Raw genomic sequence first — 72,089 nt, forward strand, 5'->3', positions numbered from 1 at the left:
TGGATGACAAGATATTTGTTTAATTCTATCTAAGTTGGTACTTGAAAGTGTTAACAAGCTCTAACACTTCCCATTCACCACAATAATTAACCAAAACAAGCTCTTTGATTAATCCTAACCTTACCAATCTAATCTAAACAAACTCTTAGAATTAGGTTGAAAGATTGCATTAAACTTTATGTGAATGTTCCCAAAAACACTCAATACTCCTCATAAGCTCGGGAGCATAAGAATGTGTGAATAAGATTTACACTAAATTCATTCAATAGAAATCAGTTTAGTGCTTGTTACCTAGTCCAATTTACAAAACAATTACGGATTTTGGAATTAGATAACTTGAATGATCTAACCCTAATTCAAATGGCCAATAAGAATCACAATTAGAATCAAACATTCAATTGAAACAAAAACAAATTCACTAGATAGAAAATTGAAAGAAAACATCAAGTCATATGATTGAAATCACAACTAGAAGTCAAGACATAAAGTTGGAGAATCTAGGGTTCTAGTCAATCATGGCTAGAACAAGATCACAAATCTAGAAAATGAAATTAAAGTTCTTACAAAATGAAATCAAATGTTCCCAAGTGTTAATCTACTTCCAAAAGCTCTGAAAATCGCCTTCCCTCTGCCCAAAAGTCGACCCCTCTAAGTAAAAAGTCGGTTCCCCCCTTTAAAAATGGTGAAAAACTGCTTTAAAACCCGCATTTACGTTTACACGGCCCGTGTAAATTAACACTGTCATTTACATGGCCCGCGTAAACGCAAAAATATACTGTGCAGAAATCTACATTTACACGGCCCGCGTAAACGCAAGGCTTGCATTTACACGGCCGTGTAAATCTCTGTAAAGCCAAAATCTTCATTTCTTTGATATCTTGCTCCTCGGTGCTCCGCAAGTCCTGAAATTTTGTCCGCAACTTTTATTTACCTCCTCCAACAATATCCTACCTCCAAAAGTCCCTGAAATATCACAAAAGTATTTGAATGAAATTGCCTCATGAAAAATCCCGAAAAACATGCAAAATGCATGAGTTTAAGCCTATATGCAATGTACTTTTATGAAATAAAGCTACAAAATGGGTACATGAAATGCACCTAACACGCCCAGACTTTTCCGGTCTTAGCAGCACTTGTTTTATTGGGTAACTGGTCAGAACATCCACCTTGTGGGCTTGAAAATACCTCCGTAGTCGTCTGACGGCGTATACCAGGGCGAGGACCAGTTTTTCCAAGGCCGGGTAATTAACCTCTGGTCCTTGTAGGGCACTGTTAACAAAATGGACGGGAACCTGCTTGACCTCCCTTTCGACTACTAACATAGAGGAGATAGCTTCTTTGGAAGTGGCTGGATACATCTGTAGTGGTTCCCCTGGCAGCGTGCAGGTAAGAGTCAGTAGTTGTTGTAGGGCGTCTTTGAGTTGTTGCACCGCCACATCCGTTTTGTCTGTCCACTTGAACTGTTTCTTGTCTATGCACCATTTAGTGTTTGGTACAGAGGGAGCACTTTTTCTGTGGATTTGGCGATGAATCTTCCCAATGTCGTCAATCTACCGTTGATCTCCTGCACGCCTTTGAGGTTGTGAGGAGCTTTCGACTCAAGGAACTCCTGGATTTTGTGGGATTGGGCAGAATTCCTTCTTTGGATATCTGGTACCCAAGGAAATTCCCTTCCTCAACTCCGAAGGTGCACTTAGTTGGGTTTAACTTCATCTTCGGTTTGGCTATCATCTGGAAAGTTTGTTCCACATCACGAAGTAGTTCTTCTTCATTGCGGCTCTTAATTACCATGTCATCGACATAGACTTCGATGTTCCTACCGATTTGATCGGCGAATACTTTGTCCATGAGCCTTTGGTAAGTAGCACCCGCGTTTTTTAGTCCGAATGACATTTTCTGGTAGCAGAAGGTCCCTTTTTCGGTGTGGAAGGCAGTTTTAGCTTCATCCTCTCACTTCATTTGTACTAGATGGTAACCCTTGTATGCGTCGAGGAAACATTTGAGTTGAAAGCCTTCGAGCGATTGGTCCTTCTGATCAATCTCTGGGAGAGGATAACAATCCTTTAGGCAGGCGTTATTAAGGTCTGAGTAATCGATGCACATTCGTCATGATCCATTGGCTTTCTTTACCATGACAGGATTTGTTATCCATGTTGGGAACATTACCTCCCTAAGTATGTCGGCGTTCACTAGAACGACCACTTCTTCATTTATTGCCTTATTTCGTTCTGCTGTCTGGCCTCTCTTTTTTTGTTTAACCGGATTGCTTTCGGGCGTGACATTGAGACTGTGTTCTATAATATGTTGATCAATGCCTGTCAGATCTGTTGGTTTCCAGGCGAAAACGGTGGAGTATTGCTTTAGGAGTGCCAATAGTCGTGCCCTGGTCTCGTCTGATAGGCGAGCGCCGATCCACACGAGCTGTTCTGGATATTCCATGTTTATCTAGTGTTGTTCAGTGGAACATCCCTCCTTGGACTTCTTTGGTGTGGGTACGAGCTCTGGGGCGGCTATGATCTGGTGGTAATGTTGTGCCCTGGTGTTTGTGGTGAGGACTGTCGCTAATCCCTGGCGCGTGCTAAATTTAATGATGTCGTGGATTGTTGATGGTACGAGGTGCAGTAAAAAGATTGCTAATCGTCCGAGCAGAATATTGTGTTTTGCTGGGTACCGGATCACAGAGAATTCGATCGTTCTTGTGATTCGGTCTTTTTCATCGTGACTGACCAATGTTAAAGGGAGCCGAATAATGCCTAATGGCCACAAGTTGTGCCTAAGGAATCCAACCAATGGTCCACCGGTTAGGGGCTGTAGCCTCTCCTTCCACGCATCTGGTAGTTGTCGGAAACAGTGCTCATAGAGTATATCGGAGCAGCTACCATTGTCGATGTATATTCGATGAACTTTCATGTTGCGGATGAATCCAGATATAAGGAGTGGATCTCGCGGATCCCAGTTCGATGGTCTGGGATCGCTGCTCGAGAAGCTAATATTGAGTAGGTTTCTCGAGAGCGCCTCAATCTCATCTTCTGCGTAATGAGGCGTGCTCCTCTTACAAGAGTTAGAGATGGTGAGTACCTGTTTGCTATCATATGGACTTGTCTGCAACAGATCGAGATGCGATATCAACATCTGAGGCAGTGGAACATCTGACGGCAGTAGCTGGAAACTACTCTGGAGCACTGGTTCGGTTATTCCTGCCGTAATCGGCAGGAACTGTGCCATTAACACCTGTATTGGGGCCTGTGTTTTACACTCGCGATGATGGTCGTTGTACGACATCACCGGTATTTTGAACAGGTCTTCTACTGCTGTCCCGGATGCTGTTGGGTGCAGATCCCCTTTTTGCAGAGAATCAGCGTCGTTTATTGGTTGTATCACTCTGAGGATACGTCCGAATGGCGCCAAATGTTGTGACATGTTCAACAGGGGTTTGCAAGCTAGATCATGAGTTTTCCTTGACAGTTTTCCTAAGAACACAACACAGAGAAGAATCGTTAAACGACGTCTGGGTGTTCTCCCGGGACGTCGCTCCGATGATCAAATTAGATTTATGAGATAGGTAATTTTAAGGTAATATTTTCGAGAGAGAAGACATATCCTTTCCTTGAGGCGGAAGAGATCCTTTTATACCTGCTACTAACGGATCATGGGGACATCGTTTGATGAGCGTGAAACGTCGCCTCCTCTGACTGGGAGAACCATGCCCACGTTAACTAACTGCATGGTGACATCAGCTTTGGGCGTCACCTAAGCTTTATGTCACGTCCTGATTGGTCGTGAGTGAATGAGTAGATTGCGGGGGATATTCGTCCCTCACGGAGGGAAACGAATTGCCACCCCGCTGTTAGACTGCCTTGGCCAAGACCGGCAATTAACCAAAGTCCTGACACGATAACGTCTCGTTTATGATGTCCATTACATTTAACATGACCATTTATGGTAACTTTAACAATGTATGAGCCTAAGGTTTGAGTGATAGGAACATCGAGCCATAATGTGGAGGATTATGGCGATGTTTGTAAGTTGCTCGAACCATAAGGTATGGGCCTAAGGTTTGAGTAATAGGAACAACGAGCCATAATGTGGAGGATTATGGCGACATTTGTAAGTTGCTCGAACCATTAGGTATGAGCCTAAGGTTCGATTAATGGGAACATCGAGCCAAAATGTGGAGGATTATGGCGATGTTTGTAAGTTGCTCGAACCATTAGGTATGAGCCTAAGGTTCGAGTAATGTGAACATCAAGACATAATGAAGAGGATTATGGTGAAGTTTGTAAGTTGCTCGAACCATTAGGTATGAGCCTAAGGTTCGAGTAATAGAAACATCGAGCCATAATGTGGAGGATTATGGTGATGTTTGTCAGTTGCTCGAACCGTTAGGTATGAACGTAAGGTTCGAGTAATGGGAACATCGAGCCATAACGGTGAGGATTATGGCAATGTTTGTAAGTTGCTCGAACCATGAGGTATGAACCTAAGGTTCGAGTAATGGGAACATCGAGCCATAATGTAGAGGATTATGGGGATGTTTGTAACTTGCTCGAACCATTAGGTATGAGCCTTAGGTTCGAGTAATAGGAACATTGAGCCATAATGTGGAGGATTATGGCGATGTTTGTAAGTTGCTCGAACCATTAGGTATGAGCCTAAGGTTCGTGTAATGGGAACATCAAGCCATAATGTGGAGAATTATGGCCATGTTTGTAAGTTGCTCGAACCATTAGGTATGTGTCTAAGGGTTGGGTAATGAGAACATCGAACCATAATGTAGAGGATTATGGAGATGTTTGTAAGTTTCTCAAAGCATTAGGTACGATCCTAAGGTTCGAGCAATGGGAACATCGAGCCATAATGTGGAGGATTATAGCGATGTTTGTAAGTTGCTCGAACCATTAGGTATGAGCCTAAGGTTCGAGTAATGAGAACATCGAGCCATAATGTGGAGGATTATGACGAAGTTTGTAAGTTGCTCGAACCATTAGGTATGTGCCTAAGGTTCGAGTAATGAGAATATCGAGCCATAATGTAGAGGATTATGACGATGTTTGTAAGTCGCTCGAACCATTAGGTATGAGCCTAAGGTTCGAGTAATAGTAACATCGAGCCATAATGTAGAGGATTATGGCGATGTTTTTAAGTTGCTCGAACCATTAGGTATGGGCCTAAGGTTTGAGTAATAGGAACATCGAGCCATAATGTGGAGTATTATAGCAATATTTGTAAGTTGCTCGAACCATTAGTTATGAACGTAAGGTTCAAGTAATGGGAACATCAAGCCATAATGTGGAGGATTATGGCCATGTTTTTAACTGGCTGGAACCATTAGGTATGAGGCTAAGGTTTGAGTAATAGGAACTTCGAGCCATAATGTGGAGGACTATGACTATGTTTGTAACTTGGTCGAGCCATTACGTATGATCCTAAGGTTCGAGTAATAGGAACATCGAGCCATAATGTGGAGCATTATGGAGATGTTTGTAAGTTGCTCGAACAATTAGGTATGAGCCTAAGGTTCGAGTAATGAGAACATCGAGCCATAATGTGGAGGATTATGGCAATGTTTGTAAGTTGCTCAAACTATTAGGTATGAGCCTAAGGTTCGAGTAATAGGAACATCGAGCCATAATGTGGAGGATTATGGCGATGTTTGTAAGTTGCTCGAACCATTAGGTATGAGCGTAAGGTTCTAGTAATAGGAATATCGAGCCATAATGTGGAGGATTTTGGAGATGTTTGTAAGTTGCTCGAACTATTAGGTATGAGCCTAAGGTTCGATTAATGGGAACATCGAACCATGATTATGGCGATGTTTGTAAGTTGCTCGAACCATTCGGTATGAGCCTAAGGTTGGAGTAATTAGAACATCAAGCCATAATGTAGAGGATTGTGGCGATGTTTGTAAGTTGCTCGAACCATTAGGTATGAGCCTAAGGTTCGAGTAATAGGAACATTGAGCCATAATGTGGAGGATTATGTCGATGTTTGTAAGTTTCTTGAACCATTAGGTATGAGCCTAAGGTTCGAGTAATGAGAACATCGATCCATAATGTAGAGGATTATGGCGATATTTGTTAGTCGCTTGGACCATTAGGTATGAGCCTAAGGTTCGAGTAATTGGAACATCGAGCCATAATGTGGAGGATTATGGAAATGTCTGTAAGGTGCTCGAACCATTAGGTATGAGCCTAAGGTTCGAGTAATGGGAACATCGAGCCATAATGTGGAGGATTATGGCGATGTTTTTAAGTTTCTCGAACCATTAGGTATGAGCCTAAGGTTCGAGTAATGAGAACATCGAGCCATAATGTAGAGGATTATGGCGATGTTTGTAAGTTGCTCAAACCATTAGGTATGAGCCTATGGTTCGAGTAACAGGAATATCGAGCCATAATGTGGAGGATTACGGCGATGTTTGTAAGTTGCTCGAACCATTAGGTATGAGCCTAAGGTTCGAGTAATAGGAACATCAAGCCATAATGTGGAGGACTATGACGATGTTTGTAAGTTGCTCGAACCATTAGGTATGAGCCTAAGGTTTGAGTAATGGGAACATCGAGCCATAATGTGGAGCTTTATGGCGAGGTTTGTAAGTTGTACGAACTATATGGTATGAGCCTAAGGTTCGAGTAATAGGAACATCAAGCCATAATGTGGAGGATTATGGTGATGTTTATAAGTTGCTCGAACCATTAGGTATGAGCCTAAGGTTCGAGTAATGAGAACATCGAGCCATAATGTGGAAGGTTATGGCGATGTTTGTAAGTTGTAGACTTAACTATTCGTAATTGGTGAGGTTGAAAGGAATAAAATATTTCATTTTAGAACAAGTAATCAAATTACATCAAAAAAGAACAAAAAATGTTCTTAATTCTAAAATGTCGTTGTCGCTTGATTCCTTTCCCCTGGTTGTCTTACAAGTTGTTTTCAAATGTGGAACTTGCGGAGATTACGCATTTTCCTTGTTCTTGGCAAGCGAGTCCCGTCCAATTTCTCCAGTACCTAAGCTCCACTTTGTCGCACTTCGATCGTTTGATATGGCCCTTCCTAGTTCGGACCTAGTTTTCCAACGGGCTCTTGTTTGCTTGCTTCGTTCTTGCGTAGAACCAAATCTCCCACCTTACACGATGCTTTTTTACCCGGGGGTTATAGTATCGCTCCATTAATGCCTTATAATTGGCTTGTCGTATGGCAGCTTCTTCTCACTTCTCCTCTAACACGTCCAAATTTGTTCGGAGGTTAGCTGTCTTCAACTATGCTTGTGGATTGTTGGTTCAGGTAGTTCGGATTGTGACTTCGATAGGGATGACCGCTTCCGTCCCATACACCAGGCAGAGGGGGGTTTCTTTGGTTGGTGTTCGGACCGTGGTTTGGTATGTCCATAACACATGTTGTAGTTCATCAATGCAGTTTCCTTTGGCTTTTCCTAGTCTTTTCTTAATCCCCTTAACTAGAGTTTGATTCGTCACTTCCACTTGATCGTTGGCCTGTGGATGAGCCACCGAGGTGAAATGCTGCTGGATCCCCTTTTCCTGGCACCATCTTTTGAGGGGATTCTCGGACAACTATTTGCCATTGTCGCTTATAATGGTGTGGGGTAGTCCAAAATGACAAACGATTTGTCTCCATATGAATTTGACAATTCTTTCTCTGGTTATGACCGCGACTGGCTTAACTTCTACCCATTTAGTGAAGTAGTCTATTGCTACGATGAGGAATTTAAGTTTTCCTGGCGCTTCGGGGAAATGACCCACAATATCAATTCCCCATTGGAGAAACGTCCATGGGCATGAGATGCTGATCATGTCTTGTGGTGGCAAGGCTGGCACGTTCGCATGTATTTAACAGTCGTGGAACTTCTTGATGAACGCTTCCATATCACGAGTCATGGAAGGCCAGAAATACCATGCTCGAAGAATCCTCTAGGTTGTTGCTCGTGATCCTCCATGTGCTCCACAAATTCCCGAGTGTACCTCTTGCATTACTACGACCGCTTATTTGCTCGTGATACATTTCAGCCATGGGGTAGAATAACCTTTCCTGTACAGTCGATCGCCAGACATGGTATAACTTGGTGCATTAATTCGCATCTTCCTTGCTTCTTTCATCCTCTGGCAGTATTCCTTTTTTCAGAAAAATGACGTAAGGTGTCATCCATGAATCTTGCTCTTCTAACGCCATTGCTTTGTTCGGCGGTTTTTCAATGCTCTTTTTTGGCAATACCTTCACTAAGACAGTCTTTGACAGATGCATGAAGGCTATTTAAGCGATTTTACTTAAAGCGTCTGCTTCCTTGTTCTTTGACCGTGGTATTTGTGTGACTTCGAATGTTTTAAACTTTGCGACCCATGTCTGTGTTTAAGTCAGGTATTTCTGGATGTGCGTTTCTTTTGCTTCTTAAGTTCCTTTAATTTGGTTGACCACTAACATTGAGTCACTAAACACTTCAAGATGTGAGACGTTCATACTTCTTTCCAATCGTAGCCCTACTAGCAGGGCTTCATATCCCGCCTCATTGTTCGAACACTTAAACTTGAACCGTAGGGCATAGGTTGACTTGTCCCCATATGTGCTGGTGAGAACAATGCCCGATCCTGAGTCGTCCTTGCTTGATGCCCCATCAGTGTGAAGCTTCCATGTTTCCTTGGTTGACTGGGTCGGCGCTTTTGGGGGTTCGTCAACATCTTTGGGAGTAGTCATAATTCATGAGTACGGGTCATCTGGCATTTCTGCTAAGAATTCCACTAGGGCTTGCCCTTTTATGCTAATTCGAGGTTTATATGTGATGTCGTGTTCCCCCAGTTCTATTTCCCACTTCTGTCATTTTCCCCGAACGTTCTGGTTGTAATAGAATCTGCTTCATTGGTTGGTCAGTTAATACTTCGATAGGATGCGCTTGGAAGTATCTACGTAATCGTCTGGCTGCATATACCAAGGATAAGACCAATTTTTCCACTTTTGGGTAATTCCGCTCTGCCCCTTGTAATATTCTACTGACGAAGTATACCATTATTTGCTTCGTTCCTCTTTTTGCGACCAACGTTGCGCTGACCACCTCATGACTTGCTGAAAAGGTACACCGTTAACACTTCCTCCTTTAAGGGACTTTCTAAGGTCGGTAGTTGTTTGAGGGATTGCTTCAAATTTTGGATTGCTTCTTCCGCCTCGTCCGACCATAGTATATCTTTCCTCCATGTGAATGTCTTCAATGTTTGGAAGAAGGGTATCATCTGGTCTGCTGACTTGGCCAGGAACCGCCCTAATGCTGTCAACTTGCCATTAAGACTTTGTACCTCTTTCACTGTTCGTGTCGTTGTCGTTTTCAAAACACTTTCAACCTTTTCAGGGTTCACCTCTATCCATGTTTCTGTTATAATATGACGCAAGAACTTCCCTTTCTGTACCCCAAAAATGCATTTCTTTGGATTAAATTTCATGTAGGTCTGTCGTTGCCTCCTAAGGGTTTCCTCCATGTTTGCCAGGAAATCATCATCACCCTTACTCTTAATCACCATATCGTCTACATATACCTCAACGTTCCATCCTACTTGTTTCGTGAATACTTTATCTACCAACCTCTGGTAAGTTGCCCCTGCGTTCCTCAATCTGAAGGGCATCTTTGTGTGGCAGAAAGTCCCCTTCTCTGTATGGAAATCTGTTTTATCTTCGTCAACTGTGCCCATATTTACTTGGTGATACCCTTTGTAATGTTTCCAAAAAAGATTTCCATCGATATCCTCCTAACGACTCAATCTTCTGCTCAATTTCTGGAAGGGAGTAATTGTCTTTTGGGCAAGCTTTATTAAGATCGGTGAGATCAACACACATTCTCATCATTCCATCCGCTTTCTTTACTAGCACCGGATTGGAGATCCACTTTAGGAATTGCATGGCTCTCATGACTCCGGCTCTTAGTAAAGCTTCGACTTCCTTGTTGACGATTTCGTTTCTTTCTTTGGCCATGATACGCTTCTTTTGCTTTACTGGTGTGCATAAGGAATCGATATTCAAATGATGCTCTATTATTGACATTGGGATACCTGTTATATCTACGGGTGTCCATACAAACGTATCTTGGTATTTTCTTAATATCGTCATCAATCCTTCTCGCAACTCCCTAGGGAGCTTGACCCCCACTTTGATTGTATAATCCATGTGGATTTTATTGACAATTATCTCCTCAATGTCTACTGACGAAACTCGTTCTTCTTCCATGGGCTTAGCATGCTCCGGTTGTACAACATGGATACACTCAGGAGGTCCTGGGGTGGTGTTTTGAACTATCGCTACCCTTTTTTCACTATGGAATTTGAGTAAACCATGCACTCTGGATGAAACTGCTTGAAGCTTCCACAAGCCGGTTCTTCCCAACAGTATGTTATAGGGAGAGGGTGCTTGTACCACTACAAATTCCGTTAATATGGTTTTTCGAATGTTACCTCGATAGTCCTCCAATGTGAAAGGTAGTAAGTTCTTCCCTCTCGGCCATACCGACTGGGCCGCGAATCCGACCACTGTGGCCGTGGCAGGCTTGATGTATCTTTGGATATCCAAAGGTAGTCCTTTCAAGCAATGTTCGTACATTACATTGACAGCACTTTCGTTATCCACGTAAACCCTTCTAATCAACGTTCTTCCTATTGTCGTTTTAATTATCAGAGGCTCTGTCCCTTTATGATCAAAATGTATTGGATCATGAAGACCGAACTCAATGCTAGTTACTTTCCGCTTCCATGTTAACTTGTCGTCGGGATCTTCTTCGCCTTGCACCATGGCAATTTCAACGTCATACGTTGGTGTATCGTCTCTCTTTGTTGCTCGCTCGTCAACTCTTAATGATCGCCTTTTCTCTTTTTCTCTTTTTAAACTCTCACAATCCTCCGTCATGTGACCCAACTTCTTGTGAAAGTCACAGTATTTGTTCGGGTCTCGAGGGGATTTTATGTTTTTATCTGTGTTGTACCTGTTCGGGCTTCGAGGAGTGTAAGCTTCATAAGCTTCCTGTCGATATGGTTGATAACGACCATTCCGCTTTCTCCTCTCGCTTTGGTGTGACCTTCTCCCGTAGTGGCGGGATAGCCCTTTGGGCTAAAACGGGTATGTTTTAATTCGTTCTTCCTTTTTCCTTCTTCCCGACATGGTCTTCCCTTCCATTCTTACTTTTTCGTCACTTTCAGCTTCTTGTCTCAGGAGCCGATTAACTTATCATATCTTTTCTTCTGCGTTAACCCATTCGCCCTACCAACTTTCAAAATAACTCCCCTTCTAGGATCCCGTAGGTGAACGTCTCTATGATCATAGGGTCGTCCCGGGTTGGCATCTTTCTAGTGATCTCATTAAACCTTTTAAAGTATGCCATGTTCGATTCTCCCTCACACTGTCGACAGGCAAATATTGCGTGCACTTGTTGCTGGAACCTTCGTTGTTGTATGAAGTTGTTACAAAATTTTTGACAAAGCTCTTCGAAGCTCCCTATACTTCGAGGTGGTAAGCTGGCAAGCCAATATCGGGCAGATCCGTCCAAGGTTCCTGCGAAGTACAAGATCCATAATTTTGGATCCATTGGTATCATTTTTATCGCCCACTGAAAATTGGATACATGATCGTTTGAATCTCCGGTGTCATCGTAAGCTGGCACCCTTGGCCCTTTCAATCCTCTGGGGGTGGGTGTTTCATTAATGTCGTCCGTAAAATGAGAGCGGAAGCTTAGGCTATTGAATGCTTGGTTGTATTGTTTTGCTTCTAATACTTCAGGTAGCTTTTCTTGCTTTTTATAAGTGTCTTCTACGTTGAGTAGTCGATCTGCATCTTTCTTGTTCTTGATCGATCTTTTTTCGTGAGGGTTTGACTCCTTTTCTTCTTCGTCGGAGTCCTCCGTTTGGTCTGTATGGACCGAAGCTCAATCCCACTCTTTCTCTTTCTGGAGTTTTCTTTCGCCTTGTAATTTCCTCATGGCCCTAAAACTTTTGAATGCTTCAAATTCTTCTAGCTCCACCTCTTCTGCCGTTTTGCCTTGTAAATTCGTTCCCTCGTCATTGACAAAGTATCCGGAAACTACGCTCTGATATCTTACCACAGTAGCAACCTGTGGGGTTGCTTCTGCGCCTTCTAGGTTTTGCATTCTCGCGAGGGGACTCGCTCCAACTACTAGTGTGCTTGTGCCGACTGTTTGTTGTGGAGTCCCACGGATGACGCCACTTCATGAGCCATCAGGTCCGTCTTCCATCTTTCACTCAAGGATTGGTTCTCCCCAGGCTAGTAGATTGACCTGAAGACTACAAACAAACCGTAGTAATCAGCCGGGAGGTTATCCCGGACGACTCTCCGTCGGTTAAGTTAGCGAAAGGCTATGTATTCGATCGATTCTACACAAGAGTTAAGAGCGGGGTTTTATGTACTTACCTTCTTGACGAGTCGACCTGTCTATTTATAGTGATAGGAGGAAGAAGCAAGCTCTTCCTATATCGACACTGACATGTCATCTTATCGTATTTATAACATTATGCCTTTAAGGTACGACTATTGGTACTATACATGCCATTACACAGCTGTCGTGTGGCAGTGCAAGGATCCACCAGCCACGTATCCTCGTACAGGCTGTATTCTCATAGTTTCGAGATACTGCAATTACTATTTTGACGTCACTTTGTAATTTCCCTTCGTTCTTTCCTTTCCTTAAGAATTGTTATGCCAGTTCGATATTTAACAATTCGAGCATCTTCGAGATGTATGGGGCGGCTATCTTCGAGTGATCCTCTAACATGCTGGTTCGGTATGTTTGGAAGGGATATAGGTATTTCCGGACTATATCCTATTACTTAGTAACCATAATTTCAATTTGATCAATTTTCTTCAATGAGTTAAAAGTAAAATCACATGGTCTCTGTTGTAAACCACGTATCAAGGATAAAATGGGATAGATGTAAGGGATAATTGGCAGGCCCGATCCGGATGGTGGGTGATAAGAGCGATCACCTATGGCCCATCGTTCCAAGGAGGCCAAAAAATTCATGGTCTATGTAATATTGATATATAAGCAATAGTCTATTTTTAAGAAAAAATAGGACGAATTATGGAAAGGAGGAAATAGCCAAATTTGATACATTACTAGAAACTGGAAGAAGCAACATCGTACATATAGTTACCGTTGTTCATAAAGAAGATGGATAGGGGCAACCAAAAATTAGGGATATTAAATCGAAAAATTATAAATCGACAAACTATGAAGCAATCAAACAAATATAGCATGGGTTAGTTGATTAAGTCATATCAACTCCTAAGTCTTAATGGTTAGAATCTTATTGCATATAACCATTTTGTCATTATAGCATCTATAAAGATAAGTTTTTAAAGGTGAAGTTATTAAAAAATACTTAAGGTCACCCATCTCAAAATAAATGTTGAATGGTTTGACTATTTATGTAAATAAGGTACCCTAGACAAAATTGATCTTGATATTATTATCAATGACTTTTTTATCTAAAAAAATACAAGAAATATTTTTCTTTAAATTAATGGATTTTAATGAATTCTTTGACTATATTTGTGTATTTGATAATATTATTAATAATTTATTAGAAAAAGCTAGCACAAAATTATATATCTTTAAATTTATAGATTTTTATAAATTGCTTTGCTATACTTATGTATTTGAAAGGCATTTTTATTTCCTTTCGATTCGGATCAAAAATATGTTTAGCGGACCCCGATAACAGGTTCAAGAGGATAATCCATCGTTGCAAGGACATAGCCTGTACTGATGGGCTTTGTCACTAGGCTCAGGACCAGGACTTGTGATTTGAAATTTATGATCTAAATTCTAAAAGACAGTATTCAAGAGGGTAAAGGAGAAGGGAATAATAGTGAGCTTGACAGACCAGGTCCAACCCAATTATCGTTCCACATCGATATTAAATTTCCTTTCTCTGCTTTACTTTTGAAAAAAAATTCTGGAACGGCTATATTAAAATCAGCAAGCTATGAAACAATTCCATTTATATCTTTCCATGTCCCGGCTAAATCAAGCTTTCGAGAGATGAATTTCCAAAGTATGTGGAGTGAAGCGAATTGCCCTAATGAATTTTGACCAAAGATCGATCGGGTTCTTTTTCGCCACCATTTTATGTGGAGTGCAATATTTTAAGCTTTTAAATTCTTCACCCCAATCCTGCCATGTGATTTAGGTGCAAGAACTTTGTCTCACGAGACCCAACAAACCTTTGAGGAGCCAAAATATTTGTAACTTTTTTTCTAGACAAAACTTCAAAAATGGTCCATGTGGTTTTCGAAAATATCAAGTTTAGTCCCTAAGTTCAAAAAACCTCACGGATCGTCCATGTGGTTTCAAAACTTTTAACATTTGGTCCTTCCGGCTAACTCCGTTACCATTTAGCCGTTAAGTCATGGGCATTTTTGTCATTTCACTACACAGGGACCATTTATGAGGTTTTTAATTACTTTTAAAAAAAATATATATATATAATATTTAATATGCAAGGGGTCCCACCCCATCTCTCTCTCTCTCTCTCTCTCTCTCTCTCTCTCTCTCTCTCTCTCTCTCTCTCTCCCATTAAGACGCATCACCCCAAACACCCTCTATTATTGTTTTGATCGACCCTTGCTTTCCACGAAGCCACAACTCCGATGAGATAAGCTAACAGTCTTATGGTGAGTTTGGTGATGATCGTAGAGTTTCATCTCCTTGGATTTCGGAATATGATCAACCATCTAGGGCAGACGAGGTCGATAATTGGGCAGTGACGAAGAAACCTATGATGCCTACTTATGACGAGATTTCTAGAGCTGACGAGATTGATAATTGGACGGCGAGCAAGGAGCCCATGCCACTCACCAGGTCTTCTAATTTCGGTCCTGGTTTTCGGGATTCCGGTGGTTCTGAAGACGATCGTTGGAAAAGGGGAGTTGTGCCTCGTGATGGTGATCAGGAACGACCAACGGAACGCCGACGTTTGGTGTTAGATCCACCAAAGGGTGAAAGTGCTCCAGTTGAGCCATCGGCGCACACCAATAAACCGAGTCCTTTTGGGGCAGCTAGGCCCAAGAGCTGAGAAAGGTTTGGTTCACAAGAAGGTGGATTTGGAAATTGATGCTAAGAAAAGTAGCAGTCGGCCCACGAGTTCACATTCCGGCAGTTCAGTAGAGGGTCGGACTGCATTGCAACCACAGGGATTAGAGAAGACAAGGCCTAAGGTGAACCCTTTTGGCGATGCTAAACCCAGAGAAGTTTGCTTCAAGAGAAAAAGGTATTGATTACAGAAAGATTAATGTAGAGTTGGAGCGTCGTCGGCTTGGCAGGTTAGTATTCCTATCTATTATCTTCTATTCTTCTCTTGACACTTGATGAACATCTCTGATCTCTGGCTGTGTGAAATTGGGTATTCCATTCAAGCATCATCATCATCATCATCATCGAGAAACTGTAGAAATATTGCATATTAATCTTCATACTTGGTCTTTTAGTAACCTTTGGTGTTTCTATTGTGAATACCCATCATCATAATAAATTGTTGAGCCTTTTAATTTTTTGTCAGGTCTGACACAGAAGAAGCGATAAAGAATTTGAAGGAAGAGATAGATTATCTGAAGAGAGAATATAATTCTGGTTCAGATGCAAAAAACGAATCTAATGGAAATGGAAACCAAAGCAGTAGTAGTTTAAGTGACAGAATACTTGAAAAAGAAAGGAAACTGGAACAACTAAACCATGATCTAGATTACAAAATCTGATTCGGTCAAAAACCAGTTGAACGAACTGGTTTGGGGTTTATTGATGATTCCAGAAGTGTTGACTCATCAGATACACGTGGCAGTAATAGAGATCATTCATGGGTAGGGAAGGGTGATGACAGAGAGACAAAGATGATAGGGGAAAGCCATGAAGAAGAGAATGAGGTTGAGGAGGATCGGTGCACATGGAGAGAGAGAGAGAGAGAGAGAGAGAGAAGTGTGAGACCCCTTGTAGAGAGAGAAAAGTGTGGGACCCCTTGCATATTAAATTTATTTATTTATTTATTTATTTTAAAAAAAAAGTAATAGACAACCTCATAAATGGTCCCTGTGTAGTGAAATGACAAAAATGCCCCTGACTTAACGGCTAAATGGTAACGGAGTTAGCCGGAATGACCAAATGTTAAAAGTTTTGAAACCACAGGGACGATCCGTGAGGTTTTTTGAACTTAGGGACTAAACTTGATATTTTCGAAAACCACAGGAACCATTTTTGAAGTTTTGTCTTTTTTCTATTCGTAAAGCTTTAAATATTCTTGTGATATAGGTTTTTTTTGTTAATACCATGTGCAAATCACCATTAAGGATATATTTATGGTACATTTGATTGAAAATTATTGAAATTTAAAAAAAAATTGGTAATATTAACTTAGATCGTTTCAATATTTTACATTTCTTGAGTAAATTACACGAATGATCCCTATGGTTTGGGGTAATTTGTGCGTTTGGTCCCTAACTTATTTTTTTAACTCGGAAGGTCCCTACTATTTGTTTTTATTACGTGCTTGGTCCCTGTCTTACCTAAAAAGACTATTTTCCCTTGATTTTTTAATTTATTTAAATAAATACACCCCAACCCCACCCCTCTCACCTTACCTTACCTATCTCACAATTTTTTCTGTTTAAATAATAGTCTTTTTAGGTAAGATAGAGACCATGCGCGTAACAAAAACAAATAGTAGGGACCAAGTGCGTAACAAAAACAAAATGTAGGGACCTTCCGAGTTAAAAAATTAAGTTAGGAACCAAGCACGCAAATTACCCCAAACCATAGGGACCATTCGTGTAATTTACTCACATTTCTTTAAGATAATTCTTTAGTATCTTATGAAAATGCAAATGTTTATAAGGTTTTAATATTTTATTTTTTTACTGAATGTTGGGAATGAGTTTTTATAATTAGTAATTGAGTATATTTCGAAGAATTAAAAAAAACATAGATAAACCCATTGGACACTATTATGGGTAGTTGTTTTCTTATTATAATAATAATAATAATAATAATAATAATAACTAGTATATAAACTAGCGTGCCAAGTATACTAAATTAATTGTTGCGTGCCAAAATAACAATCTAAAATACTTGAAAAATAAATTAATTGTAGGGTGCCAAATATATAGCTGATTAACATTTTCTTTTTATGTAATTTTACATATTTCAAAATTACAGTTATTGTTGTCACACATTTATATACAAATATCAGAAATAAAATGTATAATTTTCAGATATTTTTACTGAATAAACTGAATTTTTGTATTTTTATCTTGAGGCATTCGTTGTGTAATACCTAAAAATAGAATTCTAATTCACCAACTTTAGGTTACTTTAAATAAGTTACAACCATCTAATTAAAATCAGAAACTTGTACTTTTGTTATGCATCGATAGAAACTATAAAAATACATAAAAGTTCAGAACTAAAACACTTAACAAAAAGCATCGCATTAGCCATAGGTGCTATTGGGCTAGGCCTCCCGTAATAGGCTTGATCCGGGTGTATATATATATATATATATATATATATATATATATATATATATATATATATATATATATATATATATATATATATAATAAACGTCGCCCATATTTGTCTATTTTCGTCCCTTAACTTACATTCTCTGTAGGTCCCTGTGGTTAAGGAAATGAAATATATTAAGGAAATGAAAGTTAGGAACAGTACCTGACCAGGGTACTGTTCCTGTGGTTACCAGTTACCACAGTGGTTACGATTTTACTTCCCGATCCTTCCACCCACATCCTTCCACAATATTCCTTTTATCCCTCTTCCAAATTCCACCGTCTCCCCAACCCTCTTTGTCTCCACCGTTTCTCCTTTCTTCTTCACCACCGATTCAACACTGTTTTTGATACATGTTCTTCCTAATCGGACCACAAGCCCACCGCTCTCAAACATCACCGTTTTCTTTGTCTATTGGCCTTCACTTCTCCTTTCACCTCCGCCGTTCCAGAACCCTCTTTATCTCCACCTCCCACCAGTATTCGATACACTTTGACGGTGCTTCCGCCGCACCTCCAATCGATTCGACACCTCCAGTTGATTCCATCACAGGTTTGATTAGGTTTGATCCTCGACTCTTGAAATTCCATCACAACCGGCCAGTTCCCTTGGCGGAGGCGAGTCCGACGAGGGTTTTTCACCGGACGAAATTTCTTTTCAGTTGACTGGGGTCTCTCGACTTAGATGCTTATTATCACCGACCTGGCAAAGAAATCAAGGTAACCGTTGACGAATTTCCTTATAACCTAAGGTAATTAATTTATTGATTTGTCTATCTGATTTTCTTTCAATTCAATGGAGTTGATGTCAATCGATTGTTGAGAGTATGATGAAAACTTGGGATTTTGAATAGTTTTTTTTTTTATTTAATTATTTAATTATTTTTTTATTTTTTTATATATACCTGCTTGCTTCCATATACTGATGCAGTTTTGAATGCTATTTGTTATACAACTTTTCTTTTCTACACCGTTTATTTGCCTTAGTAATGCAGGTCTGTATACCCTTCATGATTATTGAAGGCCCTGTCGCTGTAAGTTTTATTTTCTGGCTTGAAGAGTATTTTTGGAAACATTTAGACAAAAAGATCGAATCTTTGAAAATTTTATTTGTATTGTTGCTATTTCTGATGGTTCAACTTTTGGAAACCCCTTTTGTGAATCTTATAAATTTTGATTCTTTACTCACTACAGATGCTGCAAGCCATTGTTTTGTTGCTGGAAAAAAATAAACTTCTTCTTGAGTTTGGACTTTGTCAGGCCCAGGTTTTAAACATTTTTTTTAATTATTAACAGATTTCATGGGCTATAATTTATTAAAAAAATAAAATCTTTTTGTTTAATTCATTTGTAGGGCCCAGATGGTGATGTACTTTCTTATTTGCAAAATCTTGGATATAAGAAGCCATATATAAGCTTCATGGATAGCATAACAATCCAATTTTGGATTGCTGTATATCTGATCATATCCACTACAAAATCATAACACAGGTAAACTCAACATTTTAGCATTAAATATTTAAATCAAAACTCAAAATCATACATTGATGACTTTTTTTCTTTTCTACCAGACGGGTGTTCTTGCAATGCTAAAAAATGGAATTTGATTGTTCCCGGATGTGTGGTTTGCTTATATAGAAGCTAAGACTCCAACAGACTCAAAATTTTAGTATTAAATATTTAAATCAAAACTGTAAATAATAGATTTTTGACTTTTTTTCTACCAGCGGACTATTTTTGCAACGACAAAAAATGAAATTGGCTGGCTTCTCGATGTCAGGTTTGCTTATGTAGCAGCTAAGGGTTCAGGAGATGGATTAGTTGGTACGTATGTTTATAGTTCATATCCAATAATAACTACAAAGTGAAAAGACATAACTACCCTTGTAATATCTATTTATGGCAGGTTCTTATCTTGGTTTGACTACAAATGAAGCTTTAAATAACACACAATCATATTATTCAGACATGTTATTAGCTTCGTGTTATAAAAGGTATGACTAAAAAAAATTTAAAGGTATGCATCCAATTTATTCAGCAATATACACTTTCTTTTGTCATTTGAATTTTGGTTTCAGCAAAGGCAGAAAACGGATGAATGTAAGGGAAACTGGAGTCGCGTATGGTTTCAGCAAAGCCGGAAAAACAAAAAAAAAAAACATAAAAATTAATGTTGTTAATCACGCCTTAACAGAAGATGAGGAGTTGACAATTTGGAAAACATTTAAGATTTAATTGTACGTTTTTTTTTTTATTTGGAGTTATTAATCATATTGCATAACTCTGATAATTTGTTTATGTTTCTTGCAGCATAAACAATGGTTCATTCACAGATTAGTTTCACAATCACATATATGAAGCAATTGTTTCTTCATTTTCTTTCATATATATTGACTATATATATTCTTTTTTATTTCAATGGATTTGACCGGAGTTGGAATTCAATTCTATTCCGAACATGTGTTTCGTTTCAAGAAAGTACGAATAGATTTCAATTTCTAATTTGTAACTAATTAAAATATTTTTTCATTCAAAGGTGTTCGCTTATCCATGTACAATGTTTTATTTTAGGTAGAATTCATAAACCTGAACAAGATACAACTTATCAAAGAGTAGAGAAATTAACCTTTTCTTCTGCACAACATGTGCATAGGAACATGTATTCAGAAAAACTATATAGTCTGAAGAAGATCCTCTTTGTTTCCGGATACTGGAATGCCATATCTTCTCATGGTGTTCATCTTTTAATGATCCCACATGAAAGCAAAAAGTTCCAAATCAGAAATCATAAATGAATAGCAAGATGCAATTGGATTAAACCGGAACAGCTAAAACATAACAATATATTCAATAGGCAGCCCCTGCAACCACGACATGAATTCGGGCAAACTATAAATCTGAGGAGTATGATGTGGCAGGAACAGATTTGGATTCACTTGTAGTATCATCAGAAGGAGGAGCAAGTGAGGCTGTTTTAGTTGGAGAAATACAAGAAACAAATCGGTTTTCAAACCGTTGGGTGATAGAACTTCTTTGCTTTTCTGCATTTCTGCTATGCAATATGGACCGTGTGAGTTTTTTTTAATAGTTTATTATGCAACAGGGTAATAAATAATTTTATAAAATGACAAAATTTGTCCCTTATTATAACTGAATTTTCAATTTTTTGTGACATTTTTTTGTTATTTATTAAAATTAATTACAAATAACAGACATTTTCAAATATTTAATTATTATTTATTATAAGTTTGAAAGTCAATGTTGAAGTTTTTTGGTTCTTTCAGGATCATCTCCAACAATAAAAAGGGTGGGAGTCCCCATTGCTCATTGGCCACCATCAAGAGATGAAACTGTATTTGATCTATATAGTTGTTTTGTATTTAAATGACATTATAGCATCCTACTTTCATGACCCGCTAAACATCAACAAAAATATCCGACCCGTGCAACGCACGGGCCTCATTTCTAGTATATATATATATATATATATATATATATATATATATATATATATATATATATATATATATATATATATATATATATATATATATAAGAATTACTATTTTTATTAATAAATATATCATCGCTATTTAAATTAATGTAAATTTCAAATACTACTTTGTATACAACATATATATAAGAATAATGATTTTTAGTTCTATTTCGAAATGAACATATAAAATTACCTAACTCTCGTGAAGTTCAATTTTTTTGTTACAAATAATTATTTAAATTAATTTTTTTTAGTTCTCAAATGTTATAAATAAGCGGTATAAGGTCTTATTCATTTAAAATCTTACTTTATACACATGCAAAATAAAACAACATTTAAATTCATATTTACTCATACAATTATATTTATTAAATCATTTTTAAGTAACAAACAACCAAGTTATATACTAAAATTTATGTGACGGCTGGTATATACAAATAAAGATCAAATAAAAGACTAAATTAAGCAAAAACTTAAAATGTTTTCATTTGAATTTTATAGACGTGAAATTTCTGAAAGTTCTTTTGCTTGAATGTAAACTTTGTAAAGCAACCTCCTTGAAAATGAATCGTTGTTGGGTATCTTAACCTCCAAAGAAGTAGCATAATTCAAAAACAATACATAAGCAATGCATTATTTAACATTAGACCATACGTGTGATTTGTACCGCATAGAGCGTATGCGGGAAACACCCCCTTGCTCCTCTATGGTTAGTTGTCGTGCGTTATGCTTTCACCGAAGGGTATATTACTCAAAGGTGGTACTTTGTGCACAAAAATATGTAATGTGATAGGTGTGGTAATGTGTGGTATGTCACCTAGGGTGAGAGAAAAAATTAAGTGGCAATGTAAAAGTGTGGTATGCGTCGTATGCCATCTACCAACCTTATAACGAATAAAAACTAAAACTAAAAATATCAAATCAAATCAACCAAAAACATCAAAAACTCTTATAAAAGCAAAAAAATTTAAAAGACGAAAACTACATAAAAAGGAGAATTTACAACAAATAAACAGAGACTTACAGAGAGTTACCATGATAAGACCTGCAACCATTACACAACTTATGTTTTTAACTTGGAACAAAACTCAATGAAATTATATATAACTCGGAGGGGGAAACAGATTTGCGACTATTATCTTTAAAAATCAATAGTCAAACAATGCTGGTGCAGCTTGAACTCATTCAAGTCAACACATACATTATTTTTTTACAAAAATACCCTTTTCATCAAATGAACAAATTGTGAAATTACATGCAATATAAAAACTCAAAATAAAATTGCTTTAATTTTGTTATCTGTGTTCTAGTATTTAATTTAGTAAGCGAATCTGAATTATAAAGTTTAAAATCCAAATGCATTATGAAAATCAAAAGCAACTTGTTTAGCGTCTAAAATCAAGCTTTTCTTTAAGTTAGGGTTGGTCATAATGATGAAATTGACATAAACAACAACTACATAGCAAGAAATGAAGCTTCCTTCATCAATGATTAGCCTTCATAATTTACACTAAATTAATGACACCCTAAAAAAAAACGTATTAATCTATTTCACCCAATTAGATTATTGTCAAAAATGTAAGACGGACATCAATCGTATAAGCAACAAACAAAAATAAATTGAGAAACCATACATATGTGCTTTAGTAGATCTAAGGCCTTATCCTCCTTTAAGCATGCAACAAGTCAATCAACTATTTTCTACATGAAAGTAAAAAAAAAGCATATAATCATAATATAAAAGGTAGTAAATGGCAGTGGTATTGGTAACCATATAAAAACCATCACCACCAAGATGTGCATCTGCAAAAGTAAGGCACATAAAAAAATTCCATCGTCAACCTCAGAACTACAATCAAGTAGATGGGATATAAACATCAGAAAAACCACTAAAAACATCATACATGATGGAATTTCATTAAAAAAAAGAGGACCACATTTGATTCATTCATTAAAGATCTACTTTCAGATCGATCAATGATGACCCGACGAATGCCCCATTTCACAAGTGTCTTTGCACTGCATATACAAAAAAGATATTAATGAATGTTTTTGGACATGTCATTGATTAAATGCATAGAAACATACCTAATTTCACCAGTGAGTGCACCTCCTTTATTAACCCAACAATTTTGGTAAGCGATTTGAAATTCAGGCTTCAATTCGGTTTTAACAGAAAGATAAAGACAAAAGGAGGGTTAGCCACAACCTCTGAAAATGGAAAATGGAAAACAGTTGAGTTTGAGATATTAACCAAGAAATCGTAATATCTTATCAAAATCCAAATAGGAATGAATTATTAACAGTGCTTCACTTTAGACTGAAATCGGAACATCATATAGTTTAAGGCTTACCTACAACATCTTGACTAACATTAAGTGTTGACACAATCTTCTTAACATCCTCCCATGTTCCATTCTACAATGAAAACATGGTTAGATCAATTAATTAAAAAAAAATAAGCAATTTTGTTAGTCATATCAATAAAAGGCATAAGCTAATCCTTGAAGGGCTACACGATATGGACCGGTTAATGAATATATTTATTTGTATGATTGTTTTTTCATCCAATCGAAGAAATCGAATTTCAGAATCCATTGAAAACAATCGAAGAATAAATCAGTATTCAAACAAAATACAACATATTCTAAATCTGATTAGATATTCGAAAATGATGGGCAAAATCAACACAATTTAGATGATACAACCATTGTGTGTTCACTCAAAACAGGCTCGTTAGATAAACAACAAACAATGGCTTATTTTGAAATGGAAGGTTAAACAGATTTAGAATTTCAATGTCGAATTCATCTCAAAGAAATAATGAAGGATGAAGAAGGGGTCGTAGATGGTAACTAAGGGTCATTGAACATGAAGCGTACCTTAAATGAAGGTTACGGTAAAGGGAAGGGTTAGCCTTAGGCAACTGGTTGTCTGGTTCACATCAAATATTGCAGCAGCCAAAATGGAGATTGCGAGAAGATAGGTTTTGTAGATTTTACAACCGGATGACGCTAGGGATTTTGAATTTAAACTATAGAGAGATTCAAGGAATCGAAATTTAGGGAGATATTTGAGGACAAATATGATTGAAAATTTCAAAAATCAATTCCTGATTTTTTGGATTTTAAAACATCTAATTGAAGAGGAGAATATATGAGCGGGAAAACATAATGTAGAGGGTCCAAAAAGTGACATGTGGCAGGTTAGGTGTTTAAAAAGATGACAAGTGGCAAGTTTAAAAGTCTTTTAGTAGAAGAGAAGAGAAGATATATATATATATATATATATATATATATATATATATATATATATATATATATATATATATATATATAGGCTTAGGTTATTCTATTCAAAGTAATTATTGTGTTATTGTATGCATAAATGTGGGCCAATCAATTTTACTTATTTTAAGAAAGTGATTAATATATATTATTGAATTAAATATAATTGAAAAATATCATCTAATTTAATTACAAGGGTATTTTAGTCAATCAATATAGATTTAATAAAGGAAAATTGCATATTTTAAGGGATCATAGATTCTATTAATTTAAAAAATCCGATTTTACGAATTATAATCCTTTTAATTCGGACATTCTGACAAAATATGTTTGAGTATATTCAAAAATAAAAATATTCTTGAACCATAAATAATAAAAATATTCTTGAACCTATTTCATGATCATGACTTTAAAAACTTCTTGTAGAATAACAAATTCTCGAACCATCAATTGAAGAATAAAAACAATAAATACATAATTTCTTATAGAATACGGGTAACAATTGTTAAGAATTATATTTATTGGTAAAGAATAAAACTAAAAAAACTTTCAAAACGGGAAAGAAAACATCAAAATCTAACAACGACACTAATACATTCTAAAAGAATAATGTTGCTTAGAATCACTTTCAATTTTGTGGTCCGTTCTTCAAGCATCAACTTCTGTGAAAACAAAATCAAATTGTAGTTTAGATTCCAATAATGCATTAGCAAATGAAAAATAAAAAACTAAATTCTTTTGGAAAAATATGTGGACTTGTGAATTGCACCAAAACCAATAACCAAGAATTGTAGAACATGTATAAATCAGTGAGAAAAAATCCATACTCCATTCCAACAGAATTAGAATTCATGATTACATTCCAACAGAATTGGAACTCATGACTCCATTCCAACAGAATTAGAATTCATGATTCCATTCCAAAATAATTGGAATTCGTGATTATAACTCCATTAACAGAGAATCCCACCTATATAAGGCATTGAGCATATAGTAAGTTCGTATGGTAATAAAGAATGAACAATGTCAAAGTAAGAATGCAAGATACAAGGTATTAGGTGAAAGTTTTTATAGCAAATTTCAGAAAAAGATGTAAGTAGGTTAATGAAAGGTTGAAATTGAATACATATCAAGAACATAACGGAAAGCTGCTGACTTTGCATATATAAAAAGGATCAAATCGGGAAAGAAAAAATCTTTGTATTTCGTTTATTTTGTGTATAAACGAATAAATCAGAATAGAATTTGAATCGAGTTTGCCCTAATTTTAGTAATCTGAACTCAATTGTAGTAAAAACCAGCTAAAACCTACGAATTGGATCAAATTGATAACTTGAGAAATGCAAATCAGTACCAATTTGGTGGGGATATTGATAGGAAGAACGGATCGAACGGCTTTGCGAGCTCGCTTAGATATCTTCTTAAACACGTTCTCAACAAACCTAATCAGAAGATCCATGCTCCTGTCATCTTCCTCCTCCTCCTCATCATCTTCGTCATCGTCTTCATCGTAATCTCCGAAGAAAGTCATATCATTACGGTTCCGATTCCATATCCTAGGATCCGCCGCCGAATTCTCACCTTCCTGATCCATCGAGTCATCAAATGAAGAGTTCCCAACAATACATAGTAAACGTAGTTAAATAATCTGACATCTGGAAATAACCTGAGGATAACTAGGAGGACGACGGGTAGCTTGGAGACGTAAACCAGGACTTCGAAGCAGAAATGGGTGGATGAAGGTACTGGAAGATGACTTTTAGAGAAATTTGGGGCGGTCCATGGTGGCGACGACTTTGTATCATCGGCTAGGGCTTGTAATCGGTGGAGATTGAGCGACTAAAGAAAAAAAAACGAGTTTAATATAAACCTGAGAAATTAGGTTAAAAGTCAATAACATGATTATATGGATTATTTTTGGAAGTTACTAATCAAATTACTAAATTACCCTTATTTATTTATTTAATTATTTAATTTTGATTGGCCCACATTTATATATACAATAACACAACAATTACTTTAAATACCTGAACCTAACTCTCTCTCTCTCTCTCTCTCTCTATATATATATATATATATATATATATATACACACACATCCTCCCTAATAAATAAAGAACATTTTGCCACATGTCCTCTTCTACTTCATTTTGACACATGACATTTTCTAGAATTTTTGAATTTTCTATTTTCCACTTGTCTTTATTGTATTTTTCATTTTATTAAATTAAAATTCCACATTTAATATGTAAGGTAATATATATGTAAGATATTTATTAGAAATGGTTTATATATATAATGTATTCAATACATTAAAGCCTCATTAATTTTAATAATTCAAAATTTTTCTTATTTTCTTATAAATTCAAACTTTTCAAAATTTTAAAATTTCATATTTAATTTTTCTTAAATAAACTCATGTAATAAATGAGTATGACACCTAGTATATATATATATATATATATATATATATATATATATATATATATATATATATATATATATATATATATTCTTCAAGTGTATTGATTGAAGGCCCTAGGCCTATTATTTTTATATCCTAATTTTCTTTCTTGGGTCACTTTTCGGGTTGGATCAAGATCCATATATTCACATTGCCGACATTAGAAGGATACAAAGTATAAGATCATATACGATAGCTGTCACAAGAACATAATTGAGAAAACCCACGCATGCACACTTATAAAATATATGATATAATCTTAGGTTCATCTCCTCGTGCATCTGTTTTTAATGGCGGTGACCTTTCATGAATTGGGCTCCATTATTGAGACCTTTCGATGTATAGCCTATAGAGACATTTCGATGAGCAACATAACTCACATAAATATAAAGTTATTCGCAATTGATGTCGATCAATTTACCATGTATGTGCCATGCTTCTATTTAGCCATAGACTAACCAGACGGTTATTCAATCCGCTTCAAACCAAGATTTCTTTTAAAGTATTATGATGTCTTACCTGCCAAAAATATAAAGCTCTTATTTCTCGCAATATTTCTTTTTAGTTATAATTTGAAATTAAACTTTCCATTCAAAAGATGACTAGTATCCTAAAAATGTAAAGACCGGACAAAACAAGTTAAACAACTTTGGACAAATGATAAATGATTTCAGTAAAACACGTGGAATGAACCTCTGAAAAACAGTAATTGAAAACTCTATAACACAATATTTAACGTGGTTTGGTTGATGTAACATATATTCACGAGAGAGAGAGAGAGAGAGAGAGAGAGAGAGAGAGAGAGAGAGAGAGAGAGAGAGAGAGAGAGAGAGAGAGAGAGAGAGAGACGAGAGACGAGAGAGACGAGACGAGACGAGTGAGAGAGAGAGAGAGAGAGTTTTATTAACTTTCAAGAACATTTAGAATCACTCACAAAATGTTATACCTCACTTAACCTCATAATGATTTCTATTTTGAAATATTGAATGTTGATGGAGATGTAGGCCTATCTATAAGCAAGCATAAAAATGTCCTAATTCTGGTGGATCAAACCCATCTGTAATTAAACCCTATAATGGAATAAGTCAATAACAAGATGTCATGCACTTGCTTCTAGAATCTTTAACCGTAAGGGATATGTATAACCACCTGCCATGAACCTAGGAGCGCTTTTACCATGTATAGAATGTATTCTCCTTAGGTCATACGGTATATAACCACTATAGTGGTGGGTGTTACATCATCATCACATCCAACCACTAAACTCATGAGGTATATACCACTAACACACCACTCCACATCATTTTTTTTAATTAGTTTTAATTCAAAAATACAATAAAAATACTTTAAAAACATATATTTTCAAACTAGTTTTTGATTCAATAAAAAAAACATTACATTAATTTAAAAAACCTACATTACTTAAGAAAATCGAGAATTAAAAAAAAAAAAGATAAACAAACATAAAATTCGAAACATAAAAAAAGAATTAATCTTCCTTCATGTTTCCTTGGTACAAATGTTTCACGACGTCTTCTCAAAAATTGAAACACGTTTTACTGTTATGAATATCAACTACTCGTGCTAAAAATTTAGTCGTTTCGGGTACAACCTCTTCAATCGGGATAACTATGTCGTTCAGTTCATATGTGCAAATCCCTCTAACTTCATGTTCAATAATCATATTATGCATTTCAATACATGCATATATCATTCGTTTAATTCTATCCATATCCCAGAGTCGTGTGTAGCATATTTTGTTTCATGCTATGTTTGCTTGAGGACTCAAAATGCTCTCTTTGTATCCTTTCTAGCTAATTCCTGTCTTTTTGTGAACAAATTTCCCTTTTCAGTTTGAGGTACCTAGAATTCCTTCATAAAATTAGAATAATCATGGTATATCCCATCACAAAGGTAGTAACCATATTTGTACGAATGTCTGTACACCAGGAACAACATATCATGTGCTTTATTGTAACGTCCCAAAAATACTGATAAATTTTTTTTTCATTTTCAAGCCATCAAATTCATACATCATTTGTTCCAAAATCAAGGGTAATATAAATGTATCTCAAATATCATAGTGTAACAAAGCTATCAATGCGGAAATCATAGGGGGAAACGTTGTGCAGTCAAGTCGGGTCCTTCCCTTTCGAACATGAAATATCTGAAAATGTTAAACCATAAAAATGTAAACACAAACCTTAGTGAGTTCCCCAAAATACCACATACCATACATAACTCTAGGCCCCGCGTATCATAATAGGCCCCGCCCAACATACAAACGGGCCTCACCAAACATACATAATGGGCCCCGCCCAACAAACAAATAGTCCATGCCTAACACACATAACGGGCCCAGCCTAGCATACAAACGAGCCCTGCCCAACATACAATGTAAGAGTCACATAGATAACTGGCATCCTACACAATATAGTGAGAAGATTCACCTCACAGTGCCGATAAAAGTCAATAGCTACCAAAATTCGAGAATAGGTGCTAATCACCACCTAGATATCCACACAAGGTAAACTCTTAGGCTACCTTTCTAAAAATAGAAATTTGACAAAAAGTCAACCAGGTCAAAGGTCAACCCTCAAAGTCAACGATCAAAGTCAAATCAAAATTTCCGACAACAAGCCTCTACGTCGTGGCCTCCCATTGGCCACATCGTGGGCACAAAACGACAAAACAACAGACTGATCCCCCGGTCGCCTCGTCGTAGCAACCCAAGGCCACGTCTTGTAGACTGATCTGAACATCTTAATCGAGTTCAGCTGCTTTCTGCAAATTTCAAGGGCTCCAAAGCCCAAATATGTTCCTTCCCAAGGTCTTAATGGATAAAGTTTTCAACTTTATCCATTAAGACATCTCAATAAGACAAGATCTTTAAACTTAGGTCCTTAAAAGCTTTAAGAAACAAGACCTAGCCATTAATCCCTTAGTCACCAAAGACACTCCTCCATACATTCCAAAAGGTTTTCCTTCACCTAATGGATCATAAAGATTGATGATTTATGGACATGCATGTCCAATGTATGTCTCTTCCATTTTAGGTCAAAAATGTGGATGACAAGGACTCAAACTCATGCATGATTTCAAAACCACAACGAACTCCTAGATATGCCACGTCGAAAATTACTTTCCTTTATATACTCGAAAATTAGGGTTTTCTCATCAGATGGTCGCCACATCATGGCCAACATGTTGCCACGGCGTGGGAACCAACTTAAGACCTGTGAACATTCTAGATATGCCACATCGTGGTGGTGCCTCCACCACGTCGTGGCAACTCAGTATCAACATTTTAAAATATAAATAAAATAAGAATACCTCAATGAATTCGGATGTATCGTTGAAAATAGGGGATTGCCCAAGAACATTACGGTCGTTGTTAGACCACGAAACTCTACAAAACGAATACCATATCCATAAATCTTGAGATGCAAAAGCTTCTAGTATTATAGTTGGGTCACCTATATCACCTCGAGTAAATTGACCGCGACACATAGTTGGACATCTTTCCCACGTGACATGCGTACAATCAAGGCTACCAATTATTCTGGGAAATCCATGCCTCTCTTCATCTGCCAAATATAATCTCTCAATATCATGTGTAGTAGGCTTGCGCAAATATTATTCGTGATAAACCTCATACACACATGCGAAAAACCAATCTACACAGTCAATTGCAGTCCTCTCAGATACTTTCAAGTATTCGTCTGATGCATCAAAGGCTATACCGTATCCTAAATATCTAAGTGCAACTGCACATTTTTGTAAACTACTAAAGCCCAATCTATCTCTAACATCAGGTTTTTGCTTAAAAATCATAACATGCCTATAAAGCATTACTAATAAATATATAATATAGCCTTATTGAGACGGAAACGATGCTCAAATGTTGCATCATATAAAGACAATTATCAGCAAAGTAATTGATACACAATTTATATACTAATTTTTAATTTATAAACCAAACAATCTAAGATAACTAAATGTGATAGCAAGTATACCTAATCGAACAATATTATAGTAAGAAAGTAGGGTGTCGAACACAAGGGGAACGTGAATGATTAAAAGCTAAAATCTCTACTAAATTTTAACTACTTTAAAAGATAGTAATTGGGGGGTTTCTCTCTGGTTTTGCAAGTCTAGATTACTTAAAAGCAATTAAAACAAAAGCAAATTAACTAACAAAAAGCAATCAAAATTAAGTTTTAAGACAAGATATTAAAGAGACTTCCATTTAGATACGATTCACTTACTCATATGGTTAATTTCTTGGAAAGTGCAATGGATTAAGTTGTTGTTTCTTACCGATTCCTAAGATGATTAGAATTTATGATCAAAAGACTAATCCTTTAGTAAAACAAGTTCATTCATTCATTGATCAAGTGGAGAAACAAACAAGCATACTAGTGTTAAGTTCAAATTATGCTATACTTGAACTAGTGAATGACATCAATGGTTAATAACATCAATTCAATACATGCATGATCATCGTATATTAGCTTTCACATTAATTTACCCATTTTTCTATTTAACCCTAGGTTTTTTGTCAAAACACTAGTCTTATAACTTTGATGATCACAAAATCATAAGATACAAGTATACCAAAACAAATTAATCATCTAATCTTAGTAAAACTCAGCAATAAACATAAAAGTAGTTATCATTAACACAAAAGGTTCTTTATTATGCTACCATAAAAAATAAACAACTAGCAGAAATCCATAATCCAATAAATCAACAAATAGTCATTAAGATCCTCTACTCTAAACGAAAGTTAAGGTTTTTAGCCCATAACTACTAGAAACAAACAATTAAAAACGAAATTCACTTTGAAAACCATAATGAAAAACAAAGCAAACAAAGGTTTAGAAGTATGTTGCCGTAAAATCTCTTCCAAATCAAGATCTCAACGAATCCAGATCTTGAAAAACCTCCTAGCACGTCTCTAGTCTTCTCCGCTACAAAATAGATTTTAAACATATTAAGCACCCTTTTTCCTAAAATAAGCACAATTGTAGCTAAAAATATTAAGATAATGCACAAAATATATGAATAAATATGAAAATATCAAAATACCCCACACTTTACTTTTGCTTGCCCCCAAGCAAAACTGATTTTATTATCATTATATCATCATATCAAAACCTTAGCTACCAACATCGCACAAGACAATCCATTTTAAGCTCATCTATTACATCAAAACTGTAATGTATGTATTTGAGCCTAATGATTCCCAAATACTTCCCCAATACTCAATACTTGCAATTATCATAAACACTTCCCACTCATTTTGAACAACATTCATTTTTTGTCATTCCTACCACCTTTACCCTTTTATTTACCCCTTTTCGTTTCAAAAGTTATCGCCAAATTCCAGGTGACTCAACTTTAAAAAGAAAAATACTATATAATATAATTGTCCAAAAATATAACTATACTTTTTATTTCAACTTTATATTTTTGTAGAGCTTTTTCTTTTTTTCACCTTTTCTTTATTTTTCAAAATTTCAATTTTTTTTCTTTTCTCAATACTTTAACTTTCAACTTTCACACATAAGCAACAAATAACTTGAGTTTTAACTTTACTGCAATTATACTATAGTTCGTGACTTTCTAAAAGATTCATTGGAGTACTTGAAATCCTTTAGGCCACTAATGGAGCCCATGACTTTCGGTGAAACCTGTGTAATGGCATTCTTCCCGGTTCGATCCGCGTTAATGAACTGCAGGTGGACAGATATAAAATATATGGTAGGGTTTACTGGTCGAGTTCTAAAGGCCACAAATTGACTCTACTCTTGAACTATTACTTATTTTTTATATAATAACTAGACTCAACAATGCAGAAAATAAACAGATAAACTTGGAAAATTGACTCGCTTTGTTTTAACAGAAAGGACCCATGAGATAAATCAGTCACTGGTAGGTTTTTTTTATGCCTGGGTATTCACAAACAAAACTTACTATGTCCCTCAAACTGCACAAGGTTATGTTTTGGTCTCATGATTTCACTAGGATAGAGAAGCCACAAATACACTAAAACATATATTGGTTCAATTAAACATCGAAGCTCGCATTAGATCGTCCCACACAACACTAGCAACCTAAATCCCAACACAACAATATAACAATTCATTTTAAAATGCAACTAGATTTCCAAATTAGACCATTTTTTCAAGTCTATATAAGATTTTAAAAAAAAAATTTCAATCCAGCACTTTTCTTTATTTTTCAAATCATAATGTTTGTATTCCTATTATCGACCCCCTACCCCACACTTAATTCATGCAATGTCCCTATTGCATGCTTAACATAATTAAAGAACATAAAAATAAAGAGGGGTAAAAAGGAACAGACTCCCCTGGGATAGAAGGGCGAGGTCGAAATCGAATGTTGTGTGATCGACAACTCATGTAATAGCTAGAAACAAGACTTTTGGACTGCTACAGGAATGAACTTTAAATGCACAAAGAAAATGGAATCCAAATAGTGGTGACACGAGTAATCAAAATTTTAAACGGAGTGTCCCCACGTCGTGATCTTCAAATAATTCAAAACTGGATCGCGATATTTTTCATGCCCATGTCGTGGCATAGTGTTGCCACGCCGTGGCTGTTGTAACTTCAAAAAAAATTTCATTCCGTCCAACATGATTTTAGGTTTAGAAAAGGTAATGCCGATGTAGAATACCCCTCTATGCTCATGTTAGATCAAATTCTTCAGTTATTTTGGCTATAGAACTCAAAATTTCGCTCAAAAAACTCTTCTCGATTCACAAGTCGTACCCCTCACTTAAGCTTTATTCACGTCTATCGGGAATCAATATCGCATTCTCCTATCAGCTCGCTGAACATAATAACAAAATACCATGACTTCTGAGAAAACAAAAACAAAAACAAGTAATAAAAGGAAAACAATCACAAAACAAAAATTATGATAATCCTACATTACAATAATCCTAAACACACCAAATAAAAACAAATAGTTTTAAACATTCCATAAAAAATAAAATAAAGGATAATCAATCCTCATCATCATCCTGATTCGCTCCACTAGCACCGGCACCACCATCATGTTCTGCCTAACGCTCCACCCATGTTGGGATGTAGGGGTAATAAGCAGGTCCAGCTGGGGTCGATATCAACATGTGATACATCATCACCTCCATAGAATACGCCAAAAAGTTTAAACCCCTACCAATATCATCATCGTACTGACGGGCCATAACGTGATAAGGGTCCATGCGTAATACATATCCTATGGGTGGGTCTCGAGGCTCCTGATCCTCCACTTTCGGTCGCACATTCTGACGTTCTTCTAGCTCAGACGACACTTCAACTACATCATCTGAAGGTACCGAGAAGTGGTTATTTCCAAAATCCCTCACGATCCGAGCGGTTTTAAACAAAGGTGGTTGCAAAGGGCGACCATCCATCCTAGTGAGGAATGTTGCCTCAGGCTCATCAAATATACCAAAAGAGTGAGCCAGCCTGGTAACCATCATCCCTCCATAAATGGGTGATCATGTCCTTCTCTTGGCTGGATGACCACTCAGAAAATCTGCAGCACAATATGGAAGGTGGCAAAACACATTTGGTGTAATAAGACACCATAAGAAAAACACATCAAGTCGAGGCACCCAATCCCCTTCCATTTTTTGATTAATAGAAAATGTGATGAGCCTATGAATAAATCTGTGCACAACCTTCCTAATCTTGCATTCGAGAGCAGACCCCGACACATAAGTGTCCTGGTAGATGCTTGTGGCAGTGATCCAGGGAGACAACAAACTCAGCAGAAGTTGCCTCAGATCGATTGTAAATATCGAACCGCCATGTTAGCTCATCTAGACTACATTCCCTTCTTCTTCCCCCATACACAAAGTAAAATGTCTGGATCATTGACATCATCTCACTTTCTGGAATTAGCGGTGGCGAAGAACTCCATGCATAATGTAACATCCCAATTTTCAAGACCAAAAATTTCATTTTTGACATAACGGTTTATAAAAACAATTTATAAGAAAAACATCATTGAGTTACTTCATTTCATAAACCATAGTCACATGTCTTAAAAACCATATCAACAAAATAGTAATAATGTCAGAGTACAATTCCATGGATCTCAAAATGCAGAAATCATGTGTGTGCGATGCGCTGCTACCGTGTCGGCTCCTTTCCCTTCGATGAAGTGGTACTTGAAACCTAAAATTGAAAACCGTAAGCACAAAGATTAGTGAGTTCCCCCATCATACCACATATCACATAACGACTATTCGTCTGTATCTTTCAACCAGTATCTTTCTGGCATAACTGGGAGCTGAGCTCCCCTTCGGTATCTTTCAACCAGTAGCTGGGAGCTAACCTCCCCTTCGGTATCTTTCAACCGATAACCGGGAGCTAACCTCCCCTTCGGTATCTTTCAACCGGTAACTGGGAGCTAACCTCCCCTTCGGTATCATTCACCCAGTATCCGGGGACTATTTCACCCCTACCACTACCACATAATAGCATAGCATAAACATACTGCTAGGCATGCATGGTTTCTGGCTACCCCTTTGGTATCTTTCAATCGGTATCTGGGGACTATTTCACCCCCACTACTACAAACACATATATCAAAGCATCCTAGCACATAAAGCATATCAAATAGTGGCAACCCAGACATTTATCACAAAGACAATCATCTCATACATAATCACCTACTGGTGGGCCGGCATTGGTTCCTTAGACCCACCTTTACTGGAAGGTAACTCACCTCAAAGTCGTGTAGTAGCCGAACTGTCCTTGGTGCTGGGATCCCTTCTCTCAATCTCCTCAACTCCTACACATAACCACCTTCCTTAATTACCATTCATACTCTTAACCCTTACAAGGGTCAACTCAGGTCAAAGGTCAAGTCCAAGGTCAACATCATGATCAAAGTCAACTTCTGGTTGACTCAACTCGCCGAGTTGGTCCACCAACTCATCGAGTTCCGTAACTCAGAGAATCTCAACTTCGCAATCTGACTCGTTGAGTTGCCCTCCAACTCGCCGAGTTTCTCCTTATGACAGAATCGAGACTTTCCATTTGAACTCGTCGGTTCCTTCCTTGGACTCGTCGAGTTCATCTTCATATCAAACGGGACATTTCCTTGAACTCGCCGAGTTCATCTTTAAACTTGTCGAGTCCTTTGGTCTTCAAGTCCATATTCACGTTCATCTTGTTGAGACCTCTTCTAGACTCAACCAGATTCCTCAGAAACAGAAAAGGTTGGGGAACCATTACCCGACTCGTTGAGTCCTAAGAACAACTCGGCGAGTCCCCCAAAGTCCATGTCCATACAATCGATTTCTGTCGAGCCCGTTGCATCCAAAGGGTAGATCTGACCTCCTAGGGTCGATATAACACATAAAGTCACGAACTTTACGTCCATGCATGGGTCTTCATGCTCAAAAGACCCAAAAATGAAGTCTACAAGGTGCATGGGGATCCCATGGCCATAACGTTGGCACCTTTATGCCATGAGAACCCTCCAAGGTTCAAGATCTGAAGTCATCACTCTACTATACACTCTATACCCGTAAGTGACTTAGAAATGCCCCAAAAATGACAAGATTCAAGCCCTAAAGAAGATCTAACAAATGGGAAGTTAAGGTTGAAGCTTTTTACCTCAAACAAGCTAGAAATGCAACCAAGACTCTGGATCTACTGCCTTCTTCTTGGACCTCCAAGCCTTTCCTTCCTTTTCCAATCTTCAAATCACAAAAATGGCACCAAATAGCTCAAGAACACTCACAACTGATTAGGGTTTCGAGAATGGGGGTCTGAGGGTGATGGAGGCTGGAGTGGAGGCCACTTAATGTGTTTAAATAGGGTGCAAACCCTCAAATTTAGGGTTTCATCTAGACAGGTCTACTCGTCGAGTCGGGGATTCCGACTCGGCGAATAGACTCTTCCACCCGCGTCCTGAAACTCACATCTACTCGACGAGTTGGGCCTCCAACTCGTTAAGTCCCAGAGTAAAAATGCAAAACTTATTTTTAAAAAATACATACCGGGAACCGAGCATTGCAAATCTCCCCCACTTATTCTAGACTTCGTCCTCGAAGTCTGCTGCTGCATCTGTGAAAAGCTCGGGGTAGTGCTCCCTCATCTCGTCTTCCAGCTCCCAAATCCATTCTAACCCCTTTGCGATGCTGCCACCGCACCTTTACCAACTCCACCCTCTTGTTCCTCAGATCCTTCGACTTCCTGTCGAGGATAGCTACTGGTCACTCAATGTAGTTCAGGCTGTCATCAACCTGAATATCCTCAAGGGGTACCACTGCTGAATCATCCACTAAAGACTTCCGCAACTGAGAAACATGGAAAGTGTTGTGGATCTGTTTGAGCTCTGCTGGAAGGTCTAACTGGTAAGCAACCTGACCCACTCGGGCCAAAACCCTAAACGTACCGATGTCCCTGGGGCCCAGCTTGCCCCGCTTCCTGAACCGGATGACACCTTTCCAAGGTGACACCTTAAGGAGGACCATGTCACCCACCTGGAACTCGAAATCTGAACGCCTCTTGTCGGTGTAGCTCTTCTGCCGACTCTGAGCAGTCTGAGGCCTGCTCCGGACCTGCTGAATCCTCTCAGTAGTCTTGAGTACCACCTCGATACTCCCCATGACTCTCTGACCGACCTCACCCCAATATATTGGGGTCCTAGACTTCCCCCCATAGAGCATCTCAAAGGGAGGCCGGTCTATGTTGGCGTGGTAACTGTTGTTATACAAAAATTCTGCTAACGGAAGATACGTATCCCAAATGCCACTGAAATCCAAACACGTGCACGAAGCATGTCATCGAGAGTCTGTATCGTCCTCTCACTCTGCCCATCCGTCTGGGGGTGGAAAGCGGTGCTGAAATGGAGACGAGTACCCATATCTTCGTGAAACCGCTTCCAAAATCTGGAAGTAAAACAGACATCTCGGTCTGACACCACCGAGACAGGCATCCCATGCCGTGCCACTACCTCATGCACGTAAATCTCGGCCAGCTTCTCGGCTGATATACTCTCCTGGATCGGGATAAAATGAGCACTCTTGGTCAACCGATCCACGATGACCCATATCGAATCTACTCCACGTGCGGTCCTGGGAAGTTTTGTAATGAAATCCATGGTGATATCTTCCCAATTCCACATGGGAACATCTAGCGGCTGCATCTTGCCATGCAGCCTCTGGTGCTCGGCCTTGACCTTCCTGCAGTTCAAGTACCGCTCTACATACCATGCTACATCTCGCTGCATGCAAGGCCACCAGTAATCAGGGCGAAGATCCCGATACATCTTCGTCGCCCCGGGATGGATAGAGAATCTCGACTTATGGGCCTCATCCATCAGAATCTGCCGTACTCCGCCCCAGTACGGAACCAAGACCCTCCCATGCAGGGTCAATAACCCACTGCTGTCATAGTCAAAAGAGGCCACCTGGCCTATGATCCGCTCACACTTCCGGCGCTCTTCCTTCATGCCCTCTACCTGCGCCTCTCGGATCTTCTCCAGAAGTGGAGTAATCACTGTCATCCTCATACAAATATCCCGTATCGGAGCTGCTACCGCCTTGCGGCTCAGGGCGTCGATTACTACATTAGGCTTTCCCGGGTGGTAAAGGATCTCACAATCATAATCCCTCACCACATCTAACCACCGACGCTGTCTCATGTTCAGATTCGGCTGATCCATGAGATACCTCAAACTCTTGTGGTCCGTGTAGATAATACAACGAATCCCATAGAGCTAATGCCACCAAATCTTGACGGCGAAAACCACAGCCCCAGCTCCAAATAATGTGTCGGATAGTTTGCCTCGTGAGGCTTCAACTGCCTCGAAGCGTAGGCGATGACATGCCCTCTCTGCATCAATATCACGCCCAAGCCTGAAATGGACGCGTCACAGTATACCAAAAAATCCTCTACACCCTCTGGCAGGGCTAGAATCGGCGCCTCGCACAACCTCTGTCTCAGTGTCTCGAACACTGCCTGCTGCTCAGTCCCCCAACGAAAGACCATGGCCTTCTTCGTCAACCGGGTCAAGGGTACGACTATCTTGGAGAAGTACTGAATGAATCTACGATAATAGCCTGCCAATCCAAGGAAACTCCGAATCTCAGATGGAGACCTCGGAACCTCCCATCTCATCACAGCCTCTACTTTGGCCGGATCGACCAAAATCCTGTTGTGGTTGACAAGGTGCCCCAGAAACTGCACCTCGCGCAACCAGAACTCGCACTTGGAGAACTTGGCGTACAAGCTCTCCCTCCTCAGGGTATCCAACACCTCCCGCAAGTGCTCCTCATGCTACTCCTACGTCTTTGTGACATCCCCATTTTCACGGCCAGAAAAGACCGATTTTGTTTATGCTTTATAAAAATCAGAGTACCTCTTTTAATAAAAATGTTGCGGAATTTGTTCACAGTAAAACATGATAAATAAGTTATCAAAGAATTTCCGAAGAAAAGTATTTTTATTCATTTTAAAACATTTGGGATGTCATCGTCAATACAGAAACATAAGCATAAACAGAACTTACATTCATTATCACTAGTGATTTATATCTCCTTAATCTCTCAGTGTAATGTGACTTCATATCAACACCTGTGATATAAATAAACTGAGTGGGTCAGGTTGGGAAACCTGGTGAGTACATAGGGTTTTCAACCCACAATAAATAAGTTTATTAACTTTATCAAACCAAACAAACCCGATTACCCGTTCCCGTTATCCTTACTTTACGTCCCTAAAACATCTAACACAAGGGACCTAGTCTAAGGACTTTCATCGGGGTGACAACACATGCTTCGGGGGTTCCTCAGCAATTCATGTCAAATAAGGCAACCATGTGGGGGATGGAGTACTGCTGGTGAGCTCACAGTTCAAATAAACACCTACAGGTTGCGAGCCTGCTAGCGTTCCACTGGACTGTCTAGAATAGTCTGTGGTCGTCATCTATACTCTGCTAGATGACTGGATCATCAATAACATCTATATCGAGACCTCTCATTATTTTATTTGGTCACACAGCAACTATTACATCTACCCATGTTTTACCCAACACGTTTTGTAGATATAAAATACATATACAATTTAAATCATTTAAGACGTGTATAAAAATATTTCACCCAGCATAGACAGCAAGTATTCAGACAATATGCACACATAGCACGTAATTTATATTAAATACTTCATATATATGTGTAAGATGAAAGGGACCATGCACTCACTTGAAAAGGTGGTGATTCTGAATTCAGACAGCGCTTCGCTTCTTAAAAATAATTTCCTTCGACGAAACCTAGTATTATTACCACTAGAGTTTAGTCTATTATTCGCCGAGACTAATTAATAGTCTAGCTATTATTACTATTATATAAGCGTTAAACAATACTTATATAACCCATAATAATAGCCCAAGTACTTATTATAAGTTCCTAATAACGTTACTATAATTAAATAAAAGCTATATTAAAAATAGCGTAGGCGTAGCTCACTTACAGCGGGTTTTATAGATAACTGGGCTTTGCTTGGAGCAGCGTTCCCGAGCCGAAAAGCACTTCTTACCGGAGCCGTCGAGCACTCCGGGGCTTCCGCCTCGTGCTAGGGAGGTTCCCTAGGCTTTTCGGGGGGTTTCGGGGCTAGAGAGAGGTTCTAGAGAGAGAGTAAAGAGAAGAAAGAATGGGAAATGTGTGAAGAAAATGAGGGTGGGAGAGGTTCTATTTATAGGGTGAAAAATGGCTGAACTTGGTGCCACATGTCACCATCTAGTGGCAAGACTTGGGGAGAAAGCAATGGCCAAGATTATGCCACATCACCCATTTTCGCACAGCACACTTCCGACTTCTAAAATCCGTAACTTTCACATACGAGCTCCGTTTTTGACGTTCTTTATATCCACACGTAGGTAAAAATAAGATCTACAACTTTCATTTTGACTCCGTCGGCTAATTCTCGACCGATCTTAAATTTAACAGTACGAGGAGATTATACTGTTAAATGTCCGCGTAAAATTCATAACTTCTACATACGGACTCTGTTTTCGTCTGTATTTTTAACGTTGAGTTCCTATTAATGAGATCTTCAATTTTCATTTAGGTCACGTAGGCCAAAAACCGCTCGAACTAAAATTCGAGTTTCGGGTCGTGCACTGCTATGCCAAATCTTAGAAAATTCATAACTTCCTCATACGAAGTCAGATTTGGGCGTTCTTTTTTTGTATGTTCTCGGTTTAACGTATACTACAACTTTTGTTTAGATTTTTAAGGCTAAAAAGTCCTCCATCGTAAATTCACTATTTACGTCTCCTGGTGTCGTGCCGGTTTTGCCGTAAAACTTCGACGGACCATAACTTCTTCGTTATAACTCGGATTTCAACGTTCTTTATATGTACGGAACCCTTGAGACGTGTTCTACAACTTGGTTAAGATTATTTATTCTAAATAATCTTTTGTCAAAAAGTCGTTTTCGACCCCTATTATCTCTAAATTAACTAGCTCGGATCTTCGGGCGTTACAGTCTTGGAGTAAACCAAGATGTCATCAATGAAAACTATCACAGACGGCTCCAGCATCGGTCTGCATACGCGGTTCATGAGTTCCATGAACGCGGCAGGAGTATTGGTGAGCTCGAAGGGAATCACCACGAACTCGTAGTGGCCATAGCGAGTCCGAAAAGCAGTCTTCTGTACATCCTCATCTCTGACCCTCATCTGATGGTAGCCTGAACGCAAATGAATCTTGGAAAACCAAGATGTTCCCTACAGCTGGTCGAATAGATCATCAATCCTCGGGAGTGGGTAACGGTTCTTCATCGTTACCTTGTTCAGCTCTCGGTAATCTATACACATCCGATGCGACCCGTCCTTCTTCTTCACAAACAGAATCGGGGCTCCCCAGGGTGAACAGCTCAGTCTGATGAACCCCTTGTCTAACAGCTCCTACAGCTGTGTAGACAACTCCTGCATCTCGGGAGGAGCCAACCAATACGGTGCCTTGGCTATTGGAGCTGCACCAGGGACCAGGTCGATCCTAAACTCCACCTGCCTCTCCGGTGGTATCCCAGGCAACTCTTCTTGAAACACATCCGGGTACTCTCGCACCACCGGCACATCGCTCACAGTCGCCTTTCCCGCATCCCGAGTATCCATGACGTAGGCAACATATCCGACGCAACCTGCTGAAGGTAGCGCCTAGCCCTCGCTGCTGAGCATAAAGTTGGTCCATGATGTGGCCTCTCGCCTTGAATCACCAGCTCTCCCCTACTTAGGGCCCTGACACGTACCAACTGTTGCGCACAGTCGATCACACCCCCATTAGGGCTCAACCAGTCCATACCGATGATAACCTTGTTCCCACGTAATGGTATGGGAACCAAATCTACCAGATAACGCTCCTCGAACAGCCTCAAAACATAATCTTTGAAAACCTCTGATGCTCGTACTAATCGTTCATCAGCAATCCCGACCTCTAGAGGGCAATCCAACATGCCTGAAGACTCAGGGAACCTCTTGCTAAGTGCAAGAGAGACAAATGATCGAGTAGCACCCGAATCGAACAACACCTGAACTGGAATGCCGTTCATATCGAACGATCCTAACAAAACACATAACATGGCACATAAATATCATAAGCAACATATAATAAGAGCCAGGGAGAAGAGATCATACCCGTCACCACATCGGGTGCGGCACGTGCCTCCTCGTTAGTCAACTGGAAGGCTCGGATCCTCACCACTGGAGCCTCTGTCTTTCCCTGCCGGCCATCAGTGATCCGCAGGGTCGCTGGAGTTGGCGCTGCTGCTGCTGTCAATCTCGGGCAGTTGGCCTTTTTATGGCCCTTCTGATTGCAATGAAAGCAAATCAGGTCTGATGTCTGAATGGTGGGGGTTGGGGCAGTACAATCCCTGCCAAAGTGCCCAGTCTTGTTGCACTTATAGCAGCCTGATCCCGACCCAGTGCGGCAAACTCCCTCATGTGACCTGCCGCAGTTCCCACAGCAGCTCCGGCCCTGCTGGCCCTTCGACCTAGAGTCGAATCCCTTGGGCTTCTTCCACGAAACCCTGGTAACCTGCTCCGTCTCTGCCTTCCTCTTCCTGAGGTACTCCAAGTCAATCTCCCTCTCCCTCGCCCTGGAAATCATAGAATCCAGGGTCGGGCATGCTGAGTAGCTGACATGCTCCCAAATATCAGCTCTCAACATGTCATGATAGCGGGTCTTCCGCATCTCATCATCTCCTGCATACTGAGGCACCAATAAGGCCCTCTCTCGGAACTTGACGGTAATCTCCGCCACCGTCTTAGTAGTCTGTCTCATGTTAAGAAACTCCATGGACAGCTGTTGAAGCTCCACATCCGGTGCAAACTCAGCCCTAAACCTGGTCACAAAGTCCAACCAAGTCATAGCCTCAATGGCTGGGGATCCCAGTGAATCACCAACTGAATCCTACCCATCTCTAGCTCTGTCCCTCAAACAACCTGAAGCATACCAGACCTTCGACCCCTTAGGGCAGAAGCTCGTCAACTGAGCAGACTCCATGTATGCATTCCACCTCCTGGAAACAATGGGGTCCTTCACCCCGTGGATGTCTGGCGCACCGCATCCCCTGAAGTCCTTAAGGGATAATGTGTGTGCCCCTGACTTGCTAGACACCCAGTCACTCCTAAACGTCCTGAGACAATCCTCCATCAGCTCGATAATCCCTTCCTTGATCGACCCGAAAATCACCGGGGTCGCCTCAAGGATGCCTCTCGTAATCTCTGACACGATGAACTCACGTATTCCGTCATCAACCGGCTCAGATCCCGCACCCGAACCTGAACCTGATCCTGATCCAGACCCTGAACCTCCTGCTCCGTGTCGTGTCACCACTATTCTGAAACAAAACACATAACCATCAGTATCATACATAACCTCGAGAGGTCTCATACACTCTACAAGTTCCCTGGTTCTGTCTCCGCCCTCCTTGACTCGAGTACGGATCCTCTACTTTCAGTAGTACGGGCCCATACTACCTTCCACATCTATCCGTACTTTCCTCAAGGTTTGCTTTGACTTTACCAAGTCCCTTTCACTGCTACTGATCGCTGCACTAGTCTCATCCTAGGCTTACCCTAGGGTAACTCTCCGACCTACTTTCCGCCATCAGCTGCATAAGGAATCCCTGCTACCTTTACACAAAGTATCGAACCGCCATGTTAGCTCAACTAGACTACATTCCCTTCTTCTTCCCCCATACACAAAGTAAAATTTCTGGATCATTGACATCATCACACTTTCTGGAATTAGCGGTGGCGAAGAACTCCATGCATAATGTAACATCCCAATTTTCAAGACCAAAAATTTCATTTTTGACATAACAGTTTATAGAAACAATTTATAAGAAAACATCATTGAGTTACTTCATTTCATAAAACTATAGTCACATGTCTCAAAAACCTTATCAACAACATAGTAATAATGTTAGAGTACAATCCCATGGATCTCAAAATGCGGAAATCATGTGTGTGCGATGCGCTGTTACCGTGCCGACTCCTTCCCCTTTGATGAAGAGGTACCTGAAACCCAAAACTGAAAACCGTAAGCACAAAGCTTAGTGAATTCCCCCATCATACCACATACCACATAATGGCTATCCCTCGATATCTTTCAACCGGTATCTGTCTGGCATAACTGGGAGCTGAGCTCCCCTTCGGTATCTTTCAACCGGTAACTGGGAGCTAACCTCCCCTTCGGTATCTTTCAACCGGTAACCGGGAGCTAACCTGCCATTCGGTATCTTTCAACCAGTAACCAGGGACTATTTCACTCCCTACCACTACCACATAATAGCATAACATCAACATACTGCTAGGCATGCATGGGTTCTGACTACCCCTTCGGTATCTTTCAACCGGTATCCGGGGACTATTTCACCCCTACTACTACAAACACATATATATCAGAGCATCCTAGCACATAAAGCATATCAAATAGTGGTAACCCAGACATTTATCACAAAGACAATCATCTCATACATAATCACCTACTGGTGGGCCGACATTGGTTCCTTAGACCCACCTCTACTGGAAGGTAACTCACCTCAAAGTCGTATAGTAGCCGAACTGTCCTTGGTGCTGGGATCCCTTCTCTCAATCTCCTCAACTCCTACACATAACCACCTTCCTTAATTACCATTCATACTCTTAACCCTTACAAGGGTCAACTCAGGTCAAAGGTCAAGTCCAAGGTCAACATCATGGTCAAAGTCAACTTCTGGTTGACTCAACTCGCCGAGTTGGTTCACCAACTCATCGAGTTCCGTAACTCAGAGAATCTCAACTTCGCAATCTGACTCGTCGAGTTGCCCTCCAACTCGCCGAGTTTCTCCTTATGACAGAATCGAAACTTTCCATTTGAACTTGTCGGTTCCTTCCTTAGACTCGTCGAGTTCATCTTCATATCAAACGGGACATTTCCTTGAACTCGCCGAGTTCAACCTTGAACTCGTTGAGTCCTTTGGTCTTCAAGTCCATATTCATGTTCATCTTGTTGAGTCCTCTTCTAGACTCAACCAGATTCCTCAGACACATAAAAGGTTGGGGAACCATTACCCGAATCGCCGAGTCCTAAGAACAACTCGGCGAGTCCCCCAAAGTCCATGTCCATACAATTGATTTATGTCGAGCCCATTGCATCCAAAGGGTAGATCTGACCTCCTAGGGTCGATATAACACATAAAGTCACGAACTTTATGTCCATGCATGGGTCTTCAAGCTCAAAAGACCCAAAATAAAGTCTATAAGGTGCTTGGGGCTCCCATGGCCATAAAGTTGGCACCTTTATGCCATGAGAACCCTCCAAGGTTCAAGATCTGAAGTCATCACTCTACTATACACTCTAAACCCGTAAGTGACTTAGAAATGCCCCAAAAATGACAAGATTCAAGCCCTAAATAAGATCTAACAAATGGGAAGTCAAGGTTGAAGCTTTTTACCTCAAACAAGCTGGAAATGCAACCAAGACTCTGGATCGACTGCCTTCTTCTTGGAACTCCAAGCCTTTCCTTCCTTCTCCAATCTTCAAATCACAAAAATGGAACCAAATAGCTCAGGAACACTCACAACTGATTAGGGTTTCGAGAATGGGGGTCTGAGGGTGATGGATGTTGGAGTGGAGACCACTTAATGTGTTTAAATATGGTGCAAACCCTCAAATTTAGGGTTTCATACAGACAGGTCTACTCGTCGAGTCGGGGATTCCGACTCGGCGAGTAGACTCTTCCACCCGCGTCCTAAAACTCACATCTACTCGACGAGTTGGGCCTCCAACTCGTCGAGTCCCAGAGAAAAAATGCAAAACTTAATTTAAAAAAATACATACCGGGAACCGAGCATTACACATAACTCAACATAAACAGGATCTTGGAGCCTAAATAGCCTTCTCCAACCGGTGCAAGTGATTCGAACCCCATCTTCCATAAACAATTTTGAAAGATATGACTCAACTGCTTCCCCGAGCCTTGTCACATGAATCCAGTTCCAATCCAAAACTGGTGGTATATCAATATCCTTTGTCTATAACCAACCGAGCTTGTTTTTCCATTCTAAAAGTACAACAGGCGCCACTACCTCAGGAAAATTATACAATAAGAAATTCGGATGTCCAGGTTGATTCCTTCGTTGGGCGGGCTGTCTTAGTGGTCCCATTTCCTGCAAAATTAAATAGCCAAAACACAACCAAAACATCCTTCAAATCAGATAAAAATGAAAAGAATTCCTCACTAAACAACAACCACGCTGTGGCGCAAGAACAGATCTACATTTCGGTCAAAATTGGGATGTTTTTCCTGCTATGAATCCATTTCAATCAAAGGTGTTTTATTAAGGCCATATTTTAAGACTTTTAAGCATAAGTATTCGAACTAGATCAACACATAAATCCCTAAATTTGCTCGATTTTCAAATCCCAACTTTAAACAAATTCCAAAAAATCACATATTCGGCTAAATCAAGACTTTAGTAACCGATATTATGCATCACTAAAACCAGTTGAGAGTAAAAATCACATACCTTGATGACGAATTTACAAGAAAATCAAAGAAATCAGAAGCAAGAAGTGGAAGTTCGTCGTGAGAGAGAAAATGACGGCGTGGGGGTGCTTGGTTTTGGTAAAAATAAGAAATGCGGTTCTTTTAAGGTTTTTAAAAATTCATTGCATTAAAATCGGACCCATGACATGGGAACGGCTCCTCCACGCCGTGGCGTTTTGAAAATTCACGATTCACGGAAAAATTTGGAAGCCCACAACGTGGGAACAGCTTCACCATGTCGTGGCTACTAGGCTTTAGGATTTTTTTTTAATTTTTAAATTTAAACACAATTTTACCACACCCCACACTTTATTTGTTAGTTGCCCTCATAGTAACAATTAGTAGACAATGCGTAAATAGTGAAAATCCTTTTGAAAACGATCTAAAAAGAAAGAAAATAAATAAAACTCAAAAAGTAAAACGAAAGGAAAATGAATTTCAAACTGCGGGTTGCCTCCCGTAAGATCTTCTTATTAAGGAGTCTTGAGTTGGACTCCTTCCTGCTCTACGTTGTAGCGGTGGCTTCTAGGACCACGGCGTGTCCTTCCTTACCTTCCATTGGCATTCCTTCTTTGTAATGCTTCACTCTATGCCCATTGACTTTAAAAGTTGTCCCATCTCCCTTGAATAGCTCAATAGCTCCATGTGGAAATGTTTCCTTGACCACATATGGTCCGTACCAACATGTCTTTAATTTTCCAGAAAGAGCTTCATCATTGAGTTGAAAAGTAGGACTTTTTGACTGGGTTCAAATTCTTTGTTCCCTCTTAGCCTAGCATCATGACATTTCTTTGTTTTGTCCTTATAGATCAAAGAGTTATTGTAGGCTTCATTTCTTAACTCTTCTAAGGCATTTAACTGCATTAAACGGTTAGTTTGCAATTCGGATAATTCAAAATTACAAGTCTTTAAAGCCCAAAATGCCTTGTGTTCGATTTTGGCCGGAAGGTGATAATTATTACCAAAAACTAGCCTATAAGGCGTAGTACTAATTTGGGTTCTAAAAGCATTTTGAAATGCCCACAATGCATCACCAAGCTTCTCGGACCATTCCTTTTTATTACTATCGACCAACCTGTCAAGTATCCTTTTTAATGCCCGATTTGTTACTTCGGTTTGCCCACTTGTTTGAGGGTGATAAGGTGTTGCAAACCTATGGTGTAAACCATATTTTTGTAACACCTTTGCAAGTTGTTTATTATAAAAGTGGGTTCCCTGATTACTAATTAGTTCTCTAGGCATGCCAAAAAGAGAAAATAACCTTTTTAGAAATTTAACGACAACATGTGCATCATTAGTGGGTAAAGCTTGTACTTCCGCCCACTTCGACACGTAGTTGTAACGTCCTAAAAATTATAAGGTAAAATATTCATTTTAAATTCAACCTTAAGCACCATTTATCCTTTTCAATCATTCATAATCATATCAAAGTAAAAATAGCTATTATAGTACAATCCCAAAATCACAAAGTGCGGAAACATGGGTGGATGCGTTGCGATCAAGACGGTCATTTCCCTTTTGAACCGGAAGTACCTGAAAGCATAACCATAAAATTGTAAGCACAAAGCTTAGTGAGTTCCCTAAAATACCTCATACCATACATATCAAACATACAGTGGGCCATGCCCCAAAACCATCGGGCCCCACCCAAAACAGATATGTCAGTAACATGCGATGGGCCACGCCCAACACACTTATTAGGCCCCGCCTGGCATCGGACCCCACCCGGTATACATATAAACACATACAAGACATGAAAGAGTCACAAAGACAATTAGCATACTATAACATAATCCACTGGGCCGACATTAGTGCCTTCGACCCGTAAGTACAGTGACAACTAGCATACTATAACACACTCATCAAGCCCGGCCTAGCATCGAGCCCCACCCAGTATACATACAACACATGCCAGGTCACACAGACAACAAGCAAACTAATAACCATGAATAATGGGTCGACATTGGTGTCTTCGACCCGCTAAACACTAGGATGAGACTCACCTCAATCCGAGATAACCGAAACACATGTGTTGCTGCTACCGGAATCCTCACACTAAACATAACCAAAATATCCCTAATAAATAATTTAATACAATTTCCCAAAATCCAAGGTCCCAAACCATATTCTATACTTCCAATAAAAGACCTGTTGTGATATATTGGAGAGGGTTGAGTTGGGGCTGTAGATAAGATCCATGCAGGTATCTTCTCCTGATATCACAGTGCAAAAGAGAAAAATGACCGTTAGTTGACGTCCGGGAGGAATTCCCGGGACGAAGCTTCGACGATCAAGTTAGTATGAGATCTGAGAGAGATAATAGTAAATCACAGGAAAAAGAGTTCCGTCCCATTCTTCGCGAGGAAGAAGGATCCTTTTATACCTGTTTGAGAGGCGTTCCCCTCAACTGATTCTGTTGAGCATTCCCTCGTGAGGTGCGACGTGGCGGACCCATTTAGAGGATCCTTCGTCATGTCTTTTGCCTCATTCCCTTATTGGATAGAGGGAGATCTTCTAATTATTATGAAGATCGTGGCTATCGTCTATTGGGCAAGTAGAACTCTCTGATTGATCCCATGTTTTCCAGGATGTAATTCCTTGGAGAAGAGGTTAAGGCGCGACTCTGAACCTTAACCGCCCTACCAGCAATCTTTGCGTTGGAAAATGCCCGGACTTGGCTTTAAACTAGGCTCTGACCAGGCCAAGCCCGACGTTAGTTTGATTTCTCCTTTTTTTACGTTCTCCCTGAGGGATACGTTAACAAGTCCCTTAGGCTTGTAGGTGTATGTGTCGGCTTGACAACGTCGCCGTTCGAGCCTATATTTCAACACGTGTATGTCTGGGATTATCTCTAGCATTTGACAGGCTTTCGACAGCGCCGCCAATTTGTGTCTGTTCCATCATGAGACGGTTCATGACGCCAGTTTTGCCTTTAAAATCTCCCCTTTTCCCAAGACTTTTCATCCTCACGTCCCCACTTTGCCCTCGTTGCATCAATCTGGCCATTCCGTTAATTTCTCTTTTCGATTTCTCATCTTTTTTCAACAACGGACCGTTATGGTAGAGTCCCTATGTGACATCCCCATTTTCACGGCCAGAAAATACCGATTTTGTTTATGCTTGTTTGAAAATCAGAGTAACATTTTAAATAAAAGTGTTGCGGAATTTGTCCCAAAACAAAATATGATAAAGATTTATCAAAAGCATTTCCAAGGAAATGTATTTCATTAAAAGACTCGGGATGTCGTGTTCGATACAGATCAAAAGCATAAATAGTACAACATAAGCCTTACTACATTATTTCATATCTACAGGCCTATATCCGTAATCCCTCATCCAAAACATCACATCTATGCTCGAGCGCCACTACCTGTAATACATGAAACTGAGTGGGTCAGGCTTGGGAGCCTGGTGAGCACATAGGGTTTTCAACCCACAATAAATAAGTTTATTAATTTCATCAATCAACAATAACCCGATTACCCGTTCCCGTTATCCTCACTTTACGTCTCTAAACACCTATCATAAGGGACCTAGCCTAAGGATCATCATCGGGATGGACACTACTGCTAAGGGGGTTCCTCAGCAATAAATGTCCTAAAGGCAACCATGAGGGGGATGGAGTACACCGGTGAACACATCGTTCACAAATACCTACAGGTTGCGAGCCTGCTAGCGTTCCACTGGACTGTCTAGAAGAGTCCGTGGTCGTCATCTATACTCCACTAGATGACTGGATCACCAACAACATCGAAGCCTCTCATCATTTTATCACACATCGTCTTATTACATCTACCCATGTTTTACCCCAACATTTTTTGTAGATATAAAATACATATACAGTTTAAATCATGAAAAACGTGTATAAAAATCATTCATCCAACATAGACAGCAAGTATTCAGATAATATGCACACATAGCACGTAATTTATATAAAATACTTCATATCTATGTGTAAGATGAAAGTAACTATGCACTCACCTGATTAGGCGTTCAGCCAGTTACGCGGGGCGTAACTTCAGATAAGGGTGCCAGCTTCGCACAGCTGGCTCGCACTCGCAAGAGGATCAGGTCCGAAGGTACGCTGGGCGTACCAGCCTTGGACGCGGGGCGTAGGGCGAAGCGAGTTGATGTGGCGTTCATCGGATGCGAGACCGTGGGGAGCAAGGGAAGGCTGGGATTGAGCCACGTCATCGCGTCTTGCATCAGATTTCGCAAATTGCACTCTCGACTTTAGAAATTTGTAACTTTCACATACGAGCTTTGTTTTCGATGTTATTTATATCCACGCGTAGGCGGGAACGTACTCTACAACTTTCGTTTAGACTCCGTCGGCTAATTTTGAATTTATTTTAAACGTTATATTTTTAACAGGCCGGGACAGGATTGGTCCGTTAAAAATTCATAACTTCTTCATTCGATGTCCGTTTTCGTCTGTCTTTTTATCGTTATGCTACTATTAACGAGATCTTCGATTCTCGTTTAGGTTGTGTCGGCTAAAAACCTCTCGATCTAATATTCGAACTTCGGGCTGTACACTGCTAAGCCGAAATTTCGAAAAATCATTACTTCCTCATACGAAGTCAGATTTGGGCGTTCTTTTTATGGACGCTCTCGGTTTAACGTATTCTACGACTTTCTTTTAGATCGCTAAGGCTAAAAGTCTCTTTATCGTAAATTCACTATTTACGCTTCACGGTGCCGTGCCGGTTTCATCACGAAACTTCGACGGGTCATAACTTCTTCGTTATAACTCGGATTTCGGCGTTCTTTATATCTCCGGATCCTTGTTTCGACTACTACAACTTTATGTAAAGATATCGGGCTTATCTCACACTTTAATTTTGACCCTTATTTTTATTCTTTATTAATTATACATTAATAATTAAACAATAAGCATATAAATTCACATAATTCACAAAATACTCAAATATTTCATCTTTATTACATCAAAAGAGTTACATTAGTTGACCTAGACTATTACATCGTCTAAAATGCTTAGCCCCGAAACCCGAGCGTTACAATTCTCTCCCCCTTATGATGATTCCGTCCCAGAATCATGCATCAGCAAACAGATACGGATAGCGACTCATCATGTCACTCTCTGTTTCCCAAGTGAGATTCGGCCCATTCGAATGTTTCCAATGGACTAGCACTAAGTCGACCATCTTGCGTCGTAACGTCTTAGTCCTACGGTCAACAATTGCCTCAGGCTCTTCAATCAGCCTCTTGTTCTCATCCATTCTTAATTCTGAGATTGGAATTATGTCGGGAACTTCTCCCGTGAATTTCCTCAGATAACACACATGGAAGGTGTTACGAATACCATCGAGTTCTTCGGGCAATTCCAGCTTGTAAGCTTGGTTCCCAATCTTCTGAAGAACTTTGAACGGTCCAATAAACCTTGGACTTAGCTTTCCCCGTTTTCCGAATCTTATAAGTCCCTTCCACGGTGAGACCTTAAGCAAAACCGAATCCCCAACTTCGAAGGTCATCGGTCGTCTTTTCTAGTCAGCATAGCTCTTCTGACGATCCTGAGCTGCTAACATTCTTTCCCTAATCACCTTCAGTTTCTCAGCAGTCTCATGGACTATCTCGGAGGCCCATAAACTGCTTTTCTCCAGCCTCAAGCCAACAATACGGCGTACGACACTTCTGTCCATACAAGGCTTGATAAGGTGCCATCTTGATGCTCGAGTGGAAACTGTTTTTGTAGGAAAATTTTACCAGAGGTAAGTGTTAATCCCAGTTACCTTGGAACTCCAGGGTACATGCTCTTAGCATATCTTCCAGTGTTTGAATCGTTCTTTCACTCTGACCATCGGTCTGCGGATGATAAGTTGTATTTAAACACAATTTCGTACCCAATTCCTCTTGTAGACTCCTCCAAAACCTTGACGTAAATCGACTATCACGATCTGACACAATCGTTAGAGGAACACCGTGAAGTCTCACAATTTCCTTCACGTAAGCATTTGCAAGCTTATCCATAGACCACCTTTCGTTGGCAGCTATGAAGTGTGCACTCTTTTTGAAACGATCCACGACCACCCAAATCATGTCGTGTCCGTTCTTCATCCTGGGAAGTTTAGTCACAAAATCCATGGTGATGTCTTCCCATTTACCCATGGGTATAGGTAAGGGTTCTAAACTCCCGTATGGTTTCTGATGTTGTGCCTTAACTCTCGCACATGTTACACACTCGGCCACATACTTCGCAACATCGAGCTTCATCGTCGGCCACCAGTAGTAGGGTTTTAGGTCCCTATACATTTTTGTGCTACCGGGATGAATCGAGTACATGGTCTTGTGAGCTTCTTCCATTAGAAGATCTCTTATTCCCCCCGTCTTAGGTACCCAAATCCGATCTTGGAATACCTTCAGTCCTTGACGATTTGTACCGAATACCAACGTCTTTCCCAAACGTTCTTCCTTTCGGTCATTCTTTTCTGAAGCTTCTTCTTGAGCTTTCTTGATACTTTTCACAATTGTCGAGACAACTTCTATTCTCAACGCTCTTGGCCTTTTCCTTTCAAGATTGACTTTCCGACTGAGGGCATCAGCAACAACATTTGCCTTACCGGGTGGTAAAGTATCTCACAGTCATAGTCCTTGAGTAATTCTAGCCAACGTCGTTGCCTCATGTTCAATTCCTTCTGATTAAAGAGATACTGGAGACTCTTATGATCAGTGAAAAGCTTGCACTTCGTGCCATAGAGGTAATGCCTCCATATTTTCAAGGCAAATACTACCGCTGCCAACTCCAAATCATGAGTGGGGTAGTTCTTTTCGTGCTCCTTCAATTGTCGAGATGTGTATGCTATCACCTTTTCTCTTTGGGGCAGAACACAACCCAACCCGACTCCAGATGCGTCACTATAGACCGCGAAATATTAAACTCCATCGGGTAGAGAAAGAATCGGTGCTTCACATAACTTCTTCTTTAGCTTCTCGAATGCCTCATCGTGTTTCTCACTCCATGAATATGTAGCTCCTTTGTGGGTCAACGCTGTCAATGGAGCAGCTATCGAAGAAAAGCCTTGGATAAATCTTCGGTAATATCCAGCTAATCCTAGAAAGCTTCGAATCTCCGAGGGACTCTTTGGACGTTCCCACTTCATTACAGCTTCAATTTTTGCTAGGTCAACCATTATTCCCTCCTGGTTAACCACATGACCCAAGAATTGGACTTCTCGGATCCAAAAATCACAGTTGGAGAACTTTGCATACAGCTTCTCCTTCTTCAAGACTTCCAACACTTCTCGTAGATGCTTGCCATGCTCCTCTTGGATTTTCGAGTAGATCATAATGTCGTCGATGAACACTATCACAGATTTATCGAGGAATGGTTTACAAACCCTGTTCATCAAATCCATGCATGCTGATGGAGCATTGGTTAGTCCAAACGACATAACCAAGAACTCGTAGTGTCCATATCTTGTTCTGAATGGAGTCTTCTCGATATCCTGCTCTCTCACCTTCAGCTGATGATATCCTGACCTAAGATCGATCTTTGAGAAATAGCTCGAACCTTGCAGTTGTTCGAATAGGTCATCAATCCTTGGCAATGGATACTTATTTTTCACCGTTGCCTTGTTCAGCTCTCGGTAGTCTATACACATTCTCATGCTTCCGTTTTTCTTTTTCACGAATAGCACCGGAGCTCCCCAGGGTGATGAACTAGGTCTGATAAAACCGTTGTCCAACAACTCCTGAAGTTGTGTCATGAGCTCCTTCATCTCCGTCGGTGCTAATCGGTAAGGTGCCTTTGCTATCGGTGTCGTTCCTGGTAACAAGTCTATACAAAACTCCACCTGTCTATCAGGTGGTAATCCAGGAAGATCTTTGGGAAAGACTTCTGGATAATCACATACGACCGGTATATTCTGTACCTCCTTCTTTTCCTTCTTAGCATCGATCACAAATGCCAAGTATGATGCACATCCCTTGGACAAACATTTTCTGGCTTTCATCAGGGAGATGATTCCAGAATTTACTCGGCGTTTGTCCCCGTACACCATAAATGATTCTTTTCCGGGTGGGTTTACCCTTACTATCTTCTTTCGGCATTGAATCTCAGCATCGTTGGCGCTAAGCCAATCCATACCCAAAACGATATTGAAACCGTTTAACTCTATGGGTAATAGCTCTTCATGGAATTCGTTTCCGTTTAGGTCGGTTACGATGTTCCTAATACGGTTACTAACAGGTACGAACTTGCCACTGGCAACTTCTACAATTAGGGCATTATCAAGTTTTTCTATAGGCAATGCTAATTTCCCACCAAATTTATGTGACACAAAGGAGTAGTTGGCTCCGGAATGAAATAGTATATTGGCAGGCAATCCATTTACAAGAAAGGTACCTGAAGCGACGTCTGCTGCCTCCTTTGCAGCCTCGATCGTCATCTGGAAGGCTCTTGCCTTCGGCTTCGGTGGAATGTTGGGTCTTCCTGCCTCCTTCTTCTTCGGGCAGTCCCTCGAAATGTGCCCCACCTCGTTGCACTCATAACAGACCTTCTTAGTGAACGTGCATTCGTTGGCATAGTGTCCGGGCTTTCCACACTTGAAACAGGTGACTCCTCCGTCACATTTCCCCTGGTGCTTCTTCTTGCACTTGCCACACCATTTTGCTTCGGCTCCTCCTCCTCTCGAACCAGACTTCGAGAATTTACTCTTCTTATCGGACCTCGAGGATCCGTCAAATTTCCTTTTCTCACCAACCTCGGCCCTCTCCAGACCCCTTTCCTTCTGCTGGGTTTCCACATTCTTAGCTGCTCGAACAACTGATTTTAGAGTGGTTGCCATCTTGATTGTTGGTCCAAAGTCGGCTGGCAGTCCATTTGCGAACCTCTCAATTTTGGAGAGTTCGGTCGGCACTGAGTATGGAAACAACTTCATCTTCTCCGTGAATGCAGTAGCGTAGTCGTCGACGCTCATCCTTCCCTTCTTCAAGTTTTGGAACTCATTGTTCAAATCAATCAGATCTATCTCTGAACAATACTGCATCTTCATTTGTTCCAAGAACTCTTCCCATGACATTTTCAGGGCTTCTCCTCGCGGCATTGTATCCGCCAATAGCTTCCACCAGCTCAAGACTCCAGTTTTCAGTTGCCTAACTGCAAAGACAGTCTTCTATTTCTCGCTACAGTTGCAGCTCTCGAACACCATCTCCATTTCAGAGATCCAATCCATAATCTCAACAGGCTTTGGGCTTCCTGAGAGACTTGGTGGCTTCGCACCCAAGAAATTCTTATACATCCGCCCATCCTTGTCGTTTCCCCTCTCCGGGTCCTTGCCATCTTGATCTATACACCAAATAAGGTGAATTTAGATCTTTATTTAGGATAGTCGTTTAAACCGTCCTTATCACTCCGAAACATTTACATGTTAGTTTTAATATCGTAGTCGTACGTTTAGAATCCTAAACACATAAGGTTTCCAGATCTGGTCGGCAACAGACCATAGATCCGAACAAATAACAGCATATCAGGCACAAAGCATTTAGCACATAAAAGCATTTTAGGCATAATTCCTAAAATAAGCTAGTGCTCACACCTCACAATCATCGCTTAGCATTCTAAGTTTAAGTCTAGAAATCCTACAAATTCCTAGTTCGCTTAAACTAATGCTCTGATACCAACTGTGACATCCCCATTTTCACGGCCAGAAAAGACCAATTTTGTTTATGCTTGTTTGAAAATCAGAATAACATTTTAAATAAAAGTGTTGCGGAATTTGTCCCAAAACAAAATATGATAAACATTTATCAAAATCATTTCCAAGGAAATGTATTTCATTAAAAGACTCGGGATGTCATGTTCGATACAGATCAAAAGCATAAACAGTACAACATAAGCCTTACTACATTATTTCATATCTACAGGCCTATATCCGTAATCCCTTATCCAAAACATCACATCTATGCTCGAGCGCCACTACCTGTAATACATGAAACTTAGTGGGTCAGGCTTGGGAGCCTGGTGAGCACATAGGGTTTTCAACCCACAATAAGTAAGTTTATTAATTTCATCAATCAACAATAACCCGATTACCCGTTCCCGTTATTCTCACTTTACGTCCCTAAACACCTATCATAAGGGACCTAGCCTAAGGATCATCATCGGGATGGACACTACTGCTAAGGGGGTTCCTCAGCAATAAATGTCCTAAAGGCAATCATGAGGGGGATGGAGTACACCGGTGAACACATCGTTCACAAATACCTACAGGTTGCGAGCCTGCTAGCGTTCCACTGGACTGTCTAGAAGAGTCCGTGGTCGTCATCTATACTCCGCTAGATGACTGGATCACCAACAACATCGAGGCCTCTCATCATTTTATCACACATCATCTTATGACATCTACCCATGTTTTACCCCAACATTTTTTGTAGATATAAAATACATATACAGTTTAAATCATGAAAAACGTGTATAAAAATCATTCATCCAACATAGACAGCAAGTATTCAGATAATATGTGATATGTGCATATTTAGCCATGTGTTTAGTATAGATTTTATCAATTATTAGCTAATTATTTGCATAATATGGACAAAAGGTACTTAATAATGTGTAAATTATATTTTCAGTCCAGAAGACATGCTTGGAAGCAAAAAGGAAGAAGGAGAAGCAATCAGAAGCTGGAGAATGAAGAAAGAAGAACAAACCTGGAGCTACTCGGCGAGTCCAGAAGCTACTCGGCGAGTTCCAATGAATGTTCGCGAAGTAATGTCCAGAATCCTTGCCGTACACGTATTTCTCAAAGGAACTCGGCGAGTTGGATACCTACTCGCCGAGTTGCCCCTGTTTTGAGATAATTATAAATAGAGGATCTAATTCCGAATTAGGGGAGTTTTTTGGCATCTCTGGAGAATAACTTGCGACCGAGGAAACCCTTGGAGACCTGAAGAACCCTAATCTTTGATCTTTAGAAGACTCAAGGCGAATTAGGTTAAATTTTCCACTTATTCTTAGAAGTGAATCATGTTTAAATCAACTAAATTCGTTTTTAGCTTCTCTTTTACTGTAATCATGAGCTGAATTTTCGTAGTTTCTGTTTAGGAAAGACCAAATTACTCCTATGGTTTGATTTATACTTTGATTGATTGATTATTGGTGATTTTATTAAGTTAAGTTTGTTAAAGACCCTTATGCATTAACCATAACTATTTTCTGTTAATAGGAAGACAATTAGGCTGCATGAACATCTCTTAATTGTTAACCTCATATGATTTATGTGAACACTTCATTATATGCCTAGGATTAGTGAATATGAAACTAGGATTAATTAGAGAATGGGTAAATTAATGTGTGAGCTTGTTTGAGACACCAACAAACAAGAGGTTAGTTGAATTACTAATTTGATTAACCAATTACAAATCTTATTTAATCCAAATAATTGAACTAGGGAGTTAATTAGTTTAAACACTTGATCACTGCTTGAATTGATTAATTTCCTAAGGGTTGGTAATAGCGAATGCGAATCTAATCACTATAGTTGGTAACCAATAACAATTAATTTATTACTTTACCATAAAATTAACCATAGGAGTGAATTGGTTGGACCTAAACAGAAACCCTTTTATCAAATTTGGTGAATTTTTACTTGCTTTAGTTGATTAGTTAATTATGTGTTAGGTGGTGTGTTTAAGTTTCTAGTCTTGTAAAACTAGAGAAAACCCTTTACTTTTATTACTTGTTTAGTTAAAATTAGTTATTAGTTTAATTTCCGTTCCCTGAGTTCGACACCCTACTTATTCAACTATACCACTAAAAGACAGATTCACTGCCTTTGTGTGCTAAATCTATATTTTTAGAGTAGGAATAAAACCAGTGCATTTTACACACATCATGTTTTTGGCGCCGTTGCCGGGGAACGGTTCAAAAATTAGCACTAATATCTAGTTTTATCAATCCTTTGTGTGAGATTTATCTTGCACAAAGTTATTTTTTTAGGTAATTTAGTTGATAGGATTAGTATTCATAGTTTTCTGTTTTAGAAATTTAATTAGATTTTTTTTTCTTTTCTGTTTCTGATTCACAGTTTTTATTTTAGTTTCTTTTTGTTCTTTTTATGCGTTTTTCTTACTTTAATTGCAGTTGTTACATGACCCGAGGATCCAATACGTCTTTGGTTCCCCCACTTGAAGACCCGGAGTCCGCTCTAAGAAAGAACAAAGGAAAAACTGTTGGAGAATCCGCTTCTTCAAAGAACTCACCTTTGAAGAATCTCAAATCCGTTTTTAGCAAGAAAAAGAGCAGCAAATCAGGAGCATCCAGCACCTCTTCCTTGGCAAACGAAGACCCAATCAAGGAAGACATCGTGAACGAGTCCGAAGGAGAAGAAAGCGAATTTGAAGAAGGTAGCGATCTACAAGGTAACTTTGACAACACCATGGCGAACATTGATGAAGTTCCCATGGGCGAATGGAAGAAGAGGATACGGGATGATACCGGCCCGGGACTTGTGCAACCCGCAATTCCCGCGACTACCAATTTTGAGTTTAAGGGTCACATTCTTGCTCAACTCAAGGAGATCCCCTTCTATGGAAAAGACCACGAAGATGCCTATAAACACTTGGATGAAGTCAATGATGTAGCTGATTATTTTAATGTTCCAAATGTGCCTCGCGAAACCCAGCTGCTTTGTATGCTTCTAGTTACATTCAAAGGTGCTGCAAAGGATTGGCTCAAGTCACTCCCTCCCGGATCCATCACTACATGGGCTAAGATGAAGGAAGAATTTATTGACCAGTTTTGCCCACCCTCGAAAATAGCCAAGTTAAAGAAAGCTATCGCCAACTTTGAACAACAACCTGGAGAGTCCCTTTATGAGGCATGGGAGAGATACAAAAGTCTACTAAGGAATTGCCCACATCATGATCTTAATAGCCAACAAGAAGTCTCCATTTTCTATGATGGAGTCAATGTAACAACTAGGCAGCTCCTAGACTCGCAAGGACCCCTCACAAAGAAGGCACCCCCGGTGATCAAAGAACTGATTGAAGAATTCTCTAAGCATTCTAGAGAATACCACAATCCAAGGAATGATATGACCAAGGGATCGGATTACGCAGCTTCTGAAGACAAGAATTCTTCACATCCTACCCGGATCCATCACTACATGGGCTAAGATGAAGGAAGAATTTATTGACCAGTTTTGCCCACCCTCGAAAATAGCCAAGTTAAAGAAAGCTATCGCTAACTTTGAACAACAACCTGGAGAGTCCCTTTATGAGGCATGGGAGAGATACAATGGATCAAACAATCCATGTTATTCGGGTAGGATGTGAAGAATTCTCTAAGCATATCCAGCCTGAGCTAGACAAGAAAAGAATGAAGAAGACTACCAGAAGTTTCTAGAACACATAAAGGCTCTTCAAATCAACATACCATTCATAGAAGCGGTTGCCCAAATGCCAAAATACGCCAAATTTCTCAAGGAGCTTCTAACTAATAGAAGGAAGATGGAAGAAGTGAAAAAGGTGGTCCTAAACGAAAATTGTTCAGCTGCTATGTTGAACACACTTCCTAAGAAGAAAGGAGATCCAGGAAGTTTAACATTGCCCTGTCAATTTGGAAACTTGGCCACCATATATGCACTAGCTGATTCGGGGGCAAGTGTAAACCTCATGCCTTATTCATTTTTCAAAAAGTTAGATCTCCCCGAGCCAAGACCCATTCGCATAGCAATCCACCTAGCAAACAAAACGGTTACATTTCCTAGGGGAATCTGTGAAGATCTTTTGGTAAAGGTGGATAAGTTCGTGTTCCCCGCGGATTTTATAATTTTGGACATGGAAGCGGATCCTCAAGTCCCGATCATCCTTGGAAGACCTTTCCTTAACACCGCAAGCGCTATAGTTGACATGCGATATTCAAAACTTACTCTACGGGTGGGAGATGAATCAGTCACTTTCGGGGTTGATCAAGCCATGAAGCATGCAAGGAACAGTGATGACACGACATTTTCAATTGATATGTTGGATGAATTAATGGAGGAATGGAACAATGAAGAACCAAACAAGTCCACCATCGCCTTTGATGAAGAACTTGATGCTGAAAGAGACCTACTGGAAATAGAGAGACTGCTGGAAGAAGCTGATTATAATGAACTAATAAAAACCATTGAGCAGCCTACTCACCGAGTAGCCCCGATCTACTCGCCGAGTCCATACGAAGAACCCAGAGTTATCGCGAATTCTGCCCAGGAGTCGACGAGTCCCTTCACTGGACTCGACGTGTTCACCATGCAGAACACGAAAATAGAGCTGAAATCGCTACCAGATCACTTGGAGTACGCATTCCTTGAAGATGGCCAACAAAAACCTGTTATAATGGCTTCTGACCTCTCCAAATCTGAAAAAGAAGAATTAGTCCATGTCCTAAAGAAGAGAAAGAGTGCCATTGCATGGAGTATCACTGATATCAAGAGAATAAGCCCCTCTTATTGCTCTCACAAGATCAACCTGGAAGAAGAAGCAAAGCCGGTAGTGCAACACCAAAGAAGACTGAACCCGAACATGCAAGAAGTGGTCAAGAAGGAAGTAGTCAAGCTTTTAGATGCGGGGATCATTTATTCTATTTCCGACAGTCCATAGGTTAGTCCTGTTCAAGTGGTGCCCAAGAAAGGCGGGATGGCGGTCGTAGCAAACGAGAAGAACGAGCTTATTCCGACCCGAACGGTAACCGGTTGTCGAGTGTGCATCGATTATCGAAAACTAAACGATGCCACTCGTAAAGACCATTTTCCTTTACCTTTTATTGATCAAATTCTTGAAAGATTGTCCGGCCATAGCTACTATTGTTTCTTAGACGGATTTTAGGGTTACTTCCAAATACCCATAGACCCAATTGACCAAGAAAAGACTACTTTCACTTGCCCGAGTGGGACTTTTGCCTATCACCGCATGCCCTTTGGGTTATGCAATGCACCTGCGACATTTCAAAGGTGCATGATGGCCATATTCCATGACATGGTGGAAAAATTCATGGAAGTATTTATGGACGATTTTTCTGTTTTTGGATCTTCCTTCCACGATTGTCTTGCTAACCTGGATTTAATGCTTGCAAGGTGTGAAAAAAACCGATTTAGTCCTCAATTGGGAAAAATGTCACTTTATGGTTAAAGAGGGTATAGTCTTGGGCCACAAGGTATCCAAAGCGGGAATTGAGGTGGATCGGGCAAAAATAGATACAATTGCTAACCTCCACCAACTAATGTAAAGGGCATTAGGAGTTTTTTAGGTCACGCGGGTTTTTACCGCCGTTTCATAAAAGTTTTTTCTAAAATAACTAGACCTCTAACACAATTACTTTTAAAAGATGCACCATTTAATTTCACTAAAGAGTGTTTAGAGGCCTTTGAATTTCTGAAAGAAAAATTAACTAATGCCCTGATCATTATTGCCCCGAATTGGAACCTACCTTTTGAAATAATGTGTGACGCGGGTGACTTTGCATTAGGAGCTGTACTTGGCCAAAGGGTTGATAAGCACTTTCGACCCATTTATTATGCAAGCAAGACTTTGAATCAGGCCCAAGAAAATTACATCACAACTGAAAAAGAATTACTAGCCGTGGTGTATGCTTTTGACAAATTCCGCCCTTATCTTATTTTATCTAAAACCATTGTTTTTACTGACCACTCTGCTATTAAGTACTTGTTTGCCAAGTAGGATGCAAAGCCAAGATTGATACGTTGGGTTCTACTTTTACAAGAATTTGATATCGAGATACGCGATAAAAAGGGAATGGAGAATGTAGCTACCGACCACTTATAAAGACTAGAAAACCCGCATTTGGAAGCATTGGAAGAAGATAAAATTGGAGATGAGTTTCTGGACGAGTACATTTTAGTGACCACGGGGGAGGAGCCATGGTTTGCAGATATAGCTAATTACTTAGCTACCAAGTATATTCCAAAAGATTTTACCCGCCAACAAAAGAAGAAATTCTTTTCAGAAATAAAATACTACTTTTGGGACGAGCCATATGTTTTCCGAAGCTGCGCGGATGGGATCATAAGGAGATGTGTATTTGGGAAGGAAAGCCGAGAAATTTTGGAGCATTGCCATAGCGGGCCCACCGGTGGACATCATGGAGCACATTACACAGCTAAGAAGATATTTGATATTGGGTTTTATTGGCCCATAATTTTTAAAGATACTACCCAATATGTCAAAGAGTGTGATGTATGCCAAAGAGTGGGAAACATATAATCCCGAAACGAGATGCCACAACATAGTATTCAAGTGTGTGAAGTGTTTGATGTGTGGGGGATCGATTTCATGGGACCATTTCCAATGTCAAAAGGGAACAAATATATTTTGGTGGCGGTTGATTATGTATCCAAATGGGCGGAGGCACAAGCTTTACCAACTAATGATGCTCGGGTGGTGGTGCGCTTTCTAAAGAAGTTATTCTTAAGATTTGGAGTCCCTAAAGCTCTTATTAGTGACCGGGGCACTCACTTTGCAATGATCAATTAGAAAAAGTGTTAAGAAAATATGGGGTAACCCATAAATTCTCTACATCTTACCATCCACAAACTGGTGGGCAAACTGAAGTGACGAATAGAGCATTAAAAAGAATTTTGGAGAGATCGGTGGGTAGCAATCGAAAGGAATGGTCGGATAGGTTAGATGATGCACTTTGGGCCTTCCGAACAGCTTTCAAAACACCTATTGGTACTACACCATATAGGCTAGTTTATGGGAAGCAATGTCATTTACCGGTAGAAATAGAGCATAAAGCTTTTTGGGCTTTAAAAATGTGCAATTTTGATGTAGCTGAACTTAGAACCAACCGGTTGATGCAAATGAATGCTCTTGAAGAACTTAGGAATGAGGCTTACACTAGCTCCTTGATTTACAAAGAAAAAACCAAGAATTAGCATGACAAAAGAATCAAGGGTAATAAAGACTTTCACGAAGGGCAAAAAGTGTTACTTTTTAATTCAAGGCTCAAAATCTTTCAGGGCAAGCTAAAGTCACGATGGGATGGTCCATTTATAGTAAAGAAAGTTTTTCCACATGGAGCTATTGAGTTATTATCAAGAGATGGCACTCCTTTCAAAGTTAATGGACATAGGGTGAAAAAATATGAAGAAGGAATCCCGAGGAATGAAGAACTTGAAGAAGGGCTGCTGCTGGAAGGCATGGCAGAAACGTAGAGCGGGAAGGAGTCCAGCTAACGACTCCTTAAAAAGAAGCGTTTCCGGGAGGCAACCCGAGTTTAGAGTTTGCATTTCTTTTCCCTTTATTTTTCTTTTTCTTTTTCACTTTTAGGATCTGTTTTTTTTTTCAATCTTCTTCTGAAATTATGCTTAACATGATTGCTTGAGGGCAAGCAATGCTCAAAGTTTGGGGTGGTGGCTTAAAAAATCGAGTTTTTTTCAAACTGAATGATGAACTCGCTGAGTTCATAAATTACTCGGCGAGCACTTTTTGAAATCCACGAAAAATCGCAAACTCGCGTTTCTACTCGGCGAGTAGGTGTTCCTACTCGACGAGTCCACGTATTTACTTGAATTTTTTTTACAATATGTAAATAGGGTTTCTTTTACCCTAATCATTTTCACCAGCCGCCTCCCAAGCATACTCGCCGAGCATTTCGTTTTCTCTCAAGCAACTCCTTTGATTTCTCGCTGAATCTTCATCTACAAAGCCAAAGGTAGGATTTTTTTCCTTCAGATTCTTGCTAAAGGTCACAACTTTAATAGTTTTTAGTGCTTATTATGTAAAAATCCGGATTTGGGGGATTACTCCAATTCTAGGGTTTTGATTTTAGGATAAATTAGGAGGATATGGACAAAATTTCTTGCGAATTTATGCTTAAAGGACTTAGAACAGCAAACCCCTGTGCAAATATCTGTGTTTTGTTGACACAATCTGGACCGAGAGGAAACTGCACTCGCAGTTGATACTACTCACCGAGTAGTTCATGAACTCGGCGAGTTCATGTCGTGTTAGATCTGTTATGGTTAATTTTAATTTTCTGGGATTTGTTTGTTGTTGTTTTCTTGATGTTGTTCTGCAGAAATCATGTCCAGAAGAGGCCAGAGCTCTAGAGGAGGAGGTTATGGAGACATTCCATGGCTTGCGTTCCCACGAATTACTTCAAGGTCTTCGCAAGCTCGGGCGAAAAATAGATTGGAGACGCTGAAACAGAAAGAGATTTACCTCCCCAATGCAATTAATTGGGATTGGCTGAGTCAGACTGGGTTGGAAGAGGAGTTAACACCCTACTTGGTGAAATCTTTTGAAGTGAGAGGAGCAACAATAATCTGTGATGGGTGGATGCAGCTTTTCAAAATGCAAGAACCCGTATTTAAGGAACTGTGCTGGGAATTCTTCGCTACTATCTCGTTCCGGTGTGGTAGTGAATACTATAACCCAAATGTTATTACTTTTTGCCTTGGAGGGGAGCTGCGCCAGTGCAGCATAGCAGAACTTGCTTGGAGGGTAGGTCTTTATGATCAAAACGTCATTATGTCGGAGGACTTTGAAACATTTTTGGAGCAATGTCATCAGGATCTTCCCGAGGAAGTCGTTGCCTCCACTTGGTGGAATAGTATTGCAAATCGGGTGTATATTCCCTCTTCTGCTCAGGAAGGCCATATCCGTTCTCCGATCCATCGTCTCATCCACCGCCTCATTGCTAGCACCATCAACATGAGGAAGGATGATGACAAAGTCCCTACTCTCGATATTTTCTACTTGTGGAGCATAATCACCCCGGAAGTTTTTTGCAACTTGCCTTATTGTTTGGCAAAATATCTTGCGGATGGAGCGGTGAAGGAAAAGATTACCTCCAAAATTAATGGGGGTATGTTTGTTACAAGACTATCAAGATCGTATGGGGTTTTGGATATGCAAGAGGCAAGGGCATTAACAGTAATTTCTCCTCCTCCATTTAACACTACATTATTCCGGAGGGCAAGGATTGCGGAGAAGTTTGGGGATTCATATGCAATCCCACTTGAAGATGAGGTGATTGTTCCCGAGGAGCCGGGAAGAAGAGTTAGGCAAAGGAGGGAACGGGCCCGTGAAGACCCACCAGTTATCCCGGTGGAAGACGAGGATGAGGGGTGGAATAATGTGGAGTATAGGAGGTATTTGGATGATATTGGCCGAGGTTTTAACTATAATAATGAGTCATTAACTTATCTCTTTCAACAAATGAACATTGCTCCACGGCCCGGGCCCGGATATCCATACATAATGAGTTGGGAGGAGCGTATGCAAAGGAGGAACAACCAAGCAAGTGGAAGTGGAGCGGGAGGAGAGGACATGGAAGAAGAAGCTTGAAATTTGCTTTTATTTGGATGTTTTTTTTTATTTTCTTTTGTTTGGTGTTTGAACTTTGATGTACCCGAATATTAATTAGGATCCTGTTTGTTTTCTTTCACTTGTGGTTGTTTGTTTTTCAGGTTTGAAGATTAGGATACATTTAGGAGTCTCATTGGTCAAGGCTAAAGTAAGGGTTGGTTTAGATGAGAATGTGAAATGTTACATTTAAGGTTGAGTTCGTTAGTGACAAAATGCGTTATTACTGAAGAAAATAAAAGAATAGTCATTGAAGTGTCCTGTTTCAGCACCTCAGCCAAGGATAAACAGCAGAAAAATTAATTTTCGACTCAGCGTTCAACTCGCCGAGTACACCTACGGTACTCGCCGAGTTTAAGTGTAATTCCACGATTTTCTGCTGGAGTCCGGTCTACTCGCCGAGTTCACGGTTGACTCGCCGAGTCCCTCAACGTTTCACTCTCAAGATCTGTTTTGGGCACATTCACTGCAGCTTTTATCCATATTTTTGTGAAGATTCATCCCTAGAAGATTTTTGAGAGCTTTGTCCTAAACAATTGGAGCTATTTAGATGTTTACCACACGCGACATGATACCCAAGGCATGGATGGGTTGTTTCCATGTCTAAAGTCATTCGAAGTTTGAGCTTTACATGAAGAGTATCAACCTCGCGACTACTATCCCAGGGGAGTTTGTTCCAATTCCCTCTATATTTTATTTTTTTTCCTTTTTATGCATAACATACAATGGGGACATTGCATAAATTAAGTCTGGGGTAGGGGGTTGGTGACATTTTAGTCAACTTAGAATCCTAATTTAGGCTTAATTTTTTTCAAAAATCTTGCATAAAAAAATTGCTTAGGACTTAACTTAGAAAACTATGGTAAAAGTAATTAGGATTCCATGTTAGAATTATGTTGATGATTGCATGAAGACCCAAATGTTTAGTTGAGCCTATATACGTTCTAGTGCATTTGTGGCCCCCTTTATTCTAGTGAAATCATGGGACAAAAACACGACCTTGCTTAGTTTGAAGGATGCAATATATTTAGCATCGTGTACCAGAAATGTATCTAGGAAAATTTTATTTTTAACCAATAAAGGTTGAAGTTGAGCGCCCCTGCTTAAGCATGTAGGTTTTTGAGTGATAAAAAAAGTGAGGTACATGTAAAAAATAATAATAAAAAAAAGAGAGAGAATTACAAGAAAAAGTTTGAAGAATTTTTGGAGCATCAAAGTCAAAGTATGAAGATCAAATATAAAAATTCTGAAGAAATTCAAAAATTGAAGATACCCAAAAATCAAAGATCAAATTGTCAAAGAAGTGAAGAATTCCAAAGAGCTTCATAGTGGTATCATAAATTGTAATTTTCTAGATTATGTATGCTTGGGTTGCTCAACCAAAAATACCTTGAGGATTAGGAAGTTTTCTGCGGATAGATTCGGAGGGATGCATAAAATGAGCATTGTTCGGAATAAGTGGGCGAATGTTTATGAGGATTGTGAGTATTTAGAGTATTGAGGGGTCTTTAGGAAAATTTTAGACACAAATGCATGCGTTGCGGTCTTTGCATAATGGTTGGGTTCAATTGGAATTGTCTTATGTGATTCTAATGTGCTAAAATTCGGTTTTGCTTGGGGGCAAGCAAAAGTCAAGTGTGGGGTATTTTGATATGTGCATATTTAGCCATGTGTTTAGTATAGATTTTATCAATTATTAGCTAATTATTTGCATAATATGGAAAAAGGTACTTAATAATGTCTAAATTATATTTTCAGTCCAGAAGACATGCTTGGAAGCAAAAAGGAAGAAGGAGAAGCAATCAGAAGCTGGAGAATGAAGAAAGAAGAACAAACCTGGAGCTACTCGGCGAGTCCAGAAGCTACTCGGCGAGTTCCAATGAATGTTCGCGAAGTAATGTCCAGAATCCTTGCCGTACACGTATTTCTCAAAGGAACTCGGCGAGTTGGATACCTACTCGCCGAGTTGCCCCTGTTTTGAGATAATTATAAATAGAGGATCTAATTCCGAATTAGGGGAGTTTTTTGGCATCTCTGGAGAATAACTTGCGACTGAGGAAACCCTTGGAGACCTGAAGAACCCTAATCTTTGATCTTTAGAAGACTCAAGGCGAATTAGGTTAAATTTTCCACTTATTCTTAGAAGTGAATCATGTTTAGATCAACTAAATTCGTTTTTAGCTTCTCTTTTACTGTAATCATGAGCTGAATTTTCGTAGTTTCTGTTTAGGAAAGACCAAATTACTCCTATGGTTTGATTTATACTTTGATTGATTGATTATTGGTGATTTTATTAAGTTAAGTTTGTTAAAGACCCTTATGCATTAACCATAACTATTTTCTGTTAATAGGAAGACAATTAGGCTGCATGAACATCTCTTAATTGTTAACCTCATATGATTTATGTGAACACTTCATTATATGCCTAGCATTAGTGAATATGAAACTAGGATTAATTAGAGAATGGGTAAATTAATGTGTGAGCTTGTTTGAGACACCAACAAACAAGAGGTTAGTTGAATTACTAATTTGATTAACCAATTACAAATCTTATTTAATCCAAATAATTGAACTAGGGAGTTAATTAGTTTAAACACTTGATCACTGCTTGAATTGATTAATTTCCTAAGGGTTGGTAATAGCGAATGCGAATCTAATCACTATAGTTGGTAACCAATAACAATTAATTTATTACTTTACCATAAAATTAACAATAGGAGTGAATTGGTTGGACCTAAACAGAAACCCTTTTATCAAATTTGGTGAATTTTACTTGCTTTAGTTGATTAATTAATTACGTGTTAGGTGGTGTGTTTAAGTTTCTAGTCTTGTAAAACTAGAGAAAACCCTTTACTTTTATTACTTGTTTAGTTAAAATTAGTTATTAGTTTAATTTCCGTTCCCTGAGTTCGACACCCTACTTATTCAACTATACCACTAAAAGACAGGTTCATTGCCTTTGTGTGCTAAATCTATATTTTTAGAGTAGGAATAAAACCAGTGCATTTTACACACATCAATATGCACACATAGCACGTAATTTATATAAAATACTTCATATCTATGTGTAAGATGAAAGTAACTATGCACTCACCTGATTAGGTGGTGACTCGGTACTTGAACAGCGCTTTGTTATCTCAAAACAAATTTTCCTTGACCAAAACCTAGTATCAATACCACTAGGGTTTAGTTTTAACGTTAACCGTGACTAATTAATAGTCTAGCTATTATTATTATTATTATTATATAAGCGTTAAATAACACCCAATATAACTCATAATAATAACCCAAATAATTATTTTAGGGACCTAATAACATTACTATAATTATTTAAAAGTTATATAAAAAATTGCGTAGGCGTAGCTTACTTACATCGGATTTTAAAGAAAACCGGGCTTTGCTCGGAGCAGCGTTTCCAAACCGAAAGACCCTTTTTCTCGGGACTCCGGGAGCCTCGGGGCTTCCTTTGGGTGCTAGGGATTTTTCCTAGGGTTTAGGGGGGTTAAAGGGGTAGTGAGAGAAAGTAGAGAGAGAAAGAGTTGTGAAAATGTGTGAAAAATCCGGGAGAATTCGCATGGTATTTATAGGGGCTGAAGTTCGGATCTATGTGGGGCGTTCAGCAAGTTACGCGGGGCGTAACTTCAGATAAGGGTGCCAGCTTCGCACAGCTGGCTCGCACTCGCAAGAGGATCAGGTCCGAAGGTACGCTGGGCGTACCAACGTTGGAAGCGGGGCGTAGGGCGAAGCGAGGCGACGTGGCGTTCATCGGATGCGAGACCGTGGGGAGCAAGGGAAGGCTGGGATTGAGCCACGTCATCATGTCTTGCATCAGATTTCACAAATTGCACTCTCGACTTTAAAAATTCGTAACTTTCACATACGAGCTCCGTTTTCAACGTTCTTTATATCCACGTTTAGGCGGGAACGTACTCTACAACTTTCGTTTAGACTCCGTCGGCTAATTTTGACTTTATTTTAAAAGTTATATTTTTAACAGGCTGGGACAGGATTGGTCCGTTAAAAATTCATAACTTCTTCAACCGACGTCCGTTTTCGTCTGTCTTTTTATCGTTATGCTACTATTAACGAGATCTTCGATTCTCGTTTAGGTTGTGTCGGCTAAAAACTGCTCGATCTAATATTTGAACTTCAGGCTGTACACTGCTAAGCCGAAACTTCGAAAAATCATAACTTCCTCATACGAAGTCAGATTTGGGCGTTCTTTTTATGGACACTCTCGGTTTAACGTATTCTACGACTTTCGTTTAGATCGCTAAGGCTAAAAGTCGCTCTATTGTAAATTCACTATTTACGCTTCCCGGTGTCGTGCCGGTTTCATCACGAAACTTCGACGGGTCATAACTTCTTCGTTATAACTCGGATTTCGGCGTTCTTTATATCTCCGGAATCCTTCTTTCGACTACTACAACTTTATGTAAAGATATCACACTTATCTCACACTTTAATTTTGACGCTTATTTTTATTCTTTGTTAATTATACATTTATAATTAAACAATAAGCATATAAATTCACATAATTCACAAAATACTCAAATATTTCATCTCTATTACATCAAAAGAGTTACAATAGTTGACCTAGACTAGTACATCGTCTAAAATGCTTAGCCCCGAAACCTGGGCGTTACACCCTACTGCAGAGGAATTTTGACTTCTGCATGATCGCTTCGGCTTCTTACCAGAGCATGTGTAATGATTCCGGCAAAGGGGTTATCGATCTATGATTGCCCTCAAGAGAAGGTGGGAGTTCCGATCCCTTTATTCGAAGCGGGATTAGGCCTGCCGACATATGATTTCTTCGACATGATTGTGGATCACTATTGCTTTTCCGTCGACGAGTTGACCCCGAGCGTTGTGAATAAGATCGTACGTTTTGAACTGATTTGTCGATCTTTGGGTTGTATACCCACTTTCTAGGTTTTCAGTTACTTTTTTTGTTCAACTACGAATTCTGGTGTTCATACTTTAGCGAAAAGGCGGGGTATTCATCAGTTAATCTCTGAACAAGATGCCCCAGAGAAAAATTGGCAGAGGCAATGGCTCTGGGTTAACCGAAACCTTGTGGGGCGTGGGTTTCGCAAAACATGAGACTTTCCTAACTTCCTTCCCAAACTGTCCAGGAGTAACCTAACTCTTGGCAAATGACTAGGAAACATCATTGTCGTTGGGGAGAACTGGGAAGATTCCGTTCTTGCCGTGGCTGGTATGAGTGCCACCTGGAGAGTTCGTGGGAAAATAGCACACTTATACATCGTGAGATGCGGTATCCACTCATCTCCTTCTCCCTCCCTTTTTTTTAAAAAGGGAGTAGGAACAGGGTATCTTGTTGGCTTATGAGTTCTTATATTTGGCATTTATTTGTGCAGGTGCTGAAGTCGAGATGTAACATCCCAAAAATTTACAACCAAAAATTTCATTTTTAATATAATAATTATAAAATCATTTGTCTGAAAACAATCATAGTATCACTCATATTAAAAGCCAATGTATCAGTAATCGAAACATGTCACGATAAAACATCATCATAGTGTAAATCCCAAAGATCTTTGGTGCGGAAAAATGTAGTGTGATGCGCTGCGATCATTCCGGGTCCTTTCCCTTCGAAGAGAAGTACCTGAAACCAAAACTGAAAACTGTAAGCACAAAGCTTAGTGAGTTCCTCGATCATACCACATACCATAAAATAACATACTACCTAGCATATCTGGGTGCTGGCATCCCCTTCGGTCTCTTTCAACCGGTAACTGCCTAACATATCCGGGTGTTGGCCTACCCCTTCGGTCTATTTCATCCGGTAACTGCCTAGCATATCTGGATGATGGCCTACCCCTTCGGTCTCTTTCAAC

At 39.6% G+C, this 72,089-nt stretch overlaps 2 protein-coding genes, 2 long non-coding RNA genes, 1 other non-coding gene and 1 pseudogene across 5 annotated transcripts; 4 read left to right on the forward strand and 2 right to left on the reverse strand.

The window, feature by feature from the left end:
• Positions 1–9,672: 9,672 nt before the first annotated feature.
• On the reverse strand, positions 9,673–10,890 carry LOC145158173 (uncharacterized). The gene has a single exon (XM_079077108.1). The coding sequence runs from the start codon at positions 10,888–10,890 to the stop codon at positions 9,673–9,675; it is 1,218 nt and encodes a 405-aa protein (XP_078933234.1).
• Positions 10,891–14,777: 3,887 nt separating this feature from the next.
• Positions 14,778–15,750, forward strand: LOC145158174 (eukaryotic translation initiation factor 4B2 pseudogene; annotated as a pseudogene).
• A 2,793-nt stretch (positions 15,751–18,543) lies between these two features.
• Positions 18,544–18,971, forward strand: LOC145156754 (uncharacterized). Its single transcript, XR_013736904.1, has 3 exons — positions 18,544–18,584; positions 18,745–18,816; positions 18,905–18,971. It is a non-coding gene; the product is annotated as an uncharacterized LOC145156754 (long non-coding RNA).
• A 305-nt stretch (positions 18,972–19,276) lies between these two features.
• On the forward strand, positions 19,277–19,911 carry LOC145156753 (uncharacterized). Its single transcript, XR_013736903.1, has 4 exons — positions 19,277–19,374; positions 19,457–19,544; positions 19,629–19,787; positions 19,861–19,911. It is a non-coding gene; the product is annotated as an uncharacterized LOC145156753 (long non-coding RNA).
• A 39,764-nt stretch (positions 19,912–59,675) lies between these two features.
• LOC145162059 (small nucleolar RNA R71) lies at positions 59,676–59,782 on the reverse strand. Its single transcript, XR_013738915.1, has one exon. It is a non-coding gene; the product is annotated as a small nucleolar RNA R71 (small nucleolar RNA).
• Positions 59,783–60,312: 530 nt separating this feature from the next.
• LOC145158176 (uncharacterized) lies at positions 60,313–61,497 on the forward strand. Its single transcript, XM_079077109.1, has one exon. The coding sequence runs from the start codon at positions 60,313–60,315 to the stop codon at positions 61,495–61,497; it is 1,185 nt and encodes a 394-aa protein (XP_078933235.1).
• Positions 61,498–72,089: the final 10,592 nt, after the last annotated feature.

This window comes from Lactuca virosa, chromosome 2 (assembly GCF_052849685.1).
Source record: "Lactuca virosa cultivar CGN04683 chromosome 2, Lactuca_virosa_CGN04683_v6, whole genome shotgun sequence".
NCBI lineage: Eukaryota > Viridiplantae > Streptophyta > Magnoliopsida > Asterales > Asteraceae > Lactuca > Lactuca virosa.

Coding starts and splice junctions, on each gene's coding strand:
- LOC145158173 (XM_079077108.1), bottom strand. CDS start 10,890: ATGACGGAGGATTGTGAGAGTTTAAAAAGAGAAAAAGAGAAAAGGCGA.
- LOC145158176 (XM_079077109.1), top strand. CDS start 60,313: ATGCCAAAATACGCCAAATTTCTCAAGGAGCTTCTAACTAATAGAAGG.